The sequence below is a fragment of the Falco cherrug genome, chromosome 4 (genome assembly GCF_023634085.1).
Source record: "Falco cherrug isolate bFalChe1 chromosome 4, bFalChe1.pri, whole genome shotgun sequence".
Lineage (NCBI taxonomy): Eukaryota > Metazoa > Chordata > Aves > Falconiformes > Falconidae > Falco > Falco cherrug.
The window spans coordinates 6,308,515-6,380,603 of record NC_073700.1 but is presented as its reverse complement, the minus strand read 5'-3'; the positions used below and the strand labels follow the sequence as shown (position 1 = coordinate 6,380,603).

The window sequence follows — 72,089 nt, the reverse complement described above, 5'->3', positions numbered from 1 at the left end:
TCGCCTACTCCCAGCGAGCTCCCAAGGCAGTGCGCATGGAAGGCATGTAGCACAGCAGAATTCCCATCTATGCTGAAGCAGATGCAGACATTTACATGGGAAGTTTCAACTTCAGTTGGTGTATTTTACCAAAACAACCCAAAAAGTAGAACGACAAAAATTACAGTGTGCCCGGTGTTCTGCAAGAACAAATGCAGTAGCCTCCTGTTGGGTTTGGATGCACGTCTGCCCACTGGGAGGGTCGATCCTTCCTCCTGAATGTGTCCTGACTCCCATCCACTCTCTGCTGCAACCATCTTCTTCCCAGCACTCCCAGTCAGCACCAGAAGCTCCAAGGACAGCCATCCCTTTGGGTTTCCTGCTGCTCTCCTACGTGCACGCAGAAGTGCGGAGGCAGCAGGGGCTCAGCACCTCTGCCCCCCCCCACCCCCCACCCCCTGGCCCTCTGCCTCTTCACCTGTCGGGGATCTCCGCCTGTGGCAGACACAGACACTAAATGCTGGGCCCAAAAAAGGGCAGGGAAAGTGAATGCAGTTTGAATTTTGGAATGAATTTTTAGCCCTGCCCTTCCCAGAGACAGTGCAGACACCTTCAGGTCTTCTAATTGCAGACCTCAAAACTCTAATCTCATCTCCCAACAGTCCAGTGAAATTAGCTACTCTGCAAAGCTCCAAAACGCAGCAATTAGACTGAACCTCCTTTTACAGTCCCTGCTAGCAACTGATCTCTGCTGGAAAAAATACTTGTATCTCACACTTTTCCCCAGGTATTTGTAGAGTACAATAGGAGGCAAAAGGCAGAGGCACTTTGAACCAAAAGTACTTTGCACATGCGCTGTTGTGCTCAGCTCACACAGAAATTTCATGTTTAGGTCAAGATGTTTTGATGAAGAGGCAAAGCGATCTGTTGCAGGTAGAGAAGCAAACCACTGAAAACCCAGGGAGATGACAGAGCCGAGCCTCCTGAGCTGCGGTGCTGTGCTCGAAGCACAACCTTTTTGCTAAACGGATCAGGGGAAAGGTTGCCTGCCTTACCCTGCCTCGAAGCAGCCGATTTGAACACCACCGTATCTTTTCATACAGGCAAGAAATTAGGTCAAAACTTTCTAGGAAATTTCTGCTGCCTATTTTAGAACATGGTTCAAAAGATCAAAGGAGAGAAATTCTATAGAAACCTGTATGCAATCTCATGTGGAAATGAAACATTAACAGGAAGAGATCTTGTGACTGAATACCGCTGAGCTGACATCCAGGGGCTTACCTTTTTAAAAACCTCAGTACAGCTCTGCAGCAGCAGAATTTAAGGCAAAGAGAGTGAGTAAACTTAAAACAACCCTTCCATCAGTGCCCACCCCAAGGACAGAAACACCATTCATCCTGTTAACGTTATGGCATCGTTTCTCCCTGCTCCCATCTCCACCAGCAACTTGGCTGCAAAGAGCCACTTTAACCTTTTACCAACAGTAACAAATCTTACCCGAGCAGTGGAGTTTTTATCAGTAGTTAGAGCTCCTCGCTCATGTTCGGTATTAAAGTATTCTTTCTTCTAAAGCACTATTTTGATTAGATGATCTCTTCCCTGAGAAAAAAAAAAAACAACCAACCAACAACCAAAAAACCAACACTTAGGGCCAGATTTTTAAAATGCTATTAGGTTCCTGCTTAATTTAAATGCGTAACAGCAAGCAACTCAGCCTAATTCTCTACTTGAGCACACAGTCTCCTGATTTATACACACAAGTGGAATAGCTTTTGCAGATGCATATTTTGCCTCTTGTTTTCTCCTCCTTGTGTCTAAATAACTTTCCTTACGATTTTCTCAATTCAGGCTTAAATTACACAAACTTGTTTAGTGCACAGACTGCACTGACCCATTTCCTCCAGTTGCTTTGAAAGCAGAGTTCATTGGACTCCTTTTATCCCAAGTCATCTTGTGGTGCAGGAGTTGTGGGCCAGTCCTAGTCTGGGAGAGAAACCTGGGTCTTGTTGCGAGTCAAGGCAGGGGGAGCAGGGGGTTTAACTCCACACATCGTTAACTCCTCCCAAACAGCCAGAGGGAACACTGAATCTCACAGTAAGACGGCTTTTATCACTGAAATATTTTCTTGCATTTTCCACGCTGATCTCTCCATAGATTCCTTTGATTTATGAGGTCATTTGTCTGTTGACAATTGATTGAATTAACTACTCTAGAAGAGCATTTCTGTCCCAGAGCAGGAAAGGTTTTTTTAACCCCTTTGTGATAGCTGTAGTTGAAACAAGTGGTTGGACATGTGGTTCATCTCCATATGATGGTTAAATTTCAAAACATTCCATAGATACATAACTTCCTTCAGAAGATTAAAAAGAGACAAAGATCTCCTTGATCAATGAATACTAGGGTTTTGCACAGAAGAGAATAGCAGGTTTCAGGATGTAATATTAGACAATATGTCCTAAGCATGTAATTACTGGTGATTGTGATTTATACTGGGATACAGCTGGGCTAGGATCAGTTTCCCAAACATTTCCATCTGACCATGCAATTCTTCCTAAAAGGACGCCAGAAAATTAAGCTCCTACTGAGAAGGAGATTGTCACCTGAGGATAGCAGAAATGTATGAAATAACATGGATCGGACACTAATCCTGCAGCTTTAGTGGTGCACAGACCCCAAAGCCACAGATTAACACTCTCCTGGACTGGGGCTGTGTGACCTGAGCAGAGACAACTCCCAGTGCTGTGGGCAAGCAGGGACTGGGCATCGAAGAAATGCCGAAGGGGGTGTCCTAACGCCAACAGGCTTGTGTACAACTTTGTGCGGTCTGCTTCACAAGCTTACAGCCCTAGCTCAGCCATGGGGAAGAGGACCCAAAAGAAATGATTGTAGAGTGTAGGAAGCACAAACATTTCATTCTCACGGCTACCGCAGACCACAGAACACCACCAGAGTGGTTTGGGCAGCCACTGACGACGCAACCGAGGCTAAGGGGTCCTCCTAGTCTTCCTGGTAGAACATTGCTCAGTTAAATGCCTTCACTTATATATTTTCAGTAATGTATGGATTAAATAATAACAGAAAGTGTCAGCCCAGAGCAGCTTCACCTGGTAATGACCCTTGTTCATACTGGGGTCCCCACCAGCGGGGAACCATATCTCTGCTTCCTTAAATCTCAGCAACTTACCCTTGAACGAGACTTGTCCTTGCAGGTTGGATTCTTAATTGCCATGGTGTTCCTGTTTCTTAACGCCCTTAAACTTAACAGAATTTCAACACTTACGTTCTTGTCTTTCATCTATTTCTGTAAAATTAGTTCTGGGCAATATCTTGGGTTTTCTGGCATTGATTCTCTTTTTTTCTTTTTCTCTTTTTTTTGTTCACAGCTCACTCCCAAGGCCAAAACTCCACAGGCAGGGTTTCTACCAATTTTAGTTGGAGTTTTCACCTGATTAGAAGCTGCAGCAGAAAGTTTTATGATCACACACAGAGCATGAGGTTTCAGCTTCTCCTGATGCATCACTATTTCCAGATTTGATTTTTGTCCAAAGCATGCATTCCAGGTTGGAATTAATAACCAGTTTATTATCAAAACTCTCTGTAAAGGAGAAGACATTGAAATAAAAATGGTAAAAAATTCTTCCCCTCAGATTAATATTGAGGTAACTTGAAACACTGTTTTTTATTTGTTTATGTTTCTTATTTGGCCTGACTGTATGACACACCAATATTACTTTTTAATCACAGCATCTAATCACCGAATGAAAATATTTCTTGGTAATGCATAACAGTTTTCTCAGCTGAAAATAAAATATAATGTTCATCTGCCTACAATATTTAGAGTAAATAAAAATGAAATACTCTATTGGGATTACACCATATGAGATGATTGGAAATGCTGGCGTGATTTGACATGTAACAGCCCACTTTGCTGTTATTAGCAGGCTGTGAAATCATATAAAAATAATAAAACAGAAGAAAAAATAATGAGTTTCACAAGAAAAATGCACTTTTTGATCTTTTCTCAAAAAGTAACGTTCTGTTCTGCATTTTGTCCCACGCCACTTTTAGAGTTGTTAAGGAGAAGCTTTTTCACAAACTGCACTAATTAGTGCCATGGTCTAACCCAGCAGGCAGCTAAACAGCACACAGCCCCGCCTCCCCACCCCACCCCCCCTCGGTGGGATGGGGGAAACAATCAAGGAAAAGGTAAAACTCGTGGGTTGAGATAAAGATAGATTAATAGGACAGCAAAGGAAGGGAAAATAATAATAATGATAAAAGAATATACAAAACAAGTGAAGCACAAAGCAATTGCTCACCACTCACGGAGCGATGCTGAGCCAGACCCCAAGCAGCAGGATGCCACCCCCCCACCAACACCCCCCAGGTTTTTGTTCAACATGATGTCATACGGTGTGGAATATCCCTGGGACCAGTTGGGGTCAGCTGTCCTGGCGGTGCCCCCTCCCAGCTCCTTTGGCCCCCAGCCCCCTCGGTGGCAGGGCAGTACGAGAAGCTGAGAAGTCCCTGACTTAGCGTAAGCCCTGCCCAGCAGCAACTAAACCATCAGGTGCGACCAACGTTACTCTCGCCCTAAATCCAGAAGCACAGCACTGTACCAGCTACTAGGAAGAAAATTAACTTTATCCCAGCCGAAGCCAAGACATCATTCAGTAAAGTAATGAAACCCTTTGCAGACCGAGCCTAACCGAACCAAAACCTAATGGGCAGTTAGATCCTAACTAGATCCTGGTCCCTAACTACTGGCTTCTTCAGCATCCACCTCTATCAGACAGCTCAACCGGTGAAGTTTCAGAGCAACTCCAACCAGGGTTTAGCTCCACCACACACCCACATTGTGACCAAATGGAGACATTGTCCCACAACCCCACAGGTGGTCGAAAATCCTCCTGGGGCAGCTGAGATGCTGAAGGTAAGGAAACCAGGGCCACTGATAGACATGGCGCTTTGTAGCTGGGGACAGGCCCAGACATGGTGCACACTGCAGACTGGATCCATGGATCCAGCCCCTTGGATTGAACAGGTCTCTTCTGCCTCTCTGGCCAGCCTACAGGGCATAGTGCACAGCAGAACAGCTCCTGGGGGGGGTCCACCTTTGCCTGTTCCCTATCCAGATGTTTAGGAGGTGAAGATGGACAGTCGTCAGTCTTTGATTCCTTTTGCAGTCTGTGCTGTCCAAGAATTGAATAATTTAACTGTATCACCCTTCACTTACGGATGAGTGCCTGTTGGCCCTACAGCATGGGAGCCAAGGAATGAGGAAGAGAAATATGGTGGAAACCGTCCCAAATGAAAATTGCAGTGAATGATCAACAACACACTGAAATCACTACAGCTGAGAACATATCTTCCTTCCACCGAATACTCTATCCATTAGAAGGAACTTAAGTTTCACTGGCTCTCAGGTATTTTCTCCCAGCTGAGAGTTTTAGACAAGATGTGGGTTACAAGACCCCCATGGAAGTCTTACGGAGTTATGGCCCTACTCCTTTAAGCCAGCTTTTGGGATGGACATTGCGCATCATAAAATTAACTTCTTTTGAGGTATTTCTGTTTGTGTATTAAGACAATATCTCATCCTCCAAAGAACACATACACAGAATTTTGCTTCACAAATTCTTGAAGTATTTTCTGTGGAAATTATTCAAACTTTCTAAATATGACAGAAAAGTCTTTTGCTTCACGGGTCTGAGTATAAAGCATACTAGGAGCTACAGAGACCTGCTACCTGAAATCAGAGGAAGCACTTAGTTTTCACAAGCTAAACTGAACTGGCACATCTGTCAGGTGAGGGCACATCCAGGAGGATACCCAGCTGCTGAAGGAGCTTATCTGGACAGACAATCATTTCCCACCTGCACTGGCCAAAGGCTCCAGCACCACCGGAATAAATGCCCTCTAACCCGAGTAGCCAACAACAAAGAAAACCAACCCAGAATATTTCTGTAGGATAAAATGGAAACAGTCTCTTTTTTAAAACCATTGCATTCTCTCTCATGTCAGAGACGTTTCTTCAACGTTTTGTGAAAGCACACAAAGTCACTCGGTTTGAAAAGCACCACATTAGTACATTCTGGCTTTCAAACATACATTTTCCCCAAATGATCATTTTTATGCATGCAGATACTTCAAAGGGAAAGATTAGAAGAAACAATGCTTCTTATTCCTCCCGTATTTTATCTATCATCAGGATGGTAATCTTTAATACCAAATGCAACTTCTGCTTCAGTCAGCGCTGAAGCAAATGAGTATTATCTGCTGACAAACATCACTATTTCATCAGCAGCTCCTCTGCTACATTTGGAAGCTCCTGAGGGAGTCACTACTCCCACCCTGAGCCTGGCTAGTGCATTAGCCCTGGCAAGACCGCAGCAAAAGTCATATGAGCAAAGGTGCTCAGAAATGGAAATCGCTCCATGAGCTTTTAATGCAAATAAGAAGAGGTCAGTCAAAACAAGCACCCACAGGAAACTAATTGGAAGCAAAACGTGGACTCAAACGATAAAATACAGCTCAATTTTTTACAGCTTGATGCTCGCATGCATTTATTTCGAACATCCAAGGGCAACAGTACAAAAACCTCAGCCTAAGCAGCTGGTTTGCACTTTTCTTCCTGTCTGTAGCGATACCCTTCAAGCACAAAGAATCAGCCTATAGGACCTGAACACACATTAGATACGATTCTTTTAGACACAATAACAGTTTTTACAATTTGGGAAAAACATACAGACATTTCTGAGGATGAGGGCAAGCCAACCCACGTGGTGATGTACTCCCAGTTAGGACCCACAAGCAGCACAGAGAATGGCATTTTGATTAGGACTTTTAATAGGCCTAGATTGCTTTAAAGATTTACAAGTTTTGCAGTGAACCTGTCCGACGGTGGGACTGCGTTACTTGAGCGGATGGAGGGAACTGGAGCTGGAGGCTCGCGCCCAACCTGGAAGTGCAGGAAGGCACCAAAGCAGCAAACAGCAACTGCACCAAGCTGCAGGGCTTACAGCTCCCTCCATGGTCTGCAAGATCAAGAGGAATTCACATAATTCTGTGAATTCTTCAGAAATTGTGGAAATTATTTCAAACCTCAATACAGACCTCTGTTTGACAGCTGACCTATATCTATGTTAGAGCCCAACCCAAGACACGGAATTCTCTTACACAACTCAAATGCTTGTAAGTGAAGGTGTGCGGCTCCGGCTACCCCTGCCCTTCCAGCAGCATCTTCTCCCTTCCTTGCTCCTCCTGGACAATTATAAAGAATGACTGGACTGAAGCACTGTCAGGGCACAGAAAGAAACCACCTCTGTGTTCTGCCACTAAGTCATGAGCCAGCTTTCCTGCAGGTGCACACGTAACTATTAAAAAAGGAAAATTTGAGCAACATGCTGGCACAGCTCTCCTTTGGAGAGGTCACAAGCCGCTCTCCTTTCCAGCAGGTGAAAATCGTGCCAAGAGAAGGGGACTAAGCACCTGCAAAATACTGACTGATCACGGTGAATATATAAGCATCTGTTTTCTGTGCCAGATAATTGGGTCCTTGGGAAGCAAACTAAAAACATGAAGAAAATATCTAAAATTCAGATTTTGTTTTATGCCACTCCGTTTTTGCCAGCAATCATTTTATGTAAGAGCAGTGACTGAGTGCAGATGCAATTGTAGTTGTCCTGTCAAGCAACAATCCGTATTTCTTGGGTTCTATTCCACTCTAATGGGCATCGTTTCCCACAGATCACGATGTCAGAGCACTAGCATTTTTTACTGTAATATCTTTTTTTTCACCTCTTCTTTCTCTCTGCACCCACTGAAATCTGTGTGAACACCTGAAAATATGTATGACCTGGCAGATCTACGCTGGGGCTCCTCACACATCAGCAGTCTGCCTAAGGCATTGTGTCCAAAACTGAACATCATTATAAGTTATCCAACTAGCTGATAAAATGTTACTTCATTTTTGTTTCTATGCATTGATTTCCCCCTTGATGTGACAGCCCAATCTCCCACTCACTCACTGTCAGTTTCTGTTTTCCATTTGATGCTGACATTCAGTCACTCAGTCTTTTCAGTATATACCTTCCTTAGCATTAAATGTACACTTGCTATGAGTTTGGCATGCTGAAATTGCTCAGGAAAACTTTTTTTCTTTAGTTTAAAAATAATCTAAAATATTTCTTCATTGTTTAAGGTAGTCACATCCCCTTGGAGAATTACATCATGCTGCCTTTTATATGTATACTGTATACTGCAAACAAGTAATGTTGTATATATTTATATTACAGATATCTGTATTTTATGACTTTTATATATATAAAGCCAAAATCCTCAGTGACTACCTGCAGCCACTATGGATCCCTGAGCACCCAGCAGAAGCCTGCACTCATCTGCTTGCCAAAGTCGCAGGAAGGTAAGCGCCCACCTTCACCCTCGATGTCTCTAAAACTCACTAGCAGACCTAACTGGAAAGACACTTTCTTTCCTCAGCTGAACAACCCATGAACCTTAAGGCATATGTTTTTGCTGCGATTCAAACTGGCAAACAAGGAGGCATTGCAAGTCACCTGCAGGTAATCGCATCTTAACAGAAAATCAGCATTCATAGACCAAACATCATGTATTTGATTTGATGTTTCAATTTCTTGCAGAAAGCTGGGAATGGATAGAGCACTGACGTGATTGCCAGAGTTGACTGTTCTCTGCATGGTAAAGTTGCTCTAATATGTTAAAGCATTACACTCAGACTTTTGGATGACGGGTTTTCTGTCAGTGACTGATGTTCCTTCCTTGAGCTTTATATCTAAGTAAAGCTTCTGAGACGGTCTGTCTTTCTGGACTCCAGTTACCTCAGCCCAATCATTCTCTGAATGTTTAAAGCTCTCCTGACTCTTTATACAAGATAAAGGGTCTGGGCGTCTGAGGACCAGATTCAGCTTGGCTGCTGAGTTCAGTTATCCGGCGCTGGGAAAGCATCAACATCACAGTTTGTCTTAAAACAATAATAATAATAATAATAAAAATTAAAGAAGGAGCAGGTGCTCCCACTCCCCACTCCCATCCTGACAGACCTTAAAAAGCCTCATTTTCTGGGGGATAAACATTGAGTGAGTTTAAGATGGTTAATTCCTTTATATTCCATTTTCTAAACTTTCTATAACAGTCAGAAATCTTTCTCGAGGGAATAAGCAAATTGAACTCTTTCTCGTAATCTCATAATAAGTGCTTTAGGTAAGTTCTGCTCACTCTCTGCTTCTTAAGGGGTACTTATCACATCCCAGCGATAACTCCTACACATCCTCTTCAAAACAGTGAAAGATGACACAGTGCAGTTACGCTGGACAGTGTTACGGTGGACAAATAGTAAGTGTAATTGGAAACGATGGTTAAGGTAACTGTCAGATCAGAGAGCACCTTATCGGGAGCTGAGTTACAAAACATATCTTCATTAAACAGTGACTTGCCCCCACAACAGCACTTTTCAACATTTCTATATGAAACCACTGTCAAAATTTTAAGCTGGAAAATATGGATGAACGTCCAAGACTTTCTCTTAATGGTTTGGGGGATCTTTGGGTTTTGGTTAGGTTTGTTTGTTGGTTTTTTTGTTTTTGTTTTTGTTTTTTAACGTTCTGCAATCACTTAGCACTTAAAAAGTACTTGTTAGAAGAGGAAGAAGAAAAAAAAAAAAAAGATCAATTTCCCTGGTACAAACCTTTTGGAATTTTTAGGAAAGAGTGTGCTATACTGGACGGTTTGAATTTTGTATATGTGAGTGCGTGAGCATTGCATAATCCCTTGTTTGCAGTTTCTAAATGACAGATATGGTCAGTATTACTCTTGTTGCCTGTAGCTACAGGTTGTCAAGAGAGAGGAAACGGCAACAGTCAGGCAAACAGCAAAACAGTCACATCCAATAAGCTGCTATTACTGTCCCACTTACACAAACCCAAGCAAAGACGAGCACTGCAGTCAGGCTGCAGGGAGATGCACTTCTTTACGGTGGTGGGCAGGACAAGCAGAGTGCTCTGAGAGGGCTTGCAGTCTGGACGTGACCATTACTCTACTCCAAAATAGCCTGAACTATGATGTGGCATGTGGCATGCCAGAAAAAACTCAGGTTTTGTAGAATTGCTCACAAGGATATGCTTCCTATACAGAGACCCAGGGTGAACAAGAGTTCCTGTCGCTGCTGCTGGCAACCAAGCCCAGCCAAGGATGTGCTGTTTGACAGCAAAAGAGATTTCTATCGTGGCGCTCCCAGCCTAAGGAAAACTACATTTTAACTCTTAACCAAAGGACTGAAGGTCAGATTGTAGAAGAGCTGGTATTCATAATTGTGAACAGATTCTAAAAGAGTTCCCTGCATATGGGCTGAGTACTTCTGAGTTTCTGACCACAAAACCAAACACTAAATTTTTGTAAAAGCTGTAATGCCTCAAGCCATGCTGCAGCCTATATTAAAATATCTTTTTAATATTTCAAGGTTTTCTCAGTGCCAAGCTATTAAATGTGTAGACTGATTTCCTCAGAGCAAAATCCCTCCCCAAAAACCCAGACAGAATGTCAGTCAAAATAGTTAATTACTAACCAAAAAAAATCCCAGTAACTGACTGCATGGACTTTAATTTTATGAGATAGCGTTATCCTTATGAGAGCTCTCCAAGCTGAGGCTGGAGAACAAGGGCTCCCTCAACACGAAAGCTGTTTCCAAACCCCAGCAGAGATGGTAAGGCTGAATTTAGCCTCACTTTCTGCAAGAAAAGTTCAGGTTATGTCCGTAAAAATGACTGAGAAATAGGTAACAACAAAAAGGGGAGGAGGGTCTTATAGAGGGGAATTTGCAAAAAGCTACGGCTGAAATGGCTTTGGGCCTTTCATCAGAAACGATCACTAGGAGGTGAACAGTTCAGCAGACTGCTAGCTATAACAAAACACCAAAAAAGCATCTTAAAAGTGGCTGTTATACAGAATTCTTGCATATTCTTTCTTCCCTGCCCAGCAATAATTGGTCTTGAACCCGGACCAGTGGCAACGCAAGGCTTCTGCGCCGGCCGGCCAGTGATCTCACAGAGAACAGCAGTGCCCATTGCCGGCATTTTATCTCAAGTTCCACACCTGGATTTTTTTCTAGTGGCCCCATATTTCTGTAAGACTCACCAGGAGGGTGTTTTAAAACTGTTGTTAAGGCTCAGAGTTGTGGTGGAAAGCTCCAAAGTGTAACACAGCATAAACCCGGCCGTGTCGAGGCACAAAGCCCAAAGGCTGCTTGAAAGGCTCCACCAGCTCCCTGCTGCAGAGGCGTGTGGGTCTCAGCTCCTCCGGGTGGAAGGCTCCCACCCTGCAGTGCAGCCCCCTGCTCTGCCCGTTGGCATTCATCTGAGGTCAGCACGGGAAGGGGACAGGACCTGGAAGGGTGATGCTGACATTCACACGCCGTACCCATTGCCTACAGCACTCGCGTCGGCCATCCGTGATGCTGCTGTTCCAAGGGTCTGGCTGCAAAGCATTCCAAAGCAAAGAGGAAACTGCCGTACCGAAGCTAAATAAAGTCTGTTCTTTGAAAATTTAGAACTGAGACAGACAGACCGTGGCACTCCCATAGCAAACAGAGCAGCATACGTATTGCGGCGGTTACCGCAGCATGTGGAGTGATGCGAGGACAGTCTTGGCTTCACCTGGTGGGCACTGGCAGGCAGATTTTCCCCTAATACAGAACTCACTTCCAGATATATCTGTGTGTCTCGCTCAGTGTCACCTTCCTTTTCTCACAGATGTTGGTTTCCAAGTGTTTAAAGGTGAGGTTTTGCCTAGGTGTCCATGAAGTAAGCTAAGGAGATTTCGAGTAACTCCCCCCCTCCCCCCTCTGTAAATTACCCAGAGGCTGGATAAGCTGAAGCAGCTCTTAGTAGAAGCAGCCTAATATCTTTAGAATTTTGCTAGTCACAGCATCAGGCAACTTCAAAAGTTAGGAGCTGTTTATCCTCTCTTAGTTACGCTTTTTGGTTCAGCATGGATTTTTTTATTGTTTCCTTAACAATTTGACATACATCCAGAAGTTAAAAATAGCAAACTGATAGTGCATCCATCAGCAGTCTTTTCTAAAGAAAACTGCACATACTGAAGTCCTATGCAGTGATATGCCAAGTCTATACCCTGTCCTCTGCTGGAGTACCACTAATTTTGCCCGCTTTTCTGCTCCCTGCCCCCCCCATCTTTTATTGCAAACTAACTACTTAAAAGCATGCCCATGTTTTACTGCACAGGTGGTCCTTCTCTGTATTTACTTACAGTGTTGCCTGCACTGAGTGGAAAACTTTGAAGTACTTCAAGATGTATTTTTGGTCTGAAAGTTTGTCTCTGGAAACTTTAATGGAGACACTACATACAGATAATAAACAATTAATGCTCAGTGCTAATGTGATTGACATGCAAAGATGTTCTCAGAACTGGGAAGTTTCTCCAGCTGGAAGCTCACTGTAAAAAAATTTATACCTCTGCTCCATTCAGCGGCAACTGAAATGATGTGGGACTAATAAGTGGCAGGTTTAATTACAGTTAGTTACTTCATTAAAACAGCTGTTAATTTAAAGTGGAGGGAGAATCTATTCTTTCGGCTGCCCAGCAGAAGCGCTCCCCACAAAAGAGGAGAGGCAGCAGTTCTGGTTATCAGCTCAAATGATTGCTTGAAAGGTATACAGGGGAGAAAATCCACACAAGGAACTGCAGAGGAGATCCTGTTTATAGCTGGTACCTCAGATAGATTTCATTAGGAAAAGACTGCCAAGAAATATTTTAAACTCCCAAGAAAACTTTAAGCAAAAGCAGAACATCTTGGACAAATCACTTGGAATTTTTTTTGCAACTCCTCTAGCTCACCACGCCATCCTAGCGGCCTTCCAGGCGATGTCGTTCTGTACTTCATGTCACTGTTCTCCTTTATGACCAAGCTATATATTTTAGGTAACAAAGCAGGTAATAGTTCTCCTCTGTTGGCCACTGCAGAGAATTTACAGAGCTCCATAAAACAGTTTACTGTGGGATGTACAGTTTGGGCATGGACGCTGGCTCAGAGAGAGACCGAAGGTAGAGAGACACTCCACTGACCTCTCAGCAGTGCTGTGCTCCTGCTTTGGCAGCATATCCAAGTAACAAGTTTTCAAGTTTTTGGTAAAAAGAACATACTTAGAAACAGGATGGGGGAAAAGTCCTAATGAAATCCCATTGAAGCCAGTTCAGACCACCAAAAACATACAGCAAAGGACATTTTTTTGACCAGAAGATTTCAAGATTTCAAACAACGGTATCTACCGCGTAAAGTTTGATGTGATGCAGCAAACCGGTGATTTGAGGATCTATTATTTCCTCTCTTTTCTGGAGAGGCAAAAAAGAGGCAAGCCTGTAACTTCTTTTCCACTTGCGATACTGTCTATGTTCCAACCCATCAAACCAGAATGCTGCTTACGCAGTACCTTTGCTCCAAATGTGGTGCTCTGGCTCCTGCCACCTACCCAGAAAAACCCTAAAAGCTGTGGTGTGTTCCGCTGTGAATTAGAACATAGAAATAAATCCTCCTCATGTATCCTCACAACTGTATAGTTTATGTTGACAGGCGATCCCTGAGACCACATTTCAGTGTGGCCGGGACCCTACTACACTGGGGTGATCGCTAACCATGAATCTGGGATCTGCTCCTACGCGTTTCCCGTTTGCTGCAAAGGCCCTAGGCTCTGAACGTGGAGGCAGAGATCTCGCAGAGACAAGCTCCACCAGGATTTGCTCCCCGATTCATCCAACATGTGCAGCAAAGGAGCCGAGATTCCAAGGAGAAAACAGCAACAATTATAGAACAGGGCTATCAGAGGATAATCACCACGTGCCAGCTCAGTGAGGAATGTGTAATTTAGGAAATAAAAAGACATGGTTATTCACACAGCTGCTCATCTACGCAACTACATTCAGCTAAACTTAAGCACATAGGAACAACAGCTGAGTGCTCCAACCTTTCTCAGACAGGACAGAGGTGGCCGGCAAAAGAGTGACTCAATTACCTGACGGCAGTACTTGGCAGGGTTGAGCCTCCCATCAAACAGAGGGATGAGACAGCCAGGAGAAAAGCGGCGTAGCAAACGAAAACAAAATGAAAGGGAATGGAGATGAAATAAGAGTCTCTTATTGATTTGCACTGAAGATGAATTGCTTAGTTATCACTGCAGTTGTAAATGAAAGCCATGCCAAAGGGGTGTAACTTCTAAAGGAAAACAAATTAAATATGTTTTCTTCCTTGCTTTGTGTAGAGAATGTGCCTGACTTCAGAAAGCCACTGCAGCAAAAGCTGAAAAACAAATAAAACAAAATAAATCTGTCCTGCAAAGGGAAAAGCAACTTAAAGCTGTGCATTTAGGAACGAGTTCACAGCCGACCTCCAGCTAAAATCACACACTTCTCACACTGAAGGGCACTGCAAGATGTCCACAAACAAGGAGGATATCTAACAGAAACCAGCAAACCCGGCATCTCAAAGCCCAGGTTGTCAGCAAGTGCTGGACCTCCTCCTCACATGGAAAACCTGCCCTGGGGACTGCCAGTCTAACACCCAAAGGTGAGCCACGTGCCTGAGATGTAACCGACCTCTGAAATCACGGACAGGCGCTGTGGGTTAGAAGAGGAGAGACCGAAAGGAGAACAACCTCCAGCGCCCTGCAGCGCCCGCGGGGCCAGCGCCGGGGAAGGTCCCCACCTCTCACGTCCTCGACCTGCTGCTCACACCAGCACTGCGGCAAAACTGCTCTGCTTTGTCACTGCGCCTTCATACGTCCTCACAAACGAAGCCAGATGCTTTAGTGATTGCGAGTCCAACTTACAGAACACATTGTATGCTCACAAATGATCTGAAGACTACGTTGGCTTTGGTGCTGACTAGACTTCCGATGGCTGAGAGCGAAAGCCCCGTCGAGGCGGTGTGCAGGGAGCCCTCTCTCCAACAGAAAAGAAGTTTCTAGCCCAGAACTACAAGATAATGGACTTCAAGGCTGCGGGGGTTACGCATGGAAAACCTGTCGCTGGCGCAGGACTGAAACCTGCTTATCTTGGCCTTTCACATGGTGTAATTTGACAGGGCCCATAGCACTTCTAAAAAGAAGGAGATGGAAATGCATCTAACTGTACTGAATTTATTTACTTATTTATTTTTAAATAGTGGCAGAAGTTAGTCTCTTCAGCTCATGAGCAGTCCCTATAGCAGTGGATTAGTACATGGGGCACAGCAGGTGGCAGAAGGTAAAATCCTTTACGAGGTTTGCCCACGCTGGTCAGAAATATATTTGTAAGTTGAAGAAATCATTATACTCCTGAGAGTCCTTGGGCAGGAAACGAGTTTATCATTTGCTAGCAAATGATTTTGACCTTTCTAGCAAAGGTTAGAGGACAAAGATATATTAACCGGAGTAATTTAAGGCAAGTATAAAGTAACAAAGAGTTACATGGCCTTGGGGAAGAGTCTGAAGTCTTAGTTGCCGAAGACGTTTCAGCATTTGGTGGGGTTTACTATTCTAAGAATAAAATTATCATCATAAATTTCTGGGGTTTTACCTGGATGGGACTGAAACAATTTAAATCTCTTAATAAAGTTTATTACCCACTTCATCTGTCACTTGATGCCTATAAGACAACACCGCGCCAGGCTGCCAGTGTTATGTTGTCAGCTCTAATGCAGATCATCTTTGTGATCGCAGAGACAGTGCTTGCACTCCACCGTAACCTCCACGGGTGTAATTGTAATTGAGTTTATGCTGGGGCTGCACAGCAGCATCCATTAAGGTTTATGAAGAACTCGGGTCCCTCAGGTGGCTAGATGAACTATGTCAGATACAAATATTTGAATAGATTCCTCATTTTCCCCTTGTAATCTAAGATTTGTTTCAACAAGCAGGACCTCCTGCTATGGTCTCCTGCCACCTGCATGTCCCACTTGCACATGCAGCCCATGAGCAACAGAAATAAGCTTCAAAACCAACTTGCGCTTCCAGATCAGGATAAGGCAGCTCAAGCAGAGCTGAGAGCCTGGTCCAAGCACGCACCCTGCCCTGTGCACCCCCCACGCCCCTAATCAAAGCCCCAAGGCACCTGGCACAAAGTTGCCTTTGCAGGGAAACATCTGCCACAAACAATTCTGACCGCATCATGCTGCCAGTGCCAAGCACTCCTGAAGCAGATGCTTCTAGAACCAGGACGGATGTTTCTGAATACCACATTTTACTTTCTCCTCCATAAAAATCAGCCATACAAAGACAGTGACACGCAATGCAAAGATGGATAACTCAGGAGTGTTACTCTCATAACTCACATAAACCAAAGAGGCATCCTTGGTATGATAACATACTTCCCTAGTGATCTCCCCTCAGCAGCTTGTTGTGCCCACATCTCACAGCTTTCCAAGGAGATCCCTGGGCACAGCAGCAGTTGAAAATGTTGGGTTTCACAGTCACCACAGAGGAGTGCTGCCAGTCCCTAGCACAAGCCCTAGCCTGGTGGAGGTCTCCTACCTACCTGAGGCCTCCTGAGATCCTCGTTCATCCCATGGAGGTGACATATGCAAGATAGATGGTGAACCACCCATGTTACAGTGGACCAGAACAGTAGTATCTACAAACCTGTAGGCTGAGATGAGAGCGTGGGTAACCTCAACTGTTAATTTATTAATTCATTTTTGTTAAAGTAGTTTTCTTCAAATGCCTTTCATTTTTTTAACAACAAAAAAAAAAAAAAAGAAGAAGAAAAAAAATCCCTCACTACAAACCTTTCCAAAGACTTAGCTTCCTCGTTTCTCCCTTTTTCCTTCTACTACCAAATAATTCTAGGTGCATGAGGAAACACATCTAAATAGATTTCTACCTGACTTCTCCAGTAGTTAAGGTCTGGACAGATCAGAAGGTATTATTACCCAAATGATCAAGAGTTTGCTTCCTAATTTTATCATGCCTTGGCCCCTCCCATTGTCATTTTGCTACAATATAAGACTACAACTTCCGATTGAAATACACTTTACTGTAATACCCAGGATAAGAACTTGCTGAAGCAATACCCGAGTTCATCGCCTTAAACAGTATATCATTGCTTTTTCAAATCTCAGATGGAAAGCAAAAATCCCTGTTGTGCTCAGATGCCTTGAACTTTGCTAATTTTCCATGTGCTGCCCAGATTATTGCTCCTTACATTAAGCATGTCACATGAATACGTGTGGTCCTCTCACTCTGCAACATAATGAAAATCACCTTATCTCATATCAGTTTCTAAAAGAGCACAGTTATCTAAGGTTATCCAGAACTTGCTCTATTTTCTGCTGCTAAATTAATGTTTGGGGACAAAAATTAACATATGAGAGATGCAAATACCACTACTGAAAATAACCAGTTAGGAAGTTAGCCCAGTATCACATACTGACAACGTTTGAAGGCAATGCACGGAAAAGCTGAGTGGTCAGTCCTGCTAACATGGGTTTAGAGGGTTATCTAGAAACAGGAAAGGCAGAAACAGAAGTTGGGGAATACGATGACTCAAATCTTATCCAAAATGTCAGCTAGCTAAGCCAGGGAGAGGCATTTCTTCCTAATGCTGCAAAAATGCATCTCAGTGAAGGAGGGGTTATGTGTTGTTATTTTGAAAGGGGCCCAAGTTCTCCCACACTTTTCAGCAGAATGATTTTCTTCTCAGGGTCAACTCGCAAAACAGATGAGGACAATAAATGCCTTCTACCCAACATAATAAGGACATTTACATGGAATATAAATTCATTCTCTCCCTGATTCACAACAGGGATTTAAACCAAGTCCTCCCTTTTCCAGAAAGCATTTCTGCTATGGAACAAAAGCATGTTCCGAGGCTGCGCTGTGCAAGCCATGGAGTGCATCCTCCTGGTGAGCACAAAATGTCTCTAGAGAAGCCCCAAGAAGTGAACTTTCTGGGCCGTCCCTACACAGGCCAGGGAAGCAGGAAAGCAAAGCTTCAGAGCTTCTCTTCAAAGGTGTTATGAAAGGCTCAGCCTCTCCACCTGGAGCTCATCCAGTTCACAGCAGAGACTGAAACTAATAGTTGCTGAGCTGGCAATGAAAAGTCTTGCTGGCCTGATAAAAGCATCTACTTACCAGGCAGGACACCAAGGTATCAGTTCTTCTCTCATAAATATTTAAGTTCTTCAGACAAACTGGAAGAGTATTAATAAAAGACTGAGACAAACCCTAGAGCCTCTACCATGGTGGCTTGAACACATTGGCTGCTGGGGTCCTTCTAGGTTGTGGTTTGTCTCATCTTCAGCAAGGGCCATCACCCCGAAGCATGGGATCTGAGGCAGAGGGGTATCTGCCCTGCCTCCCGCCTCTCTCCCTTACGTCTCTGTATAAATCCAGCTCTTCGTTTCCTTTACCTCTGTGATGTTAAAGATACGTTCAAAAATGGGAATGACTTTTTTCCAGACTAAGTCAAGGATTTGATCCGAATAAATTTCTGCTTTGATTTTTATCTTAATGAAAAGAAGTATTTGTTAAAATTCAGACAAAACTCAGTTTTTCTTTCCAGCAATAAGAAAGGTTCACACAGCAATAACTCACACTTCCTGAGACTACGGAGAATAAGGAGAAAAAGAAAAATGCTTTAATAATAGTAACAATATTTACAGTTTGAAACAACTTCTCTGTCTCAGTGTTATTCATATTTCGTCTTAGAGAGTGAAACTGGTGCACCATTCACTAACTCAAACTGAAAGCCACGGCAGAAGATAACCAGGAGTCACACACCGTAGATCACGCTGCCCTTAACACCATGTCAGTGCTCAAAGAATTTTCTGTAGTCAGATACGACTTGAAGCACAAACTGTATTTCATAAAATACCGTTATCACACTCTTGATGGTGGACAGAATGAAAACCCCTGTTTTTCCTATGACAAAGTAACTTTTCCTCAGAACCACATGCTAAATCACAGTTTTAGTCTAAAGAAAACTCCAGCTTCCATTCAATGAAATATCAAACGGAAAATGAAGAGTTTTCAAGAACTGCAGCAAGATCTTGCCAAATGCTCCTCTGTTCTGGGGGTATTTTAGCATTCAGCATTCCCTAATGGCACTTACTTTTTGTCTACTTATCTAAAAACTGAGGTCAGATGGTCTACTGAAAGATTGCACCCTGATGTTACCAAGGCTCCAATTTTCACCTTTTAAAAAATAATTTGAAGTGGGGGAGGTGTGTGTGTGTGTGTGTAATTACAGGTAGCATCTTTTCCCTGTGATGTCTGCAGCAGCTACAATAATCACACCCACTTCAACGGTGCCTCCACCTTCTCCCACAGACCGGGAGCCCATTACTCATCCAGATGTTCTTCTTTAGTAAATGCTTTAGTGATGAACAGCTTCCTTGGTCCTGGCAGGATGGACATCGCAAAGAACTATGAAAGACAGAGCCTAGGATCATTTTTTTACAGACAGAGGGAAGATAGAAGTCACACAGTTTTGCTACAGCACGGAAGATCGTGGAAGTTACAACCTGCCTGAAACAGCGAATGCTGTGGTCCAGTTGGGGGACATACCTTCTTTCCCTCCAAAGTCACAGCCCCTTTCTGTCTGCCCCTCACTTCTGAACAGCCATCTGGATGCAAAGCCATGATTCACTCACTGGCTTGGTCATAATCACCCAGAAACTTGCTGACAATTACTGCGCCGGCAGCTCTGCGGCTCAGCGCCAGGAAGAGCTGAACTGCCCTCTCCTGGGAGCAGCGCAAGCAGCAGGGCAGCCTCCGACAGTCAAATGCATCATTAGCAGGTGGAGGAAGCTGTTGAAATGGGAAATGAATGCATCAGGCAGCCTCCTCCAGACGGGCTGCCCAGCTTTTGCAATTTACAGTTTCACTAAAATTGGCCTTTGTGTTTTGGATTCAACCTAAACAGCATTTCATTTCAGAAATAGGTCTTTTTGCATCAATCTCTTCACAGGTTTAAACAGGAACCTACGTGTATTTTTAGATTAAATCAATAGGGCAAAGATTAAGTGAATGCTGTGTCAGAACAAGAGCTTACAGGGGAGTTTAATAAGACTGACACAACACAGCCTGAGCAGGTAACCGGTACTGTACACAGCAGAAGCTTGTTTGCACTTAGGATTTTTCCAAATCTCCTGTTAATTTACTAGAAAGAAAAAGGGTCCCAGGTCTATGAGTGATGAGGGAAAGTAAATCAACCTGCAGCTGTAACCCAAAACAGTGAAAACTTGAGCTTATCGAAAGCCAAAAGAGCTTTCATTGTTACATGTTTTATTGATACCAGACTTGAAGCAAAGGACCTGTAGCTGGGGGATGGATTAGTGACAATATCACACAACTTCAGACATCATCAGTGTGCCCTTTTGGGTTCCTGCTCTCCATTTGAAAGACACTAGCACAGAAGAAAGCGAGGAGCTAGCTCACAAAGCCTGCAGGAGACAGATATATATATATTTCTGTTGAGTTTTTTTTAATATACATATATAATGTTTTTAAAGTAGTTCTAGCAACAGGAAGCTGGAATTGCCAGGAACATCTCTCCACCAAGTTATCAACAGAAATCACAAGGCGGGTGATTTCTGCAATTTAAAGAGTGGGAAATGGCAGTCATTATGCTAATTAGCAAAAGTTCTAGGGAAAACATCTAAAGCAAAGCCCACCAGGAATAAGATAGGTATATGCTTTTAAGATTAAAAAAAAATAAATTTAAATTGCCTACCATAGCCTCAGATGTTTTTCTTTCTTTGGGGGATATTGTGGTTTGGTTTGTTTTAAAAACAAAGCTCTGTTTCTCCAGTAACTTGTTCTTCTTTTGCAAGCACTTGAGATAAGGATGATCAGGTGAGTCACTTCATGAATATTCCTACGTCCATATGGCACGTACAGGAAATCCATTAGAATTAATATTTCTTTACATGGTTATTTATTTGAGTAAGCCATCCCTTCAAAAGGCTGCTGCTGCTCTCTTAACATAATAATCCTGATAAATTACTCTTTTCTTCAATGCTCCATAAGCAAAGAACATAAAGACTCAGCGCTGCTACATTAAGACCCATTATTCTGGCTCATTGCAAAGAAAACACCATATTTTTAAACACATTCCCCCTAACAACAGATGCCTCTGTACATTTTAGAAGCTTCAGATGCCATTTTTAAGTAAGATAAAAACCAACAAAAAGCAAGCAAGTCATCCACCACTTCTAATTATTAAAAACTCATTTGTTTCTGACTCCTTATTGCTCCCATGTAAATTTGGGAGATACTGCCATCCTTTTCCTGACTAACCATATCTGCTTCTGGACTTCCAGTCTGCCTGGGGTCTTCGACAGGGCTCTTGATGAGATACACAAACAATTGTTCAAGTGTTTTGTGTGTAGCCGGATACAATATCTAGGTCCTCGCTTACGTTTAAGCCAGAGTCACTCTGCTGAGCACAACTCAGCTAAACGAACTGCCACCTGCTGAGGATCTCCTGAGCGCCCTATGTGAGGATTTCCCATTTTCATTCAATTCCATTTGAATTAATTTCTCTGAAGAGGAATCGGGGGTTTCATTGTTGTTTGATCATGATCAGGTTCACTAAGACTTTAGCTACATGGGTTGGTTTGGAAAAATTTTAGTGTGCTCTACTCTTCGTATTTAATTTGTAGGTATAGTTTTTCTTAAGGAATGCCCATAAGCCATGGGAGGGAGCCCCATGAACATCAGATCGAGCGCCTGACCTCCTTTCCAGAACAAGCAGCTCTGCCAGATACAGGGACTCACAGGACTGAGGGGCCACAGCAATTTACGACCCCTTCATTTAACATTCTCTTTCTTCCCTCCTCTCCTCCCCAGGCTGGCATCTTCCCCTAACTGGCCAGTACAGCCCAGTACTGAGCCTTACTCTCACGAGGAGGGGGAGGGATAGACAAAAAGGCACAGAGCTGTCAGCATGAGCTGGAAAGCAGAAGCAGAAATGGCAGAAAAACCTCAAGAGCATGAAGCCTTAAAGATCTTATCCTGCCAGTCAGTGGTGGATGGGATGAGGTGGTGCTTACAGGAGAGAGTGGGAAGGAGAATCAGAATAATAAAGTTACTCTCTATGGACTCCAGGAAAGTAGTAAACTTGACTGTCTCCTCATCTTGCCCAAAACAGACTCGGTAGCTCGGAAGCCTTTCAAGGAGCAAAGCACTAGCAGCAGGTGGTGCCATCTGTCCCACTCTAATTCCTTCTGGCTCAAACAATTTATGTCCCAGTCAGTGAGGAAGGTAAAAAAAACCCAAGAAACCAACCTGCAACTGCCCAATAGCCAGGGAACAGGGGAACTGGAGGCAAAGAAGCAGAAAGCTAATCTATAGCTAAATGAAATAAAATTAAAATAATAATGATATTTTTTTTTTAAATGTGACTGCTAAATGATACCTTCTCTCCACGGTCTACTCCTCTGCCCCTGTGCCTTGAGATGAGTGATTAGATACAAAATCAAACCACTGTATGGTTTTGCCAGTAACACTGCTTCTTCTTTGGTGACACTGGAGGCTGGAGCAGGACCACAGCCCCATGAAGCTTCTCTTCCAGCTTTTCTGCTCTGCACTGGAGGGAATATAACGTCAGAAATTACTACCCTGGACATCCTTTGTGCCCCACACCCGTGTGCAGGCTGGTCTCCACTAGACAAAACCAGCCCACAGACACTTCACAAATAATTTCTTGAATATTGCATGTGGCATGAGTGGGAGCATCCATGAGACAAGCACAGCCCAAGCTGCCGTACGTGCACTCCCACATGGTACTGGTATTGCTGTAGTAACGGACTGGAAAGGGCGTGTTGGTATCAGAGGGTGAGGTTTCACGCGCAAGTTGGTGTATTCTGCAGCCAGGCAAATTTAGAAGTTGTCAACACTCACCTCCAGTGACTTCCTTCCTTCCCCTGCAAAGACCAGAGCCCAAATAAACCTTCCCACCTACACAGAGCAGCCCCTGTGCCCTCGCAGTGCTGCGTGCTCTGGGCAGGTCAGTGAACAGCAGAGCAGAGCGCTTCCCCGCCGCACCAAGCTGCACGGGGAGACCAGCTTTCACCGCTCCCTCCCTGTGTTACTCCAAAGTTAGCACAAGTATCAACAACCCCTGAGCTGAAATCAAAAGGCCCAGGCCACTGTGGGAGAGACTGCATCACATCCTCCCCTACTGTGCATCACTGTTACCACTGCCAACTCGAGTTTCCCAGCATGGGGCCACCCTTATGAAACAAGGGTAGACACTGCCTGGTGCATCCACTCTTCCCTTCTCTCACCATTTCCACCGGCGTTGCTTTACCAATGGCCAAGGTAAGGGATTTTCTCTGTCAAATCTATCTTATATGTCACAGGCAGTATTCTCTCTTATCTCTGTTTTAATATGTACCCATGTATTAAGCTCTTTGGAAAATGCTGAACAATAAATATAAGCTCCACACGATAAGCAAGACCCTGTTGCAACCTCAGCGAAACTAGCCAAGACCCATCGTGCTCTTTGGTTGTACATTGCACACGGCATAAGAGGCAATTTCTTCCACTTGGACTAAATCAGGTTGAGGGAAATAACACTTCATTCTCCTGAGCTCATGACTAACTTTTTGGAGCAGATGTCAAAACAAACACTTAAATGTAAGGTAAAATTCATATTGTAAGAAAGCAGCGAACCCCCCTCAATTTATGAACTGCAAGGTTTGTAACAAAGTTATGAGAAAAATAAAGGGATTCACTTCTGATTGATGAGGAAGAAATGACAGAAAGTATTTGGCACAGCTTAAATGATTTTCTTTTTTGGCGCCATTCAAAATTTAGACTTTGGATGAATTCCTTATTGAGGCAAATAAAAAATTTGCTGGCACAATGAGGAATAAGCTCCTACCCTAACAAATGAAACAGGGTTTAATTTGATTTCATTTCCCCAATGGTGCAATGAATAATATTCTTTCTGGACCCGTGTTTCCACTGACAATGATTGTGCTATTGCCGTGCTTGACACACTCGTGTTGCAAGCATTTTGCATAGGATGGTATAAAAGGAGAGCTTAGAGGAATCAAAGATGTCACCATGCTGCTATTGTACTTCCCGGATTTACCCATCCAAGCACCAAACTGTGGGAAATATCATTTGATACAGGTATGTATGAAGATAAAGATAAGAGAGGAAGGATGGTCCAAGGCTTAGAGGAAGAAGGGCAGAGGAGGTAATCCTCCTTCTGTGCCATAAACTTCCTAAAAGTGGTGCCTGAGCACACTTTCAAAAAGCAGTGGTGGGCACATGTTCCTTTGCAAGTGGAAGTTATAAAAAAAAGGACTAAACCAGCAATTTCCACCCAGTGAGGAAGGAAAAGACCACTAGACTCACCAAAGGGATTAAACACACTGGGCCAGAGACGTTCCTGGAACAGCTCCACAACAGGAATTTATTCCAGAGATTAACTCAGTTTCTGATTTTAATTTTCACACAGCAATGCAAACACCTTTTATCCACCCTCTGGGTACCCCTTCCTTCTCCAGAGACAAACAACATTAAGCAAATGCCACCGCATGTGCTCACCGCCGCCTGCACTTCATTTTGCTTTGTTTTTTACACATGGACTTTCCATATCTTAAGCCTGCCTAATCACTTCAGGTCTGTGGGGTTTCAAGTTTGGTTTTTCCTTTTAAGAATTCGAGTTTGCTCCCAGTGCGATACGTTTCGATCCAACCCACAGACATGAATCCAGGCTGAAAGAGCCGTTTCCATCCGCTCATGTTCTGGGTAGGACCAGAGGCTGCCGTGCTAGAGCACAGCACCAGCCTTGCTGCCCTTCCAAGGCAGTTTCACACACTCATGTCTATCTTTTGGACTTGTATGGGCACTGCCCATTTTGCACAAAAAAGGAAACCGATCTTCCAAGAGCTTTACTCTTCACACTCAGTACGAGAACTAGACCTTTTTTTAAACATACCTCCAACATTTGGCCTTTGGCACAATAACTTCCCTCAGGTCCAGGCTTCACATCTGTTTTATGCAGGGTGACAGCACAATGAGAGTCATTGAATGCTATGGAGATGCTCACAATTCCCCTGAGATTACTCCTGTGCTATTACAATACTGAGCATGACTGAAGCAACAAGGAGAGGTTGCATAATTTTTTTTCAATTCTGTTGGCCACACCACAAAACTCCTGAGGCCCCTGAGCCGGGTGAGACAGTGACAAGTCTCAATACCCTTCATGTTTGCTATTCTGAGCTCCTCCCTCCAGACAGCCATAGCAATTCTCAGTCAAAAGCAGCTCTGACCCTTTCCAATCTCACACACAACCTCCAACGGAGCAGGAAGATGATGCAGACCCTTCTCCCATCACAAGTTTGGCGTAACCCAGCAGCTTGACACACCCAGCAGCTTTCACTCGCATAGGGATGCTCTGCTCCCCACGTCGTGCCCAGAGGTGCAGCACTCTGCGTTTTGGTCAACACAGCACAGAGGTGGGGAGCACAAACACTTCCCATCCTTCCTTGTCCCTTTACAAGTACAGTTACTCACAGCTCAGCAGCAAAGGCAGAGGGAATGGGAGGCTGGTGTAGGGCTTATGATACAATAACCACTAGTCACTAGTAACCAAACACATCTTACTTCCAAGCACTGAAAAACATGAATAATAAGCAGAGAGACATTCCCTGTTCCATCTGTATCACAAGCACTGGAATATGAAAGCTTCAGGCCTCCGCTGAAAAAGTCCTCTGGCAAAGAGAAGTGACCCAACTTCTCTTTGAGCATACTCTGTTCCACAGTGATGGAACAATGAAAAGACAACATTTTTCTTTCTGCTGTCAGTTTGAACTCTGCTTACTTGCAGCCTTAAAAGGAAGTGAATTACTGAGGGGAAAAAAAAAAAAGAAAGAAAAAAAAGAAAAGGATGACTGCCTGGTCTCCCTATAACACCTCAATACCAGATAAATGTTGCTCTTATAGAAATTAATATTAGCGCCCTTGGATGGCAACTTTCATTCTGTGAATTGGCCAATTACTTCAGAAAGATGCAGTGGTATCGCTGGATGATGTTATAAACTCATTTATCTGTTCCCAGACTTACCAGTACACAAAGGATGGGAAACACTCCCGGCTCTGAGTTTCTATAATGTGCTTTATTGATTCTCTGAAATGCCAAACTCTGCACTTGTTTACACACATGCTGCACTGAAAAGCCCACATGCATAGGAAATGCCCTGCCTGATTTTTCCCTTTTCACTGAAACATGTTGTATGAAAGATTAAATCAGCTGTAAGTAATGCCCATGGATTTTTGCTTATGTTTACAGTGCAGTTTTACTCAGAGTGAACTAAATGTGGATTTGTACGATGCAGTGATTTTTCAGCTCAGACTAGCGTAGGTTTAATAAACGTGTTCAGACCTGTCTTCAGTATGTTGGACCCCATGTGGTTTATTGATCAGTTTGTCTGCCCTGGGCTCCAGAGCTGCCCCTTCCCTGGTAGAGTCTGTCCGTACAGGATGTACAGGAAGAAGTGAGTCCGGTGTTCCCAGACCCGCAGTGTACAGTCACCGCACTCACATACATACACACGCAGAGTTTATTTGAACTTACATAAAAGCCACTTTTCCTGCAAAAGCCCAGGGTAATAGGAGTCAGGAAAACACCCAGTTGCCACAAAAACCTTATCACTCACTCTAAGGGTGCTTTCAAGCTACTTTAACACCACATAAAGCTTATTGTAACTAATGCTGCAGCTGATCAGTAGGATTTCAAGGTCTGGATTTGGTCTTTACACTGAAGTAGTTGCCAGTCAGAGATTTTGTTCTCTGGCACACACCTGTTCTCTTCATGCTCAAAGTTCTCACTGATACTACTTCCGTCTCCAAGTGTGAATGTTTTGTCAGTGCAATTCTACTGGTACTGTCCATCTTACCAGCAAGACTGCTCAGAGCTAGCAAAGAACTGACTTTTCCTAAGTACTTGACTTATTTAACTACTTCTGAAGCAGAATAATGTCATTCTACTACACTAAACATAACAATCATTGTGTCCACCAGGCTTGGTAAGACACTTCTCCAAAAAAAACCACAGCAGGCAGATGAAGAATATTTCATTTTCCATAGCTGGTTTCGGAAGAGGTCAAGATTTGCCCTATACTAATTTTTATCAAATTAACGGCTATAGCAGCCTGCACAGTACCCCTGTGAGCAGAAACATGCCCAAAGGCCACATTTGCTTTCATTAAACCTGCAACAGACTGTGCAGAAAGCAAGGCAGGAAGCAGACACAACCTCCTAATGGTTTTACTCCAGTGTTTCCATGGCTTCTCACCAAAACAAAGAGTACTTCGCAACACTCCAGCAGATGCTGCTCTCTATAGGGTACATACTGTTTTCTCCTACGTTCTTTTGATGCAGAGATCAATCCCCAGACTCAGACATGCTCTGTACAGCTGCCTTGGGACAGGTAGGTCGCTTACTCCGATCCTCTGTGGAGTTCAGACACTTCTGTGTGTTGCCTTTGCATCTCCTCCTTCCAACCACACTCAGTGCCCTGCATGGGGCTGTCAGCAACCCACAAACTTCCAGAAGGCACAAGTGGAGCTCACCAGCAATCCTGAGCAACTGAAAGGAGAAAGACAATCAACAGCAAGTGGGTAATGAACTGATTTTTGGGGCTTGGGGTTCTGAAATGGAGCAGAACAGAGGGGGTAAAGGCGAGAAAACCACCCAAAGTCCTAAAGACCATCTTCCTTCCCCCTGCTTGCATCAATGATTTTTCCCCAATGACTAGAGAAGCAAACACTCATCCCATACATCTGTGTGTGAACCAGAAGAAAGAGGTTAATGTGCAATTCTGATTCATAAGCCATGTGCCGGCCCTCTCCCCCGGGATGTATTTCACCCCTGGAGTTTAATTAAACTCTCCTCCTTGAGCAAACAGTATATTCTCAAAAGATTCTGGGGACAGTTTACTCTTCTTGCATTTTCTTTTCTTCCTTAACTGTATGTAGTTATTTCGTATTTATACCACGCCTTTTGTGTATTCCATACAGCAAACCTAAGTACCATACCATTAGCATACTGTAGCTGCACAGTCTCCTTCCAAAAATTTACAGTCCCAGGCTAATCCCAGCTAAGTACAGAAAGTAAAGATCAATTTTGCCACATCTGAACTAGACTGAATTTAATTCCACCCACCACATTCAAATGACGGGTTGGGAAGCTCAAGATTCCGTAAGGTCCTGAGCTGAATTACAACCAGGATTAAAGGAACGGACTGGAAATGTCAATTGTGGAATATCCTCCTAATGTTTATTAACTTCTCTGTCAATGAGAATCGCTGCTCCGACAACAGACTGGCTCATGAAAAATCATTGTCCATTTGCTCCCAGCTCACATTTGAGGGTAAAGGACTTGCTTTCGTTGCTGAAAAAAAAAAAAAAAAAAAAGTCATTTGAGTTTCAAAAGCACTAGAAATGCTTACGCCCAGCCAGTCATACCCAGCGAGCCACTGAGCTCAAACTGTTTTACAGGGGCACAGACACAGCATATCAGGAAAAATTACCGAAGCCATTATAAACTTCAAAATCTCCCACTCTGGAGCCAGGGCTGAGGCTGCCACATGCACAGCTGGAGCCGAATGAAGGTCAGCTTGTTTTAGTTTCATGTCACCATGCCAGGCACTGCCGCAGCCACCCCGAATATTTGCCATCTCCCTAACCACCTTCAAAAAACTGGTTTAGCCAACGCCACACACTTTTGTTTGCCATTAGCTTAAGTCAAAAACCGCTGTTTGAGCATCCCCATGGTGCTCTTTAAAATGCTGCGCAAAAACCACACAGTGGCCAGAAATTAGTCATTAAGGACTCTGACTTCTGATGTTTGTGTTACCATGTAGAAACAAGTTAGCCATCATCCTCCTGACAAAACCTCACCACTGAGGAGCCTGGTACAATTCAAAATAATTGATTTGGTCCAGAGTTTAGAAAGTTAATAAAATAAGTGTATGCTGCACTACCTACAAACCTTCAGGCCCCAAAACCGGGCAGGTTGCATCAGGCTCGCTGACATGATAATACTAATTAGATAATGAAACCACAATGTAAAACAAATGATGTCTAGATAAAAAAAAAAAAATAGTGAGTGTTGGAAGTTTACTCTACGGGGAGAACACAAGCTCATGCATTATTGTGGAGAGGAGTAAAGAATGACTTATCTAATTGAAACTACAGGGGTGTGGAGGGAAGGGGGCAAGAAAGACAGACGGTAATTATATGAGCTGGAAAGTGGCCAGGACACTGGGGTTAGCAGCTACACACTTTCAGAAATCATTGCGAGACCTTATGTGATTACAAACCATCAAGAACCTAGTCCTAATTCTTATCCAAGTTACATTTGGCAGCAGGGCAAGGCAGTAGTCCAAGGCACTGCTTTCATTTGGGCTGAAGGACAGAAGTCATCTACACCCTTGCATCCCTATCCTTTACTGCCAACTTCTTTTGGTGGTTTCTCATCTAAACACCTCTGAGAGCGAGCCCCTGGTGAGACGTCACATCCCTGGAGCTGTACAGCCCTTGGCAGCCGTCCCCTCAGGCAGGGCTTCTGCAAGCAACGCCAAAAGGGTTGGTGAGCACTGCCTGAGCAGTCACAGCCCTGCAAGCAGCGCTGCAGGGGGTGCAGGGCAGTCACCTCTGCTGCTAGTATCCCAACAAATGCTCATGTTTGCAGATGCCTTTGCGCAGCCCTCTCTGATTGATGTACAGCCATCACTTCCTTTGGGGACCAACAGCAGCACCACAGCAGCAAACAAGCAGACAAAAATTCTCTCCCCCCGGATCTTAAAAACCCAAATCCCATTTCATCATATCTAAAACAGCTGCAATGATCCTCTTGGTCACAGAGAGTGTAGATTGTCCTGTTCTGAAGATATGGTGCTTGTTTCTGCTTCTCATGCTCTCATTACACAGTATTCCCCCAAGTTTTATTTGGAAAGGATGTGGCTCTCAGTTACACTGATAGCACTTTACCAGAAGTAGCCAGGATACCATGGAGCCATTCATTGCTATTAGAATTGCAAGAGGCTATCACAAGTGTTAAAATGAAATGCCAATACCGTGATTTGCTGTTCACAATATGGTGCATGTCATTTCCTGACACGATATAGAAGTAGTGTAACAGCTTAAGCTTATTAAATGTGCCATAAACATCTAAATTGCTGTTAATATTTTTTAAAGAATCAAAAAGACTTAAGTAAATATCAGGCTACTTAATTGGGAATAATTGCAGTTTGGTTGTCAGAGTCCCTGGAGCCATCTAGATCCACAGACCCAGCTAACAAGGGCTGCAGAGATGAAGCATGAGAGAACATTTTGCTCAGCAGAGAGCCTTTGCATTAAACCCCAGTTTGCATGGAATACACATTTATCAGCAACCAAGTCACAGGCCCAGATTTCAAAATACAGCAACTATTTGAGGCCTGTCTCCTAGAACTTCAGTTGACTTGTGTTTCCACCCACAGAACAAACCATTAGTTTTAGCACTGTTTCTATGAATATGCATAATGTTCTCATGAACGTACTGCTGGAATTGTGGGGGTTTCTATGTGTGCGCTGCTTCATTCGTTATGGGCATGTTTGGTTCCCTTTCTGCTTCAAAAGCAACTCTCTCTTATAAGATCAGATCCACTTTAGAACAACCACTATTTAAAAAATAAAACACAAGCTTTTTATTATCCAAAGGAATACTATTCTAAGCTTGGAACTTCCCAGCAGCTACTCCTGTATTATATATATGTATATATATACATATATATATATATATTCTTTCCAAACTTCAGCCTCACGCATCATCCAGAGAAATAATTTTATAATAGATAACGTTACAGAAACATGAAAGTTGCTATGGAAAAGGCTGTTTGGGCAGCCCCCCAAAGCCCCATGGTTTGAAGCATAACATGCCACAATTTCCTACAGGCTTGGTCAGGGGATCTGTTTTGGCACTTTTGGCACCCAAGATGCTAACCAGCAGCCTGGCCACCCAAACATCCCTGAAAGGACCACGGAGCCCCCACTGAAGAAAAGGGTCCAAACCCCAGCATGAGGGATGCACATTTTGGACCAGCGTGTGTCCCGTGTGTAGGCTCACTGATACTGCATTTGGAAGATTATATTGCAGGTTATTAGATGGTGGAACAAGAGAGCATTTCACTGCACTGCACAGGGTTTCCTCTGAAGGAAGGGCACAAGATCTATTATTCAGCACTTCAGGAGATACTTGCCCTTGAAAGTGCTGTTGAGAGAATGCCAATGTTCAGGATGACCTAAATGCTGGGACATTTTGGCCCCAGATAACATTAAGGAAAAAAAAATAAATTGAAAGGCAAGCTCATTCTCTTCTTAATAAAATTTTTCTTATCTCTTCTCTATAAATTCTTGCTCTCAGGGTTTTATGTCTTGGTCATTTTAAAAATCACATCAGGCACCAACCTGCTACACAAGTAACAAACCTCCAGGCAGTTATTATTCAACAATGGACTTAAAATTAATGTAGCAATTTTTAGTTACCTCCAAGCAAAACAAAAACACATTTCCTAAAGTTTCCAACTTTAAAAAAAAAAAAAAAAAAAAGACGCATCTGTCTTCTTTAGGGAGCAGTGGAAGTGTATAAGTTGCACTGCAAGAGAAAAAATAAATCAACATACAGAAGATGGCTTCTTGTAATGCTTCTCACTGGCTGCAGCGCATTTTCACTTGGCTGAATCTCACCTTTCGCAGGCCCAGAAGCAATGACGGCTCCAACGAGTGCTGCAGCCGGAGAGGACAGAACTGCATTTGGCTGCCCCAAAATGCCAGAAAGATAAGTCTGAACTAAGAGAGACTTCTAAGGGACAGCTTCCCAACAGGCATGCAGTAAAGGCTGGGTTGTTGGGTTTTTTTTCCAAAGGTGGAGAAAGAAACAAGGCTTATCAGTATACATTTAAGCATCAAAAAGACACAAAGAAAGAATGAGAGGAGAGGATCAATTCAGCCCTCATCAGACACTCGCTGCTGAAAAAGGGCTTGTCGATGTTCTTTTGCTCCGAAAATGGATGCAATTTTCAGTCCTTCCCCCAGCAACTTCACACTCTACTTGTGGGCTTCTTTTCAGGGTCTAATACAGCAATGAGGTACGCACACACACTCATGGGTGCAGATTGCTGTCCTGCAGGGCTGGAGGTGTCCAGGGAAGTGAAGGGCAGCTGCTACAAGTGGCACTGGCAGAACATTGAAAGCTAGAGAGAGACTAGACCTCCTGCCTCACTCGTGTTTTGCTGCTGCAAAAGTCAGCAGTCAGCTGGATTTCCAGGGATTACCAGGTGTGCAATGCAGAAACCTTTGCACTTTAGGGAAGTCCCAGCATTTAGTAGAAAAAAAACTGACTGCAAGAGAGAGCTGAGTTATGGAAGAGACACCTGTGGCTTGCTCTGCATTTCACCCAGGTGAAATTCCTCTACAGCCGAGTCCCCTTCCCAACAGGGATGCTTTGGGAAGCAGAGCTTCTTACTTAGCACGCGGGGACCTGTCTGTTCTGGCACAGATCCCCACAAAACCCCCTCAGATGACAAAATGAGTATCCATTCTGTCATCTTAAGCATGGAGAAACACTGGAAAGGAGGAGGTGGCAGCTCAGGAATACAAGCCCCAGCAGCTGTTAGTGTGTAGTGTCAATGGAAGACAATCTTGTGGAAAAAGCCCTCTATGGGGTGCCCATTTAAGTCACCACTTGGCTCTGAATGTCTCTGAGAGCAGATTAACCCCAGAGGCACTCCTGCCAGACCAACACGTGGGCTCGAGAGAAGGCAGACAAGTGGCCCAGGTACCACAAACATAAAACACGGGCTTGCTTTGGAAGTGCAAATTACCCAGCCAGAAATCCTGTCCTTGCTGGCTGGTCTACAAGGCGTAACACGCCTTTTGCAGTGCCAACACACAATGACATTTTATTCAGAAATTCAGTAGAATGACATCTGCTGCTGCAATGGCCAAGTTTCTGCCTTGGCAAAACTTGGACTGGATTTTAGCTAAGTGGCCAGACAGGTGATCACACAGTGAAGTCTCCATCCTTCTTTCACTGTTGGCTTTTCACAGGCATGCAAAGGGGCTAACACCTGATTTTGTAGGTGTGGAAAAGCAGTGCACTTCAGATTTCTTTGTGTTGGCTTGCTTGATGTCAGGGAGTAACTAAGTCTATGTGAGGACTGCCAAGGTCAGCAGAAAGGGAGGAGGAGGAACATCAGAGATAGGCCTTAGGCACCCCAGAGACGCATAAAAAGTGGGGAAGCTTTGGGTGGGAGGATGTGCCACCCTGTCTCTACAATCTGTTGCCACATTCACTCCATGCATACTCAGGATGTGGGAAAATCCAAACATAGCAGATTCTCTCCAGCAAGTTCTAGGAGGGAAAAAGAGGGAGAAAATAGTGCCCAGAGATGTCCAGGAGCATTACCAGGTGCAGAGGTACAAACTGAGTGCTGCGTTTGCACAAAGAGGTACAAGTGACTGGGCTGGAGAAGTATACAAAAACTTTCCTGGAAAAGGTCTTGTCCAGCTACATAATTTTGTTCTATTTTGAAGAAGTCTGGATGATCTTAAAACGAAGCAGAGGCTATTAAGAGAAAAAGGCCTGCAGGCACCAAACTATTCAGGTTTTTTCAGTGCTTTAGCTTAGCAAAGTTAGCAGCCAGGCTGAAAGCAGCAGAGAATCTACAGTCATAGAGTCAAGGCAAAGTGGAGGCACCTAAACCTGCTTTCCAGTCAGCAGAAGGCTTCAAAATGTTAATGAAAAGGTGTGTCTGCCAAAAATACAAGTGTCTTCCAGGTAATTATTCAATCACTTTTTTTACTGACAGGCCTATACCCACAGTGAAAACATTCACTGGAGTGGGAAGGGCATGACACAGGGGAGGAAGAACAAGGATTGGTGACACTCCAGAAGTTCCTATGTTTCATCCTAGGGTTCTGCAAGAGACCTAGGCACACGTCACCCCAAATCCCACCGAAGCAGTAAGTGCTTTGCAGCAGACAAGCACTTTGGTGGATGTCATCACTCAGATCACAGCCAAATACTTCCAGGCTAATACCTGAAATCCTGTCAAAATTAGCCAGTGCTTGTGCTGTGCAGCAGATACTCTGATTTATGCCTGCAAGAGACAAGAGAAGCCACAACCTCTTTGCTACTGTTGTCATAACATCCCTTATTTCGAGGAAAATTCAGAGAACAGGAGTTTGGGAAGACTTTGCAAATAGTTGATCGTGCAGAGCACGAAGCAGGCAGATTGCAGGAGGGATTTTCAGGGTTACTGCATGCACAGACCCTGAGGTGGTAACACACTGGACTGAGGGAGCTCCCTTTCCCTAGGCAGTAACTTGAGAGCTCGTCCCTCCAGACAGCTCCTGCTTGCCACCCCACAGAGCAGGGCGGCTTGACTCCCAGCCTCAGAGGAACAGCTTGCTTCATCCACAGCCTCAGAAACAAAAGGCAAACCCAAAAATATCTCTTAATTTTCACGGGTAGGCTATGTGACTGCAGACGAGCCGCATCCCGGAGACCACTCGGCTTCTCACCGCAGCTCCGCCAGCAGCAGCCTGCTCACGGTGTGTTTCTGGTTATTCCCTTTTAACCCTTCTGGCTTTGCATCACAGAAGACCAACATAAGGAGCCCAGGTTCACTGCAGGTGGATGGGAGCAGCAGAACTTGATCCAAAAGGAGCAAAATCCTGCAGCTGTCACTGAGATAAAGACTTCGCATGAAGTCTTAAATCACAGCGGCCGGCAGAGGCTGAACCGCACATGTGTGGGGGATTAAGTCACGTCGCGCTCCAGGCTTCCAATGTACAAGCATTTTAACAGCTACCTCCGTACATGCAGATTAAAAACATAAGCAAAGAAATGTAAAAAAGCGAAGTGCACCTTCAGCACGCACAGCTGGGGCCAGCTGAGGCCCGGCTGCCACGAAGCACTGCGCCGCTCCGGCAGAGGCTCAACCAAAACGCCATCTCCCCTCTCCTTGAAACACTCCTGAAACAAAGCCTGGCGGCTCAGACCTGCCAAGTCTCCTTTATTTGGACTGAAACTCACTCACACTTGGCAGCAGTTCGGCGCAATTTGAAGCTGGCTCAGACCTAAAGTGAAAAGATTAATGGGATATTTGAAATCTCACTCCCATTTTCCTTCAGATCTCACGTATGTAAAAGCTCTGATGTTTGTTGCTGAGCTCCTTAAAACATAATCTGCACAATGTGCCACAGTAAATAAACAGATTTAAGCAGCAAGCCTGTTTAAAAGGAGTTTATTTAGAAAGCACACGCATCACTAAAGAGAGCTTATTTCTTATCTAACTCCAAGCACTTAGAAGGCAATCCTTCAGGGGTGTTCTGCCGGCAGCCTAAGATTAATTTTGTTTGCAGCAATTATTTTCAGGATGTTCTCCACTCATATTAAGAGGCTGCAAGTTCAGTTAGTTTCTTGGCTTGGGTATTAGAGAAAAGCTGGAGACGTTAAAAAAACCTTTGGGCCAAACTTCCCCAGAAGAGCGGCCTTCCCCGCCTGGGCGGACTGGCCTGCGGCAGAGCGAGCAACTCCGACCCGCCGTCAGAGATCTGACTGCCCATGATCTCAACCCTGCTCCTCAGCAGTGGCCTCATCCAAACAAGCCAAGGCTTCCAAACGGCGCCTGGATGAACCCAGCTCCCACACGCACGTTTACTAGGCAGACAGAGACCTGGAGTCGCCCTTCCTGCAGAGGGGTTGGAGGGGACTTGAGCAACAAGCAACAGCCACGTTCTGAATGCCGGCCGTCACGGGGCCCACCACACCATCCATCCATTTTGGAAAGCCAGACCACACCTCAGTGACAAGTTGCACTCTTTGCATATAAATCACAAGTGTCCAAGTAACAAACAGCATGTGTTTAACAGCCTCTAGCAACACTTCAGGCCAGCCAGCACTCTGAACTCCCTCTGGAAATCAAGGAAAAGTTGATATTCTTCCTTAAGCTGGAAGCCCCCGAAGAGCCCACTGAAGCCTGCTTATGTTCACTGTGGATCAAAGCTCACGAGAGGGCAGGGGCTTTGATTTAAAAGGTTGCAGGAGAGATGATAACTTCAACCTGTAGGTTTCCCTCCTGCCACACTGACGAGTTGGTTTAGTGCTGAGTCAGGAGGGCAGCAAGCAGCTGCGAACTAACAGACACATTTTCTCTGCTGCTCATTCATCTGCACCTCTGGATTTAGATGTGGAAGGGGAGAGACCCACAGTCTCTCTTACCTCAGGAGCTGAGAAGCTGAATTAATGGCTTTGAATCTCAAAATATTATATCGTGATTCAAGCTAGATAAAGATTTGCACATTACTACTCCAATCTGAAGTGATTTAGTCTTTTCTAGTAGCAAGGAACTGTATTCTGTGGTGCAGATTCACACTTTAACATTCACATAAAGTGTTCCCAGCATCCTGAATCCCACCATGCCATCTCCTTCCACTCTTCCTCGCTCCCACTCCCACGAACATGCCCAAATCACTAATGTTGACGCAAGCGAGACTGTAGGTTCCCTCTGCTTTTTAATTCTGGGTCTCTGTGCCCTGTACAATACATCAGGCAGCACCATCTAACTGATTCAGGCAGCTCCTGAATGTTTGGGGTTTTTTTATCTTTTTTGATGCCAAAGCCTGTGGCTGCAGATCTGAGCACTCCCCCTTGGTACCAGACCCATGCTGACTGCACGCCCGTTGAGTAGAGAATTACCAGCTACAGCAAACGGCAACTGCTGTACAAAGTGGTTTAATGTTGCAATAGTGGTAATACTACTCTGGAGAAAGTAGGTGCTTCCACTGTTTCAGGAAATTCACTCCACGTGGCAACCTATTACCCCACATTGCCAAGCGCAGTGTTGTGCAAGTATATTGCAAACACTAAGTCTCCTCCATGTGCATCAGGAAAAATGCCTGCATTTTATTTCATGTATAACTCTACGCCCATGAAAAATAAGGCTGATGACTGACTGGTATGAAGAAATGACAGCCACAGACTACTGAGGAATACGAGTAAATAGTTGCATACAAACTATATAGCCCTCTGGCAGATCAGCGAAAGTGAGCTGACTATCGTGGCACCCCTCTCTCACTGCAGAGGACAACGTGTGGCCGGGGATGCACCCTGGCTTGGTTAATTCAGGGGGGGTGAGTGCACTCAATACTGATTGCAAGGTATCGCGCAAATTTAAAAATAATTTTATTTCCTGTATTTGCACAGTAATTTAGAAAAGTCACAGCGCTTTGGCCTCTGTCCTCTACAGTCCTTTTTTGTCCTGTAGTACAAAACCTTCAGCTGACACATTTCTCAATGAGCATTTCTTACCAACAAAACAATGAAAAGTCAGGTTAAATAGTGAATGGGATTTTCAATACACAAATAGGCTGCTGAGCATAGTCCACTTTTTCTTACCTTATTCTACCAGTAACTTTCTTGGAAGCCCCTTTGGCTTTCAGATGTAAGGCATACAGCACTGTTCTTCCTGCCTGCAGCCAAGAAGGATGAGCTGAAGTCCATCTGCCTCTAATTTGATTTTAGCATCTTTACACATTTGATTATTTATTTTAACAAGGGACAGATGTTCAGACAGACCCATTTTTCAAACAAATCAAGTCAAACATCTGGAAGACATCTCTAGCTACCTGGAATAATTAAATTAAAACAATCTGTAAAAGCAGGGGACAATGATACAAAGCTACATCATTATGGCATTTCATAGATGACTTGGCTGAATACAGAAATGTCATGTTTTTTCCATTGCAGCACTCCCTGACTCTGGCTCTGGGTGATGCTTTCTATGAATTTTTAGTGCCATGAGTCTTTCTACTCTCTCCCAAGGTCACAGCATTCAAAATGCAGAAAAATGCAAGAAAAAAATGCAGGATTTAATGTTGTTGGCCTCTCCTTTTAATCAACTCAGTTTCCTAAAGAATCACAGGATGAGCAAGTACCAACATTTTGTGGAGAGCAGAGAGAAGGGACTGCGCAGCTGTCCTAAGCCAGTGCAGCACACTGAAATATAAGAACTGCATACAAATTCCAGTGCAATTTGAAGCCATTTACAGGGTAAGGGTCCTGCAGAGTGCTGAGTGCTTCCCTGGTGTTTAGTACTGTCAGTCCCACCACTGTGAAGGTAACGAAGTGTTCAGCAATAGGAACATCAGGCTGGAAATCACACGTGCAGGGAAATCTCAGTTCAGACCTACCTACTATACAGAGCAGTTGTTGGTGAGCTGCACTTCACCTACCTTCTAATTTTTTTTCAGATTAACCCTTTAAGTAATAGGTTTTGGATCCTGAGATCCCTCTGCTTTAGGCCTTTTGAATAAACTCCGGTATGTGGATTTCAGCTACCTGCTCATCCTTCTTGGACACCTCCTGCACCACTGCAGCAGCTGCAGCTTCCTTCCACCATTCCAGCAGGGAGCCTTTGGAGACCACTCTCCGCAAGACCAACCAGCTCACTGGGCACTGGGTTTTTATTTACTTATAGAAAAGAGTAAAACATCCAAACAAATGCACAAAAGGCATACTTTGTTTTTAATCAGCCCCTTTTCTTTCTTTAACCTGACACATTTCAGCTTCTGAAAGCCTCTCCAATTTTTTCATGTTTCTCCAGTGATATCTCCAAGCATTGCTGCTCATTTCTGCTTACATCATCTCTATTTCTAGGTAGAGTCTTTTTCATAAACCAGAAACTTTTGAGTCCATTTCCTTAATTCTGCCAGACTGGCAATTATGTCTGTTAATCTACTGACCATTCTCACCACCCCTGAAACATTTTCTTCAGGGCTGTCATATCTCTTTGTTTTCCAGGAGTAACAGGCTGTTCCGGACTCGTCCGTCCACCCAACACAGCAACATACTTTGTCACCTAAAAGTTACAGATTATCCCCAAATTCTTTGTGACATAGAAAACTGTCTTTAGCAAATGTATTATTTGGCAAAGCCAAATAACAATGTGGCCCAGACCTCTTGCTGCTATCGTCCAACCTTGAACTTTCTTTGTATTGTCAAGCTGCTAGTTGGCAAAACTCTTTCACAGAGCAAAACATGAGTACGAAGAACATCCAACGGGGGCATGAGACTTTAGATGACAATGAGTGATTTCCCCCTTGGAGAACAAACAGGACAATAACATACAATAAGTACAATAAGTTCATGGTTTGTATCAATAATGCAGCAGCCAGATGTCAAAGCTTTAGGTGATATAATTTTAGAGACACAAAAGAAGAGCTCTCTATAAAGGAAATTTCTGAAACTAACCTAATGCTTCATTATGTGACTGTGCTGGAAATAGGTATGGAGGTACCCTTTTTGCTGTGTAATAGGATTTATACCTGCAGCGATCCAAACACATCTGCTTCTTTCTAATGGTCTCTGCTAGGGCAGCCCCAGAGATTTTTGTTCAGTGCATGGCCCTGTCACAACTAGTATTATCCTGGACCTTAACAGACACTGACCTTCCAGCCTAAACCTGACGTCCTCCAGCATCTTGCTACAAGGCCGGTATAAAATGTGCGCAGTGGGTGATGAGATCAGTGAACCAAAACCTGCGATCCTTTATGAAACATCAGGTTCTTTCCAGCTTGCAGAATTGTCTGAAAACATCTGGTACAAAAAGCCAAAATGTCACACTTGATAGTGTGTAGTTGTAGCTTGTTAACAGAGGTTGTTCACAGAGCTTTAAGCAGGTAGCAGGCATGAGTAATCTTCTGGTGGTAAAACATGCAAACCTGCGGTGGCTTACAAGCATGTTCAAACTGAACCTTTTACTATTTTTGAACAGCGTACTATCTATGAAAAATTCCTGACTGAATTCTTCAAACACAAGTGACACTTGAAAGCTGACACGCCTCTCCAGATCCTGCTATAAAGGATCCACTGGAAATTTACCAGTCCTGTTTTCTTGTGCTGCCCCCACCACAAAACCATCTGAGAAGCCAAATGCACATTGCAGCAGCCAGTACCAACCCTCTTCCCAAGCATTCTGGGATGCATAACCTGTGTTTGGCTTATAAAGCTTTGGAGCAAGAGCTGATTCTTTTCCTTTTAACTTTCACATATAGTACCTAGTATAATGAGATCCAGGAATGCTGATTCTACCAATTGCCACAAAGCAATTAACATCCTGCCATGACTTCCTTTAGCCTTTTCACTACTGATTTACTACAATCAGCTCTAAAGTCTTCATGAGTCTGCCTGTGACCATTAACGAACCTCAGAAACAGTAAAACAAATCCTAGCAAAGACATCATCTTTTGATGTCTTGAATGTCACAGACATTTCTCTCCACAGAGCAGTTCTAGTGAGTTGAACAAAAACTACTTCAGTGTGAGCCCCACGAAGATAAAAGAATACTTTAAGGTATGCATTTCTCCTTCTCAGGGTTGCTTTTATTGGGGTGCTCTTCTCCCCACTCAGAGTTGACCAGAAGTGGTGGGAACCCCTCCAGAGATGGACAGTCCCATTACTGTCACCCTTACAGGCACTGCAGCTACTGCTGGAAGGAATGGCCGGATTTATTAGTGGTTCTTCAGATTAAAAAATTAAGACATTCTCTTCACATCAGATGCAGAGCAGTGGTTCATAACTCCTGAGAGGGAAAAGGCCGGGTCTGATATATTTAACATCACATGTTGCCATCTGTGTAGTACTTAGCATCATGCCTTTGCTTTCTGCGTGCCAATTGTTCAGTCTGTGGTTCACGAACAACCCTTTCAGTAGGAGCATCAAGAGCCACTCAAGAGCATTTGGGTCACCACCCAACACACCAAGCACCACGCACCCTCAGCACCCACTCCAGGAATAACATGGAGAGTGGACAACATGGAGAGTGGTTACGTGAGCTCTGCCCTAGCCAAGTTTTCACTTACTAATGGCTGCACAGGTTTTATGTGACTTTTTAATTAAGAATACAATAAAAGCAGTTACCATAGCAATTTCCACATCACTGGATACTTGTGCTACCTCTGAGAGTCAGAGGACCTTTTAACAGAAATTCTTACCAACACACCATGTGAACTTTCTGATTTTTAGTTGTTTTCGGAAGAAAAGAAACATCTCAAATTTCCTGAGATTTCAGAATCCTATTGAAAAGTGGTGTCTTTGTTTCAAGGAGGAACACTGTATAATGCGTAGTAGAAACAATACATTTCAGAGCAGACAGAAGAAAGTGGCTCATTGCAGAAGTATTCATCATCCACAAAGAAGATGGAAAGATGTCTGCCAAAAAGAAGCCTCTTGCTCCGTCAAAGATACAGCATGCTTAAAGAGAAGTTTTGTTTCCATGGTGACTGAATTTGGAGTAAAACATCCCCTGCATCAGACATTGCTAAATCAAAACCCCAGTCGCTTTTGTTCACACAGCAAGCTGGGTTTTTAACCCTGCCTCATCCAAACAAACATTTAATTAGTATTTTCCTCTCCCATTTTGCTGTGTACAGCTTCTCTTTGTAAATGAAGCAGGAAAAAGCAAGGACGTGCAACTGACTATGAGAAACCTGATCATGCAATCTTAATAATTAGAAATAACACTAGTTTTCAATAGCATACCACTGTTTTTGAAAAAACACTTTCTAAAAATATCAGCAACAAGCTGTCCATTAAACACAATTACCAATTACACACAGGCCAATGATGTACAAGTTCTTTATTTCCCTCACCTCTCAGATATAAAAGCTAACCCTTCCCTCATACGGGCAATCTCACACTTCCCTAAAGAATGGGAAAAAAAGGATTCTCAGCAGCCAGCTTTGAAGGGACAGCTACCTGGAGCACAGCCAAATGTAGGAAAGGGTGATTCTGAGCTGAAGGTCCTCAACAGTCACATTTTGCTGAGTCGCCTGCCTGTTTAAAAATTGGATCTCATCTATCTCACAAAAACTGGCAACAGCTCCACTTCAACCAGTCAGATTACTGCCAGTCAGACCAGTACCAGGTGCTGGACTCAAGACAAAGGTCATTAGCTTGAGCATCTCACCCCGTGCACTGCCAAGGCATCACGTGATGCAGAAGATTGTGTGACGGCAGCAAGAGATGAAACGGGAAACCACAGCTTTGTGTTGGAGCGGTACCAACAGGCTGACAGCATTACAGCTCTGCAGCACTGCACGGTGAGATGACAACGGGAAAAATGGTTGAATCCTTTGCTGCTCTGGGGACAGATCCCCGGTGATCTCATGTGTAGCATATCATTTTTGCCACTGAAATTTTGAAGGGTCAGTTTTAGCAATTGGGTTTTGTCTACAGTCACCAAAAGCAAAATCTGACACAGCCACTAAAGCTACCAGCACCTTCTGGTAGCTGCAAATGATCTATTGTCAAATGCAAGTTATGGGAGCTGTATGGAAAGGAAAAAAAAGTCTATGATGGCTCAAAATAAATAAATAAGTTGTATTTGAGATACAGAAGCTGGAGTTAACTTGAAAGGGTACTTGACAGAGTTAGGTGCTCTAGCAATTTGGCCAATACTTGCCAAGTTGCACAACTCTCAGCATAGAGGAATTTATTTTTTCCAGTAAACAAAACATTTCAGTAATTCTTTCTATATAAAAGAAAGAATGCCAGCTGCAAGCAAGAAACCTAGTAAGATAATGGGCATTGGATGTTTCCATTTAAATGTATCTGAAGGATCAGTCATCATTATCCAAGTTGCCCAATGCTTTCCAGTATAAGGTCCTTTGTCAGCTATTTATGCCATTGCCAAGCTTTAGGCTGAAAGTTTACATGCTGGGTGTAAGCCTCAAGCAATTTCTTTTATCTTTTTTTTATTTATTTCAGCTAAAGCAATACAGCTGTTTCTGAATTAAAACGAAGAAACAGTATGCTGCTTTGCCCACAATACAAAGCTTTCAACCTTTGCCTCGCTTGGCTCTACCCACCCTGCAAGTGAGAGCACAGCTCAAAGATTTGGCAACTGGTGGCACTACAGCAAGAATGAACACTTTCTGCCATCTCCAGGAAAATCCACCCAAATCTAGCCACTTTACCAGCTTTGGAATACAAAACCTCAAATGGCATGTGCCTACAAAAATAAGTATTCAAGATCCTTTTCCTGAGGCGTTGCACTCTACATTTTAAGGCCAAAGTGTAATGTTTTGTTGACTACTGTCAACAGCAGTGTTCAGAGTCCCATGCTACACATGCAGCTAAGCAGGCAGAAGCCTGACACTGAATAAAACATATCTCTTTCTGATCCTTTGGCTCTGGCTACTTCTTCAACAGCACGTTGCCCCGTCAATAACTCTCACTAGGCTGACTGTAGAAACCAACAAAAAGAAAAAGGCACAATAACAATCAAGCCAAATTAATTTGGAAATTCAAAAGGTTCTTCATCAGCTTCTGAAGATGGGAATTTTTCACATCCAGTTTCAACAGAACCTGCCACACAAGAAACAATTGAGACCTTATTTTCCCTTGGAGCAGAGTGAAATGAGTCTTTCAACGAAGTTTGTGTACAAAAGCTGAGTTTCTGAGTCCTTCCAAAAAATAATTTTTTTCTACTTTATCAAATTAAATGCAATGTTTTCACTCAAATGTTATTTACAAGCCTTTTTATTAAGTCAAATATTGAGATATCAACAGTTTAATTCTTCAGCAAGCATGATGATGAACGGGGCTCCTCTCAGCTCACTTAATGATGGGTGTCTAACAAGGTGGAATGAAGCGGTCTCTAGAGATTCCTGTCTCTCTCAGCTAGCGACTGAATGTAGCTAAGACCAGACATTTATAATTTCTAGGCAGAAAAAGCTAGATTAAGTGAGTCCTATCCAAAGATTAGTTTTATTAAAAACACTGGATATCAACTACTTCTGCTCCCAAAAGAAGGAACTGCAGGATGAAAGCTTGGCTCTCCTCACTTCTGTGTGTGCTCATGTCAGGGATTCCAGCTGCAAGCATCAGCTTGACTTGCGTTGCTTTCATCGTACTTTAAAGAGTTTTCTTTAGAACTGAAAAATGAAATACTTAGAAATACAGCAACAGTTCGTTAGTGCTGAGAAGCATTTCTGGATCCTGCACAGTCACGGCCTGGGAGGAAAGGTTCTCACCAAGTCACAAAGTGCAGAAAGGATCCAGGGTGGGGATACGGCCCTTTTACAAGTCTCAGCCAAGATTGCCATCTTTAAAAAGACAAAAGAAAGGAAGAAAATAAACCCTTTTTCTTTAGACATGTCACTAACGTGCAAGCATGTGTCACAGCTCCACTACAAGGGAGCAAAACCAATCCATCCCACTGGTTTGTGCCGGCACGCAGTGAATTGTACCTCTAACTCCCACCAAGGGAGCTCAAGTTCTTCTGTCCCACAGCCTCTTTCTTTCATCATGTTACTTGAGCTCCTTATGGCTGCCCACTTTAAAACGATAGCTGAACCTTTTGTTTTACATTCCAAGTCAAACAGTCCCATATAAGGGTAAATCCAGCATCCATATGTTGATCTATTTTGAGGTAGGCTTTGTATCTCAAGTTGCTGCTCGGGTAAAAACAAGCTTGGCTTTTTACCATAATCTAGTACACACAGGCAGACTAGAAGTTCAGGGTTGTCCATTTCTTCCACAATTTATGTTTAGTTTCATTAACTTAACAAGTAGGTGACAAAACAAATACATCTATTCAGCACAAATGGAGCAGCATCCTTTTTTGAGCTTTCTTTCTAACTTTTCATAAGTCCCATGCACCTAAACAAGGACATAAATACATCGAGCACTAGAGCTTAATAAAGGTTTCCAGTTACCATGTTTTCTCCTCTTCAGTCTTAAAACTGACATTCACAATTAATGTCAACAACCAAAAAATGATGTTACAAAAAGGTTCCAATATAGAAGAAAATATTTGAGATCTATTGTGCATTGGCTAGGAATTTTTAAAATGAGACTGGGAGGAGAAGCACACTGCATTTTCAAATCAACTAAACCCAATGGTCAATAGGTTATAAACTGTTAAATAAGATGCCTGTTCATACAAGCTCTCTGTGATTTACTCATCAGCACTTATGAAACAGTAAGAGTTTACTAATATAATCACCAGAGTCTGTTACTCAAAGCACCCTTTACAACATTCTGACAACTGGCCTTTCTGAAGGATGAGTAAAGGATGGCAATGAGCAATTTGGAAACAAAGCATCATGTCACTCAGCTCTATCAAAACCCACAGACTGCAAGAAATTAGATGGCTTAGTGCAGTGCCACATCTCCAGCAGCACTTCAGCCTGTCAGCATCCTGGCACAGGGAGCCGGCAATTTTGCGTTAGCCATTACTTGCCCTGCAGATCCAAGAGTCTTCCAGGCTCACTGGTGCTCTCCTTCCAGTTATTCTGATCCCAAGAGCACAGTGATTTTCTGCCAATTTTGCATACACTGCTGTTTCCAGAAATTTTAGTTCAGTGTTTACACGTGTTTCACAATGATCACTCCTAACAACCATCGAGAGAGACAATATTATTATGTTTTAATTTCCTATGAACTGCCGGCTAAGACTACATAGAAAGTTGTGAGTGCCAGATGGTCCAATTTATTTTATTTATTCTTCCAGCATCTTTATAGAGCCATAGGCACTTTACACATTTCAGCATTTAAAATCATAAACACTTTGCCATCACCCCTAACATTCTGCCAGTTGCCTTGGCTGTTACCTTTGCTGTATCACCAGTTACCAGTCAGCACCACAGGCTTGCCAGCACCATGGCTGAAGTACAGTGAACAAAACTACAAACCCTGAACTAAAACACTTCTTAGACAATCTGACTGTCGAGCAAAGCCTGATTGATGGGCAACCACAGTTTTTACTGGGAAATCCTCTCGCTGGCCTTGGACGGTGAAAGTCAAGTATACAAAGCATAACACAGCAGCATTTACTTTATTGTAGCTCAGATAAGGACTTTAAACACTTAGTAGAGACAAGCAGAAAGTCTGAGCGCTACTATTTTTATGTCTCCCATTCGCTCTAAATTGGCTGACTTAAGAAGGTGGGTTACTTAGATCAGTCATCGATAAATAGTGGAAGGACCATCACCTGGAAGCAACTGTCTTGATAACAGACAGGAAATACTGATACATTTCTATCTTACTCTGAAGTATATCTATGAAGAACAAATTTTTGTCAACAGCCAAATAAAAAAGAAAAACAGAAATTTATGAAAAAGCCATTTGAATTTACAGATCCAAATCAGCAAGTGTGAAAGTAGATACTTGAGTGTTTTTCTGAGCTGAGATGGGCTGGAGCACTTCACTGAGTCAGGATCCACCTCCCCCTCCAGGAATAAATGGAAATTATTTACTAGTCTTTTAATTTCAGTATATTTTTTTCTGTCTGAGAATTCCCGTGACAGATCCTACAACACAAAAGAAAAGCTGCTTTCCAGCCAGTCACAGATCTAGCCAATATGAAAGTGGGACCCTTACCATCTGCTACCTGGAAACAGTTCAACACGCCTCATTTCTGCAAGAAAAATGATGAAGGCAACTGTTGTGTTATTCACAGTTATATTCAACAACAAAACCCCTAAAATCTCACTTTCTTCCCAGTTCCAGCCCATTGTCAGAGATGCCTCCCCTCCCAAGCACAACTTGGTCTGGAACTGTCCCCAGCCTCTGGGTGTCTGGACCTTCTGCATCCTAGCAGCTCCAATCCCAAACAGTTCATCTACACGCTGATTTGGGCACAAATCAGCACAAAGTCCTAATCAGAAGAATGTGACATGCATTTCAGTATTATTAAACATTCCCAGTAATTTTACTGCAGATTTTTATTTGACTTTTTCTTTTTTCCTTTGTTTTGGCACTTACGGAGCTATTAGATTTGGGAAAAAAAAAAAATCTGACATCACAGAAAAAGCTGGAAGCTACTTCACTGAAACCAGCAGCCATGGAGAGAGTCTGGTTTTATTACTCATCGTGTCATTTAGGTTCTCCTTTGTCACCTGTGTTGCTCAAGTCACTTTGCTGTACTGTGCATTTACCCACCAGCCAACCAACAGCCTTGCTTCTCTGCCATAAGACAAGGCAATGTCGTAGCATGGGCCAGTCGCTCAGGTGAAGGGACAGCTTCCACCTTGTTTATATGGAAAATGGTAATGTGAAACAGCCTTAACATATGAGATATTCTGGATCAGGTAACATAGTCATCAGCCTCTGCTCCTCGGAGACCAGTAACCCTTGTTCAGCATCTCACCTAGTAAGAAAGCTTGGCTATCTGTAAAAAGTGCTAATTAACTAAAATTCCATTTTGAAAAGACAGTATCTGCAGAGAAGAGTCTGGCAAATGTTTCTTTTTCAAAGCATTTGATTTATTTGAACAAAACACTTCACTTTAGCTTTAATTACAATTTGATCAGCTATACTACCACTTCCCAGGGAACTACAAATCTGCAGCAGCCATACTGGCTGGATGAACTTTATGGGGTTTTTTTTTGGTTTTTTTTGGTTTTTTTTTTTTGAAGCGCTGTAAGTCAGCTGTGTCTTTTCTCCGGTTGAGAGCCATACTGGATATAGCTTCACAGTCCAATTGCAAATACACTGCCTGGGGAAGCTGCTAATCCAGAGCCCTGCAGCTGTATCATAATCTGAAATAACATTTCTGGAACTGCTGAAGATGTAGAAATTTTGTTACTCATTTGACAGATGATGGAGTTTTCCAGGCAGGCAAATTCAAAGCATCATGTAGGTGTTATTTCTTAGATTTTTTACGTAAACATCACTGAGAAGAGTAGAGGAGCGGGACAGAGAACAGTAGTTTCCCAGCTCAAACCATATGCTCACAGGTGGGTACCTGCGTTGCAGAGGGGATTATTTTATTTTTTTTTTATGTAAAGACGGTACTTAAGAGACTCACACTGTAAGCCTTGAGCTGTTGTTTAGAGATTACCATAGTTAAAAAGTTGTGGAGAATGGAGTAAGGAGAGCAGCGCTGAGAACTACTTCATGCTACATAGGAAGGATGTTTGGGGAGAGTTTCAGGACAAGCTGTAATCGAGCCTGGGTGTTATTTATTCAGGCATCCTGAAAAAAAATCCTTCAGTTGTTATGTGGGGGGTGGCAGAGGAGTACAAGTGATATCCCCTGGTTTGGAGCCAGTCGGGTGATGACTGAGGCTTCTTCCTCTGCTTTGTCTCTGTGGCCCTGGGAGGAGACAAGACAGGCACAAGCTGATAGCATAAGGGTCTCGGGGACACAGGCGAAATGCTCTTGGCTTCATGAGACAGTTCCCAGCACCCAGCCACTGCTGTCTCAGCCCTCCCCACTTCTCGTCTGCTAAAGGATACCCAGTGCAAGATTCCTGAGGATCTCTAAACTCAGCTCCTGGATCATATCACCACCACGATGGAAAATTAATTAAGGCAATACTCAAAATTGCAGAACAGAAAAATACTATCCACATTACTAGTATTACAGTGGACTTGGTTTTTTCCTTTCAAAAATCCCCAGATACTCCACGGGCATCAAGTTCATGATCTTTCCCACCGTAAGCACAGCCTGAGTAATGCAGTTTTGCACATGGGGCATTTGCCACAATTCAAGGCGCTGAAGTCATCCTTGCCTCCTGGCGTCGCCCAGCACAAAATCCACGGCTACCGGAGCTTTGGAAGGCTTGCAGGTCTTGCAAGTGTGATATTCTGCCTTGGGGAGGGAGACCACCTATCGTGCAGTTACATATTTACCAACCAGATCTTCCCCTGGCCTGGGTATGGAATTGTGGGCCAGGCAGGCAGACCTTGGTTCTGTTCCCAAGAAAAAAGGCTTTTGCTTCCACACGAGCCGCTCTCCAAGGATGACAGGGTCCCCAGAAATGCCGTGTCCTCAGCCCACACTGGGACATTCCTCAGGTACCTGTTACATGCATCATGTTTGAACGTCCTGATTATATCTGCCTGTCTTCCCAGCTCGGGGTGACTGCACAGGAGAAGCGAACCACTGGAGATGACTGCTGCTGACGGGCAGCCGGGCTGCGGCAGGGCACACAGCAGGCTGAGGGTGGCGTGTTGGCCAGGGTGTTTCTGCCAGCCCGCACCGCACAGGCAGCCGTGTGTGCCACAGCCGTGCCGTACTGCGACATGCCAGCTGCACGGCTCCGCGTGCCCTCTACTGACTTGCTTGCAGGATAACCCTCTTCCAGGGTCAATCTGGCTGCTGGCTGGTCTCCTGTTGGAGCTGCAGCTCTGCTGGTACAGCTAGAAGTTGATGTCTATAAATTCAAACATGGTTCTGGTGTGTTTTGCTAAATACACGTCAGCATCTGCTCTCCGTTTTCAGGAAATTCCCATTTTTCTATCAGCAGAAACCAAATCTAGAGATCACAAAAATGGGTAGAACTAACCGACAGTGAAACGCTCTGCCCACTTACACGCATGCTGAAATCGTGCTCTTTCTAACAAACATTTTTCAACAGTGACCTGAAATATTTTCAGTCAGATTCCGGAGTTTTGTTACATGCAGAAATCATCGCTCACCTGCCATGTTTCGCCCTGATTTACTAGTTTTGACCGATCATCTTGGGAAAGGCATTTCTGTTACAGAGCAGTGTTTCTGCTCAGAGCCCCCACCCTCGAACACTCAGCCAGGCCCTTCATCCAAACCCCTCTACTCAGCCAAGGGGCACTGGGTGGTTCCAACTAAATCACTCTGTTGTGGTTTGTGGGTCTTTTTCTCTTAGTCTCTGAATAACTGCAGGACAAAAAGACAGATTTGGATCCACCTCCTGCTTGCCCAACACCTCCATTGCGCCACAGCTATATCAGATGCTCCTGCAAGCCTGACTGTTTAAGCATCTATAAAGAAAACACATCGTATTAAACAGCTGCACAAACATCTCTTGGGGATATTTCAAAACTACCCTTATAGGTAAAATTTCAGTCACAGAATGAGCTTCAGTTTTTTTCACTGTGTCAAACCTCATTATATTCTGCTCTCGCAAATGGTAGAATAATTTATCTTGTTACAGTCTGATGAGACTCTCTGGTGCTAACGTTCCCCTGACCCACATACTCCCTTCTGAGCCATTTTGAGGGAAGGATTTAAAGACCTATATTTTTTAATTACTTTATAGCATGTGATTAAGATAACTTGGAATAAACTCAAGGGAAAATGAGGGCAGAAAAATTAACTCTTGAGAAAACAGCGAGTTGCTAACATGAGGCATACTTATTTCTTAAATTAAAAAAAAAAATAATCATCATCCCCTGCAGCTGCCTGCCCAGTCTGAAAGCTGGGCTGTACCATTTAATTTTTGGACATCCTAGAAATCTGAGTTTGAATTCTACAAGCAAGTCTGAGCTCCCATGCAATCGTACCCAATCGCAGGAACCAACGCTTCTCATCTGAACCCAGCCGATTTAAAAGCCGTACCCTAGATGTTACTGGAGTCCAAGCTGGGGCTAGTGTTTCTAGTGGATACGTGGATCACTTTAAAGTGACTTATCTTTGCAACACATTCTCCAAAAGTTTCACCATCCCTTTCCAGCCCTGCTTAGCTATTTTTTCCTTCACAGTTTGGATTATCTCCAGCAGCTGCCCATAGATTCCCTATCCCTACTACTGTAGATGTGGAGTGTCCACCTCAACCTACGGCCTCAAATTCACAGCCCAGACGTCTCTGTCTTGCTCTTGGTGAAGTAACTTAGAAGTGGTATTATCTCACTAATCATTCCTGTTTCATTTGTACTATTAATTTCTTTATTTTTTTTAAGGAATATCAGTTAAAGGAGTATCAATGATCACTACATCAGCACTGAGATTTCTGGACTCATGTTGTGACAGGAAGCAGAAAGCCAGACATGCTGGGCTACAAAGACTTGAAGAATATGTTTTTAGAGCCCAGAGGAGTTATTATTGACAAAGACAATCTACAGGTGCTTCATGAATTCATAAATGTGACAGATACTCTATCACTAGCAGAGTTCACACATGATAATTGATTGATCTCAGGGTAAAATACATTGCTTCCTTTAGAAACAAATGACAAAAGTTAATGATACATCTGATGTTACCAAGTTATTTTGATTTTTTTTTAATCAGTAAAGACACTTCCTCTGAATTAGTTTTATTTATAGCTGTTCAGACCAAACTAGACAGGAATTCAAATCGTAGAGTTTCAGTTCTTTGTAGAAATCTCTAATTCACTATGCTATCATCAACTAGGCTAGTTCAGCCTCAGAGTTCCCCCCCCATTTTATAGCACCTGCCACAAACCCTGAAATCACCTAGCTCCACAGAAGGCAGAGCAAGCCTGAATAGATGCCTTCATGGCGCTGCCTATGTAGGATATAGCTGTGGTCAGTTTGACCACCAAAGCAAGCTGGAAAAGCTTCAAGCTGTTACGGTAAATGGTGCCAACATGACATGTCAGAAATACAGATGTTTTCTAAAGACAATGGTGAACACCAACATGCTTTGTGTTACTAAGCCTTGTGGGAGCAGCCATTTCAAAGCACCTTGTCATGGTGTAGGAAGGGTGATTTTCATTTTCTAACGATGCAGTTTGATGTCACTATAACACGTTTACAGCAAAATTCCAAAGGTATCGACCTGGTAGCCAAAAGTCCCAGTCACGAGACAGCTGCCACTGAATGACATCCCCAGGTTCCTGTGGCTGGCTCAGTGCCTGAAAAGAAGTGAATGAGAGCCCAAAGCAGACACTTGTTCACAACCAGAAAACAGGAGAAACCTGAGCTTCTCCTTCAGAGAGGTTTGGCTTTTCTAACAATCAAAACACAACACGGTAACAAGAAGTAGCTCTGTCTATGTCTCCAGGCTCACCTGCTCCCTGCTATTGCCCTTCCCATGCCTGCTCAGCCAGCATCCTTGATCCCTTCCACCGTTCTTGGCCCCTACCTCCCTCCAGCCTCTCAAAGGAAATGGGCCATCATATCTGGGCCCATCATCTGCAAGCCCATCAGCAGAGCTGGCCAAGTCCTCCCCCACCCCTCACTGGGAGAGGAGCATGCAAGTGATGCAGAACTACAACTGCAAATTTTGCTTCTGAACAGTTATGGATAAGGGGAGAAAACACAAATGAGTTAATGTCAGATATACTCTTCCTCTCAGCATTTCAATGACCATGTTAACTTTCTGCTTTATAAGCTGTCATTCTACTTTCAGGGCGAATTAATCCCACCAACCTGGCAGCACATCTAACAATTAATGAAAGTAGCACTAACACTTCCCCCTTCAGCACTGTGTGGTTTTAGGCTTTAGCAGGGCCAGGCCTTGTGCCTCTAATAGGCAAATTCCAGGTTTTAAGATGATCTAAATCTTCAAGTTAAGAACTAGTTCTGTAATTGTATTTAATTTTATCCCTTGTTTTAGACAAAATCTAATTTAACAGGTCTATATTTTCTTTCCTTGTAACATGCAAAAGTGCCTTGCCTAAGTGGATTCAGAGATCCCCAGGAACAGCAGTACCACATGAAATAAGTGCTCACCATATAGTTTTCACTGACTCTGATAATCCTGAATGCAGCACACTGGCCTACAACCTTTCCTTGGAGAGACAGGCTGTAAGAGGAGGTAATGTGATGGAGCACAAAGGAATGAAGGCGTGTCCTCATTAATACTTGTAACAAAATTCAGGGATTGTAAAAGTACTAAAACAGCGACTGATTTTACTGCTACGTACTGGCTGGCAGAAGATACATGCCATTGGCATGGAAGGATAGGAAACGATGCTGCAGAAGTGAAAGTACACAAAGCTATCCCAAGGGAAGCTGGAGAGAAAGCTTGATACTTGATGTCAAAGATTTTCATTTCCAAAGACCAGGATTTCACAGTAGACAGTAAGCACACCAAAAAAAATTATCTATATTTTAAGTCTGCCACACCTGTTTCCTGTTTATCCATCAGGAAAAAAAAAAATCAAGTCGAAGGCTTTATCAAACTTGTCAAAACGAGAGGATGCTCCTACATGTCAGCCTCATCAATCAACTGCTGCCATTGCAGGAAATGCAGCATTAGGTTTCACATGGATAATAAACACTTTTTATATTTGACATTGATTTTTAGCTTGTCATTTTTTTTATTAATAGCTCAGCCAAAAAAGGAAGAAAGAGTGTAAGGCAAGGCAGTGAGATAAGACTCTTAGCGCACATACTGTGTTTGCATTGGCCCTGTCCAGTGAAGAAGGTTAAGCCTACTGCACAGGACAACTGACCTTCAATGCTGTAATGTTTTTATAAGGCCATCTATTTTAATCTTGTTTTCAGAGTTAGGAGAGGACATGGAAGATAATATTACAGGTGGGAGAAACATCTGGTTTCCATATAGTTATATATTTGTTCAAAACTGAAAAGGCTAGATAAAGCTCACTGTTTGCGGATTTATAATACTTTATCAATGACTGCTGTTCATTCAGTGTCATGGTTTCAGCTGGGACAGAGTTAATTTTCTTCTTAGCAGCTGGTGCAGTGCTGTGTTTTGGATTTGGTGTGAGAACAACTTTGATAACATGCTGATGTTTTTAGTTGTTGCTGGGTAATGTTTATACTCAGTCAAGGACTTTTCACAGTTTCTCAGGCCCTGCCAGCGAGAGGGCTGGAGGGGCACAAGATATTGGGAAGGGACACAGCCAGGACAGGTGACTCGAACTAGCCAAAGGGATGTTCCGTATCGCAGAATGTCATGCTCAGTGTATAAACAGAGCAGGAGGGTTGGCTGGGGCCTGTTAATCATGGCTCGGGGACTGGCTGGGCATCAGTCAGCAGGTGGTGAGCAACGTGTTGTGCATCACTTGTCTTTTCTTCCTTCTTTTTGGATTTTATTCCTCTCCCTTTCCGCCTCCTTTTCATGATAATTATTATAATTATTGTTGTTATTATTGGGTTTATTTTGGTTTTTTTCCCAGTTAATATATTGTTTTTATCTCAACATTTGAGTTTTACATTCCTTCCTGACCCTCCTGCCCATCCCTCTGGGGCAGAGTGGGAAGTGAGCATCTGCGTGGTACTTGGTTACTGGCTGGGGTTAAACCCTGACACTGGGGAAGTAGCTCCAGGCTTCATTCCTATGAGAAAGGAGACAGCATTTACAGAAACTGTACCTATTCAGCTCTGCAGACACCTCAGACTAATCTGGCTTCTGTATCCCAGAAAACCAGGATGAAATGAAAACTCCCAGGCTCTCTGAGACCCAGGGCTCCCCACGGCATCCCCATGCTGAGGTGGCAGTGGTAACCTGCTGCCACTTTTGGCAGGATGCTTCACTTGAGGCAGGTAACTCATCCTTGGCTGCTGGGGTTTTTTCCATCTGTATAGGAAGGAAAATTACTACCTGACAGCAAGAGGGCGAATGATTAGTTAATGTTTGTGAAGTGCTAAGAATTGTTATGACAGACCTTGTTTCTGCCAAATGCAGGAAAATCAATTAATCCATCTCAGTGCCAATCCACTTTGGTTCCAATCAATCTAGTAATCAGCTGTCTGAATGCTATTTTCTATCAGTTGCACATATGTTTTTCACCTTGTTTTAATACAAGCATAGTTTATTTTGGGGGAGGGTGGGGAGGGTTGTAAGCCCCCCTCATGAGAGTGAAATTAAATTTCACACTATTTTTCCTTCTTCACAAAGTGCTTACTCATCTCTAATCCCTGTTCTAGCATCAAGCCAGGCACCAGGGAAATATGTATTCAGGTTAATTTCTACAGCCAGTACCTTGGTGCACCTCGAATGAAAAAACTGCCTATGGTTGAAATGCAAAGATGCGTACTTTTGGTGAAGCAAATGGTTGGAAGTTGCTCTCCAACTACACAAAACTGTTTCTGCAAGATGTTAGGCAGCTGGTGTGCTGCGGCTGCTGCTTATTGTAGTAACATAGTATAGTCATCTCATTGCTACTTCCAACCCCCTCATCTATTTAGTACAGTCGTCTTTTGTTTCTCACAACTAAAGCACAGTGTTTTTCTCAGGAGCGTGCTTTTGTTCTGTGTCCTGTCTTGCATAGCGGGGCCTTAATATGGGCTTCTACATGCTAAATATCAATGTTTAGCATTTTCATGTCTTCCATTACGGCCATTCTACGTTGGTTTGTGCTGCTGTAAGGGAAGAATAAGCAGTTGTATGCCTCCAGGGTAATCCTGGTCTGAGGGGAAGCAAGAAACTGAATTTTAAATTCAATGCCTCATAAGCCAGGCAGTTTCTGCTGATTCAGGTGTGTGTGTGACAAGCAGCTGCCCGGGGGAATCCAGCGCTGGTTGCAACCCCCCCCCCCCATGGGGCAGAGGGGAAACCCTTCTGCTTGTCTGACATTGCAGAGGAGCCTTGGGACAGCTGTGCCAGCCTGTGCAGATTGTAAAGGGACACTAAAGACAGGTCGGGCAGATGGGCGCACAGCTGAGGTGGAATTACTACAAAAGCTGGACTATGAAATCTGCAGAGACACTTTCTTCAAGAAAGCACAAGTCTGCAGCCCCTGGGTCCCTAACTCACAGCCTTGGGACCTGTTCTTCCAGCAGACATTTAGTATGCTGAACAGTGGCATACAGCGAAGTCATGATAATCAGGAGAGTCTCAGAATAAAGTGGCAGCACATAAAGCTAATTCAGCGTGTTAATAGTGCCCCAGGAAACATAATACCTGTTCCTTAAGTGTGTAGCAGAAAGCTTCATTAAAAGTTTATTTTGAAGTAATTTTTGTGCTCTTTGTTCTCTCTTAGTTCCTTTAAAGTTGTTTGGTAGGGGTTTTTCACCTTGAAAACAAATCATACTTAGAATAAAGAGACTGCTGACCTACATTCTCACGGCTGTATTATATTTAATTGTGAGGCACGTCAAATGAAATTCAGGAGTGATCGGCACTGAGACAGCCTGTGAAAACACCTACCTCTCAAACTCCTAAGCCTCTCATTTGAAACCATTAGAATAATCTCTTTGAAAGATCCAAGCAGGATTTCCAATGACTGAATTTTTCTTGAGACACACTGGAGCAAGGCTATTCACATCATAGAAAAGCCACTTAACTCCAACACATGGACCAACCTGAGCCAAACACAGGCACGTTAACATCAGAATATATGTTGCCTAAAAACAGCTCCATATATAAGGATGTTATGACCAGATTGCTGTGGTCTGGCAAAGTAAGGAGTATAGACCAAAACAGGAGATGCCTACGTGTGCATATTTTAAACTAAATACTATTAGGGAACAAACAAAATAATACTGTATTAAAGACAGTATTGATTATTTTTGTTTATGCACATCTAAAAGGAATGTCCTATCCAAAGGTCTCTGTCTCTTGGGGAAGAGGGATAAAAGCACTTACGAGATGTTCTTGGAGTAAGGAGCCCGATTCTGCTGGACTTTGCATTCCTCCTTGCACCCTCCCCTGCACAGACTGCGATGTATGGCACCGCACGGGGCTGCTGGCCACAGCCGCAGGGGAACAGGGCCACGAAAAGCTCTCCCTGGCTCTGGACAGGAGTTGCACTTAGTGGCTAACACGTACGTATCAACCGCTTCCCGATTCAGGACACCGAGTTGCTAAAGAGATGCTGTAAAAAGCTGGGAGATTTTACAAATCACCCTTGGCCATTCATCCCTGAAGTCCCATTCCTTTTGGGGAACAGTTTAAAACATGGAAAATGTGTCCAGCTTGGTGAAGGATTTGCACAGGCTCATGACCCTGCCAAGCATGGGAGGACACAGTGACCAATCCCTCAACTGTTTGGACACACTGGTTTTGCTGTGGCTTTGGCACACAGCCAGCAAGTGTGTTTTACCCAATGTGGAATTCAGAATAAACCTTTGAGTATAACAAAGTGCCATAAATCAGGGTGAATTTGAACCCTTTCAGTCAAAAAATTCCATAAACCATGAATTTACCAGGTAACAAAGGTACCAGGAAGCAAACCTCAGACACACATATACAAAATATGTTTACCTGCATATATGTGCAGACACAGTTTATATACATCTCAAATAAGCTGTTGCTTGTGTAGCTTTTCTTATTTTGGCTTCAAAAGTCAGCTATGGGTATGGATTTCAAGCTTCCTTGACTGTGCATAGCTTATATTTGGTGTAATCTTTCAGAACAATTGCATATAAATGCAAGAAAGAGCAGCAGCAAAGATGGCTAAAAACTACTATTAAATATAATTCTAAATAAGATCAGCTAAAACCATGTTGTAAATGTGTCTATTCCTATAAACCATTGTTCAAAAAACACAGCTGATGTGAGAAAATGAAAGTCAGTGAAGATTGAGGAGCTTCAACTCATCTTATACCAGCTCAAAAGAGAAGTAAACTATAGACAATGAAGAGCTGAAAGTCTGTTCTATTTGCTTAATAAGACAGCACTAAAAAAAAAAATCTCTAATCTCTTGCTGTTACACAAAAAACATATTCAGAATGTGCTACAGATTTCATGTTTCAGGCAGCATACGATTTCCTAAGTGTGTATATATATATATATACACACACACGTTTTTTTTTTCTTGGTGCAGCACCAGAAACTCCATAAGGGAACAAAGGCCAGTAGTAAATTTCCAAGCTCATTTTAAGAGGCTTTTGCTTATCTTGCATTGTTTTGTTCTTTGTTGTCTCTCTCAACTGTCTCTTGAATGAAACACTTAACACTTACAAGGGTGACGTATTTTCTAGCAAGCAAGCAGTGTATGAAAGATAACATTAAACACAAATTGTTGACTTCGTGCAAATACTAGCTCTGATCTTTGGGAGGGTGAAAGAAAAAGGTCTGTTTGTATGATGGTGCAAAGCCCTTACTGTAAACACTGCACATCAGGACCGGTTGCTGTCACGTACTGTATGTTAGTAACTCTGTACCACCACACCTGGGACAAGGAAGCAGTCGAGGCTGATGAGCTGCTTTTGCTGGGTTTCTGGGAGCTTCTATCTGAAGAAGGAGGAAGCTGTAAAATAAAGGATGACTTGAAAAAATCACCTTGAGTTGAGCAGTACCCAGAAATGCTCACTGAATGGGATGAGTTGTGTAGGTGTCTGCAGAAAACCAACAGGCAGACCTGAGTCTGGATCACTAAAAGAAGCTCTTGAAGAAGGGGCAGAAGGCAGATTGGCACTTAAGAGAGTTGTCCGAGAGCTGAAGGTTGAACAAACACGCGTGGCCTCAGCCAGTGAGACTAGACGTACAAAATAACCTAAGCTGGTCCCCTTCACAGAGGGTCAGATTCTGGCATGGTGATGCTCTAGGTGAGCATTTCGGTGAAAAAAAAAAATTACTCCTCCTACTAATCTTCTGACCATGCTGAGCTGTGAATCTCAGCCTCGAGCAAAATGCTACTGCCTCAGCCTCGCTGTCTCTCTCTTACTCTGGCAGCTCATGAAATATCCTAAGGATGTTTCACCCTGTGAAACATCTTCACTCACCGTTGCCACTCGGAAACTGCTAATTGCCAAACCATGGCTCTTAATGAGTCCCATGGTATTTACAGAGACACTGTTCATTTGGAGTGGTGTTATCTTGCGGTTAGTGTTCCAGCATAAGCAGTACTGAAGCCCACCAGGGCATACCTGACAATCACCGTTTTTGTCACCGGGCACTACAGTTGTACGACAACTACCCTGAAAATTCAGGTCAAAAATATCATTCTTGTTAGAGAGAAAATGCAGCTCTGCCACAGGTGTACCAAGTAACACTTTTAGATTGTTTTTAAGTGAGATTTGTCCAACCTGTCCTGCATTTTCACCTTATCAAAACCAACACAATCCAATCAAAATTGGCTCTCTCATACTAACTTCTGAGAAGACGTGGTATATTGCTGCTGTTCTCCAGATGTACAGCATCTGAAACTGAAATAATTTCTCAGCTTTTATGTAATGATAGTTTAAACAGATTTCTCATGAGACATATCAGTCTTTGTAAAAAAAAGAGGCTATTATCTTCTAAATACACTTTTCTGGATCTGTATTTACCATTCTTCACCAAATCTATTTCTTCTTTGCCCATTTTTAGAGTACTCAAAAGACCATAAGAAAAAAGTTCATGGGAAATGTTAATCTTAACAAGCAGCTTCTCCATTCAGGACAGGACATGACATAATAGCTACTGATTTGCTGATGAACTCAGATTCAAAACACCCCATCGTCTACTCAACACCTACACCCAGTGGGGCAGCAGGGCCTGTGTGAGGCCTAGGTCCATTTCACAGTCCTTGTTCCCACTTCTGCCCCAGTGAAGACAAAAGCATTGCCTTCTGTGCATATAAAATAAAATAAATATAAATTTTTTATATAAAATATAAAAGAAAAAAAATCTATGCCAGTCTGAACCATCCCAGATAAAAATACTGAACCCAAAGCTCTGCCCAAATCTTGCTCCTGCCAGATTTCCTGTTCAGTTTTACTAACATAGGAGATTCCACTCAAATAAACAACAAAATATTTATATTTATGCAAATGGAACAAGTTGCAATGTAAACTTCTGAAGTTTTCTTGTGTGCTTCAAAACCAATAAACAGTATTTTTACTTTGAACCTTCTATCTCAAACACTACAAAAAAGATGCCTTTCAAGTGAACAAATAAAATTCAAATCAAGACAGTACATGCAGCGTGTTTCATCTTCTACCACATTGTAAGGCAGCAAGTACAGTGCTATAGCTAAGCTACACACCACTAAGACCAAGATTTTGTAGTAAAAACATTGACAGACCCTTAACTATTATAGTGCCTCCTGGCAGAACTATAATTAGATTGAATGTAACTATTAGTCATCTTAATTAGTATACACATTCCTTGTTTAGCACAATAAAAATTACAAAGCAAGGATGCCACTTAATTAGGTGACCTGGGAATTGATGCTTACCTATATCTCACTTTTATTTTAAGTGTCCTTACCAAGATTAAATCTAATATTTATAACCAAGTCTGAGTATTTATACGGCTCTCCACCTGTACATAAAATCACCTGTTTAATTAATATATATTAAATACCTCAAGGGCATTTCTGAAGTTATGCTAGCAGTTCATTTGGAACTGTATTCCAAGGAAAGAAATACATCACAATTTTAGAAACTCAAGGTTAATTGCATATTCTAATAAGTGTCTTACATATCATAAATTTAAAAGAAAAGCAAGCACATTCAGTTAAATCCCTATCATCCTTCCAGTTCTCCTGATGATGCCACAATGTTTTCCTAGCGCAGTGCTTGGACCTCTTTAAAACCTCTGCCAATGGGACTGTCTAATACCTCCACAGTTGTAGGGTGAAAGGAAAGCAATGTCAGATCTGAAGTCCCACTGAGCTTCACCCAAACCCAGCAGCACAATATCCACATTCAGTAGGACAAATATTAAAAACTATCTTAAATGTGCCTGACAACATCAAGCTGTGCACCTGCAGCTCAGGACCTGTCTGTGGATCCGTCCGTCAGTGCTCCCACACTGTCACTCTGTTTTAGGACACAGGGATACATGCAGAGAGGGCGCATTCGCCCCACGGCCAGCAGTAAGGAGGAGGAGTTGGAAGTTTTGGAAGAAAGCAAGCAGGCCATTTCCTGAGTATGATGAGGTAAGACCTCTACTAAAACCAAACTCCTATGTGCTGAGAACTGGAGCTGTACTTTCTGCTCTGTTGTGACTTGGAATTTACCCACACTTTCCTCTTGGTTCCTTGCCTTCTCTATAACTTGCAGGAGATTCACTTAGGAAACTGGAAAACTGTTGGTACTTTTCTATATTATACTAGAGCAAAGACACTCACCAGCACGAGGCAGGATGCAACGGCCCTTTAATAACCCTTGACTGGCTCAGGTAGCTCTAGTCTTGTATGTCTAACCGACATTTCAAAAATGCTGGTAATTCAAATCGTTCAAATCATAGGAAAACACAATAGAAATCACCACTTCAAATACCAGTTTTTGATCATCTAACATCACGATATTCACTATGTTTAGCACCAAGCCCTCAAACACACTTCCCAGCTGAAATTTCTGCAGATCAGAGTAGAACTGAGCAGCAACATGCTTTTATTAGAGAGGTGGTTTTAAGTAGGAATCTCATCCATCACACGTTTTAAACCAGTGGAAATTTGGTATAAATAATCCCTGGTACTACGAAACCCTCCTGCATTTCACAAGTACTTTAATTTCTGCAGTGCTAACAATCTACTGAGAACATCTAGGGCAGTTGGCAAGCCGCCTGGGGACTTTGGTCTGATTTCGAGACTCTGTGTTCACCTCAAAGTAGCAGAGCAAGGTGTTCTGTACACTTTCCCATTGCACAGGTCAGCCAAGGAGTTATTTATCTGAAGCTTAGACCAAGCTAGTGGTCTAAAATGAGACCAGGTGTTGGTTTCATAGCGTCAAAGATGCTACAGATTTGTTATTATGGTTAATAATTTTAATTGCACCGGATTTATACACAGATTTCTTGAAAATAAAATGTACCCACTTTGCTGTACACAGATACACCATATACAGCAGAAGCTACAGATAGCAAGCAGCTGAGAGCCTCTAGCATGCATCTCTAACTGCATGAATGCAATAACACCACCCTGTGTTTAAGCCTTGAGTAGGCAGAATGCCTTTCGGTTTATCCGGAGCGCAATATAGCGCACAATAAACAGCTTCGATCTGATGCAACGGCATTTCACAATAAAACTGCTGCTCAGAGCAAGAGCCCACAAGAAAAATGAAGACAAAACAAAAATGTCATGACATTTGGTATAGAAACCAAACATACTTTCTTGCCAGGTACCTGCTGACATTGCCAGACTTTAACCTCCTCCCTCCAGCCCAGAAAGCCCACCACAGCAGTTAGCAATCTGTTCACACCGTCATTAAACCGATTATCCCTTAGTGATGGAAAAGTCTCTACAAATGCCACAGTGCCACTGCTCTGTGACAAATCCCTTTCCTTCTAAGTGGTGAGCATTTAATATTTACTATCCCCAGATTAATTTGAAGAAGAAGAAAAGAATTAATGAAGAAAATTGCTTCTGTAGGCAGACTATGGTAAATATCAATATATTTCATCAGAGCTCCTCTTTCATTAGTTCTAGACCAATTACATCAACTATTTCTTCTCCAGGATAATTTTTCAAGCTATTAAAAAACTGTGGAAACCCCAAAATTTTCTCTCGCTTCCTCATTGCAAAGGACTTTCAAATGATAATTGTTAAAGATATGGGGAGAATGGGAGAGTTACCGTTTGCTACAGACTAAGAGACTTGTCAAAAAATGTTGAAGAGTTAATATTCAAGGCACCCAGCAATAGGAAACAAGAGAGTTTAACTCATACAAAAAAAAATTAGGACAACAACATTAGAGGTGCAGGAAGTAATTTTTCTTACCATGACCGTTTTTCTTATTACTTCTACTTCACCAGACTGGAAATGCTCAGCCCACAGGCTCCCCAGTAAATCTTTTTGGTAGCTGCGCGAAAATCTTTCATTGATGTGGCTTTAAGGCAATGGTGTCAGGCTGTCAGGGTCCAAATCCTTCTGAAAAGATGCACTGTGCTGGTGGATTCCTTGCGCACCCATGAATAGCGAGAACAGGTGATTACTGTAAATGCTTTGTCCATTATCTCCAAGTAGCCAGACACTTCTATTAAAAATATCTGGAAATGCGTTTAATGATGACAGATAAAATGATGTTGCAGGGCTTCAGCTTAGGCACACACAGAAATTGAAGTGGGCATCATCTATCCAACCTGATGAAACAGCACAAGTCAGTCTGCACTGGATCACGTTATATTTGCCAGATTTCCTTCACAAATGATAGTCTGTTAAAACAAAATGAAACAAATGAAAAAAGTAGAAGGCCAAAGTTCATGAGAAACTAATGATGCCATGGAGAAGAGACACCTGAGTAGGCTGTGAGAGGGACTTAACTGATCAACACAACACTCAGCAAGTATTCACCTGTTTTTTCCCCTAGGTGAACGTAATTCTTGTGACTGTAAAATTTAGCCTGTAGACGGTGCGCACCTCCCTGTCCGCGTCACTGGTTTGCGGGAGGGGGAACATCAGGGGTGACAGTGCTGAAGCCTAATGTACAGTGTGTTCATAACTTAGAAGATGTCCTCTGTCCTCAAGTCCTCCTTCCTCTCTGTTCTCCGGTCTCTTCATTCCTGTAACAGACAATATCCTCCTGCGATACCTCTCCTCTACGGTCTCTTGAACAGCAGCGTTTTCGGGTCACGTTGTTTCGTGCTGATTTAGTACAGGCTCTCCCGTTAAAACTAGTAACATAGAGCAAGGGTCCACTCAGCTTTCTCCTCCTGCTTCTGTTTATGTTCTTTCACACAACCCCTGGAAATACTTCCTCATGGCTCTAGTGACATACCTCTTTTTCCTTCACATCATTTCTCCACAACTGCATTTTTTTTAAGCAGAGACACCCGTGCCCAGGGGCTGGCGGTGGGGGTCTCTGGGGGGAGATGCCGGGGCCACCCCATGCTGGGCATGGATGGCTCTGTAGTGGCCCTGCCACAGGGCACGGCTGGGCCCCGCAGCGGTGTGGGGGCAGCCGCTGCAAAACGGCATTTCAGAAAGGGGAAACCAGTGCCCGGCAGCAAGGGCGAGGAGAAAAGAGTGAGAAACAGCCCTGCGAGCACCAAGGTCAACGAAGGAGGAGTGACTACCACCACCTCCACTCGGCTTTACAATTTATTTCTCCACTTCAAGTTCCAGCTAGACTACAGTCTCGACAAATTCTGGAAGTTGAAATAAAGAGGGAGCAGGTGATTTGTTACGTGAGGAGACATTCTGTTCCAAATGAAACTTTCCTCACAAGTACAGAAAGAGTTAGCTTTCATCTCCACCAAGAACAGTATTTTGTGAATGGGGAGAACTGAATAAGCAATGTAGATTCTGCTTTTCCCCCTGAAATACATGCACTTTTTTTTGAAATATAGGGCTGAAGGATTTTTCTCTAGGAAGAATTTATTCATAATAAATAAAAGAAAAATAGTTTCAAGCTGAACTGCCTTCCAAATTAGAGTCTGACTTCAGCTTTTTCCGTTTTATGAGTCAAGCCTTTTGCTTTTATTAAGGGCAGTTGAAATTTCGATTTACTTGTGGCTGGATATAAATCTTCATTCAACCTACAAAAAATATTCAATTTATTGAAATGTTTCAGTTTCAGATCATTCCAAGCTAATATTTGTTCAGCTCAGCTAAACTGAAAACCAGAAGCATATCTGTATTTAAATATAGTAGAATAATTCCTTCCATCCCTGTATCTGTGTCAGCCTAATCAGGTCACCGGTGGGAACTGTTGACTGGTAGAAACACAAGGCTTTCTCTTCATGAAAAATGACTGACCTTGCTTTAAAGCAATTTAGTTTGTGTCAACATTGCCTTTCTCATTAAATAATAGGCTCTAAGTGGCATATCCATTCTTCTTCAGCACAGACAAGAGCTCTCCAGGCAAGTCCTGGGATGCTATTTTTAGGCATCTCGTAGTAATAACATGCTCAATGCACGGTTTGGAGTATGTCTACAATAATTATTCCTTGTCTGCTCTGTTGTATTGGTCAGCTCCAGAGAGAGCTTGTAAAAATGTTAGATCTGCACACCCTTACGTGGATGCAGAAAGGATACCAAATACATGTACGCACTTGGTAGCACTTGGTTAGCTGTAAATAATACCATTACGGCGATTTTATTAAATATACACACACCTACCTCTGTCTGAAAATGCTGAACAACTTCAGCATAATTCTTCCCCATTTAGTTGCTGAAGATGACTCCTCTTGCAACCCCTTGTCACTGATTCTCCTACTTTTGGTATTTCCTCAATACATTACCTGGCCAGTCATTGGAGATGATAACACAGGTAATTTCATCTGTCAGAATTGAACCAGCAGTGAGTGAGAAATATTCTGTTCACTTGTCTTTTTTCTTTCCTTTTTTAAATATTCCTTCTTTTTCCTTCTATTATTATTATTGTTGTTGTCATTATTATTATTGTCATTGTTAACACCATTTCACATAATCTCATGCTGCTGTGTAGGAAGGTTCTCAGTCCAGATCTCAAGGTGACATGTATTACATCAAGCCTGCCAGTATTCCCAAAAATTCCTTAGAACTTGCTGTTGTGATTACATAGTTCTCAGGAAACATGCTTTCCTGTAATTAAACATTAGAAAGATGCAAAATCAGCCTAAGATAATCTAACAAACATATTCAAATATATATATATGTGCCATCCACATTATTAGACCAGGTCTTTAAAAATTTTTGCCCTGCATATTGGCTACTAAGGATACAGGAGAGGCCATGTGGCTTACTCAAACTGTTCTTCAGTGACAAGTCATCTCTCCTGGGAAATCATTTCAGATATCAGTCACGTAGCACACACTCAGCTCATCAGAGCTTTTTAATGATTTAGTAACGTAGTCAATGTGGTAGTGTTTTAGCACTGGTTATCAGAGTGCTGCAGTTAATAGTGTTGATTGTAGGGTACAACATCCTAATGTGTCCTTTGCAACGTAACATGGGCCAGGCTGGCGCTGCTGTGACTAGACACAAGTCTTATATTAACAAGCAGATGTCTGTCTGCATCAAAAGATTTGTCTTCAGTCCTATACAGACATTATTTATAGGATCCCTTAAGGTTCTTGATCAGATCTAGTGCAATGTCACGTCACTATCCTTCCTCCAGGTAATGCAGTTAATCAGGATGATGTGATTTGTCATTTCTAGGTTGATGACATCCAGCTCTGACTTTTCAAAGCTTAGCATTGCATAGGCTGTCACACCATTTCAAATATATTGAACTAAAGCAAAACTGTTTTCACTTGAAGTCAGATAAAAGAGGAGGTCTGCTAATGGGTCTAGGAACTTCTGAACAAACTGCTGTTTCCCAGGCTAAACTCTGTAAATGGAAAAATAATTTGAATTCTTGTGTTAGGAGTTAGAGCATTAAATTTGCTTCAGCCAGGTTCAGAAAAATCTCAGAGCAACATAATACTTTACGAAGAGATTCTTATTCCCACTCTAATAGGCCAGAATAAGCCCCGCTAGAAACAGCAGTGCGATGGCAGAAAGCAGACAGTTCAGCTACCTGCCTTACCCAGACCACAGTCAGAGATGGAAGCATCACATATTTGGCAATCTAATTAATATTATATATGTTTCCCCATAGAAGCTCACACTTCATTTCTGAGAAACCAGACTGGACTGAAGCATCGCTGCACAGCAGCACATGGCGCCTTCAGTGCCAGACAGCGTCCAGGCAGGGTTCCTGTACTTTGTCACAACAAGAAGTTATCAGAAATGGTACCATGAACTTGAGAACTTGATCCAAAGTAGGAAACAGTAACAGGCAATGCCAACATTAAGACATTTTTAGTCCCCTTCCTAATAAAATTACCTCTACTGCAATAAACTTCTTTGTTTGTGACTTCAGCAGCACCATGGCTAAAACAGGTACAGGAACAAGACCACTCCCCAAGCCATACAAACAGGCTCTCAAAAGAAAAACATTTGACTCTTCTCTGAGGTGAAGTAAAAAAAAACCAAAGAAACCTGACACAAAAGCAACAACAGGATGCAAGAAAATCAGCTTTGAACTAACAAGGCCAAAGCAATGTCAGTAAAGTGATGCGATTTCATGATGTCTCCAGTGCCAACAAGAATTAATCCTTCTTCTTTTTTTTTTTTTTTGCTAGTTTTTCTAAAACTTCAGTATTTTTCTTTCACCTCAACTAGATCTCTGATCTTTTCAGGCAGGTCAAGGTTTAACACAGGGAGGGATGCCAAAGCAATAAATAACTAAAAAGGCTGTTTTTGAGATTGTCACTAGCGATTATACACCAAAGCAACCTCCTGATAAGCATGAGTGAAAAGACGACCAGAAAATTTGGCAAGAAGAAACAAAGTTCTGATTTATTAAAGACTGACAACAAGGCCTAAATTGTGTAATATGCACACATTTATCACATTAATACTGAGTGGAATGGAGAAGTTTCCTGAGACCTGATGATTAAAATCTAGTCCACCAGTTTTAAAATAATTAGCCTAAAGTTTCTCTCAGCGTACAGTTAGGAAAATTGTTGAAGAGATTACTGCTGCTTAGATTCATCTCCTTGGCTATTTAAAACAGACTTTGAAAATTATTTAAAAGGTTGCAAAATCCTTATTAATTGGAAAAGCTGAATTTTGTCCAAATCCCCAGAAACTGTACCTAGTTGAACACCTGTTTAATCAAATCACACAAATCATCAGAAAATTAAAACTGTAGGGTACAGATTACTTCTAATCCCGGAGATGTTAAAAGTCAGCATGACAGTTAAGTTCCCAGAGCTGAAATCTGAGCTATAAGAATAGAAAAGTAATCATAGCAGAAAAATTATGGAGAAAACATAGTTAAGATGCACAGAAGGACCAGAGCAGTTCTGGATTTTAAAGATGAAATAGCACATTTTTATCTCTGGCTGAAACACTTTAACACCTTGTACTTACTTGCCTTTACTTGAATAATAAAGAGGTATCAAAGAAAAATATAACAATTCTCATTGATCTCTAGGATCTTCCAAAGATGCTATTCATTATTTCTAAATATGTGAAATGCGTGTTGACAAAGGCATCAATACTTACTGGAAAAGAAGGGGCTACTTGTGCATCCCAGTTTTTCTAAGCATCACAAGCTGAGATGCATTGAAAGGCTCCCCGGGCCAACCGCTGCACTGCACAGGGGAAAAAAACTTTAATATTTTTGTTTGTTTGTTTTTACAAGGTTAAGCAAAAGGTTTGAAAAGCTTTGGTGTGAGTGTCAAATAAGCTCAGGCTGAAGAGAATATGCGTGTGCCAATTCTTTAACACAGCAGAAACCATAAGTTGCACTGCATGACCAAAATTCTACATATGCTATTCCTGAGCCTCAGTTACCTCCAACAGTGTTAAATTACCCCTCACAGAAAAACAGTGAGGACATAAAAACAGACGGACATGCTTCCATGCAACAATATAAACTGCTTGCAGTAATACTAGAAACTGAGGACTTTGCTACCAAATGGCTGTAAAGCCCATGAATTTCTACAATTAACAGATTATGCCCTATAAATATCACTGCAGTAATCCACATGCCCAATATGGATGTCAACTTGTTTCAAGAGTATTAAGGTCAGTTTACTTTAAAAGTAAATTTTATTTACTTATGTTTTTGCAAAACCCAGCTATCTTTCATATATCAAACACCAAGTTGTTGTTTTTTTCTCCACACACATCTCCTCTCCCAAATGCTGTGCCAGCAGTCCAGAAATTCCCGGTAATTCTGATGAGAAAAGTAGAGACAAGACAACTAATTCAGAAGGTTTGGGTTTCAAGAATGAAAAAAACAAACAAACAAACAAAAAACTCACAAAAAAACCACTTGAAAAGGCACGGAGGTATTTTAACTGACCTTTGAACACTCATAATATTGGAAACAAGCTATGAAAAGAAACTGAGATGTGGTTGTATTTAATCCCTGCAGAATGTTTCTGCCAGTCTTCTCTTCCATGTAGGTAATTAATAAAGCCAGAAGTAAATTCCTGTAGAAAGAAGAAAATAGAAAATAAGATAATTTGCTGTGATTTGTTTCTGCTGTGGGAATTGTGTGTAATCTACAGCACATGGAAGCAAGCAAACCCAGTTGGAGTGGCTCTTGCAGAAGTCCTTTGGTGAACGGAAACGAAACCACTGCAGGCAATGAAGGCTTTGCTCCTTTTGGACTAAGAACAGAAAAAGTCAGACTTAAGAAGACCTATTTGCAGATCAATTCTGAATGTTACATCTTTAGAACCGGAGGCATTGTCATCCTTTAACCATAAAAGCAATCACTTATTCAGATTGACAAGATATAATCTTTTCGCAGTACCGTAACATTAGTCAGTTCTAATTGAATTTAATTGTTCCTTTGTTGTCACACTTGTTCACATTTTCATGAGTATTAAAAAAAAGACATACAATTTGCAAATCCAGAGTTCTAGGATGATGTTCAGTGTTGGATAAACAGCTCAGGTTTTCTATGTATTTTGATCTTGACATTGAAATCCCATGAAAGGATCATGGGATGCTACGTTCAGCCTTGTGGTTCAGGCTCTGAGGCTGATTTATATTGTATCAAAAGGATATGTGAACCAGACAACGCTTTGATGCAGATATTTTTCCATCCAAACCCAGAAGGCTTTTTCCCCTAGAGGGAACATTGGAAGTACAGCAGCGGACAGAGAGGACACGCTTTGCAGGACTTTCAGGGTTTGAGCAACCTAATCTAACATGGAGTATAGTCCTGCTTTGCACAGAGGGTGACCAGGTACCGGTATCGCCTGAGGTCGTTTCCAACCAGAACTGTCCTTTGGTTCTGTGATTTTGCTGGGTACTACTGGCTCAAAATTGCAGTTTATACCGCTGTCAGATCATGGTGCCACACACACTGCCTAAGTTTTCAAGGATTTTGTTCTAGATCACTAGTTGAACTCCAGCACAGGGCAGACTGTGGATTATGTTAAACAGATTTTGATCTCTCTTCTGGAGATAATGTCCTCTAGGGTTTAAGTACCCAGTTGTGCACTTGGTCCTTAAAATATCTTACAGCCTTCTCTCAGCTGTCATCTTCACGTGCTTTGGAGAGGGTCACAAACTCTGTTTTTCAGCAGACCAACTTGCACAACAGGCCACAAAGACCATCCCTCCCTTCTCTGAAGACTGAGAAGGTTCCACGAGGAGAGCCCCTCTACAGCCAGTATAAAAAAATCCTCCTGAACTCACTTTTGCTTCAAAAGACAGATTATCTGCACACCCATTTCATATTCCCCAGTTTCTTGTACCGGTGGAACTGAATACCTCTTGCTTTATAAATAGGGTTTTGAAGAGCTGAATCCAAAAATAGCTACAGGTTATGCCTGAAGCTGGATGAAAGAAGTAGAGAAAGGGGAAAGGAAGGTTGGATTATCCCAGTAATACCGGCAATATGCCCAGCTACAAAAAAGAAAGGTTGTGTAATGATAATATGTTATCCAAAAACTCTGCTGAAGTTCAACCGTGATTCAGCCAGAGTAATTCAGGTCACAGTTTAAGCTTTTCACATAATTAGTTTACATTTAATCAGACTGCTGGTATGTAAACATAATTACCATTCTCAGACCTCTAATTGAAATTGTCACAGCACTACCGCTAGCTACTTCTCCAGATCTGCTAAAATGGATTTCCTGCTCACGGACACTAAGCTGGCACGACAGTTTTCTTGAAGACTCTGCCATGCACTGGGCTAACCCACACTGGGCAAGACTCTTCCCAGTCACACTGGTGAAAAGAGACAAAACAGCACACTTCAGTCCTAGCCACACATGTAATAAATTAAGTTCAGCTGGTGTTAATCAGGCCAAATACATTTAAGCTAATGCGTTACCAAATTCATGTACAATAGTTCCTAATCATGCCAGTAAAGCTTGTCTCTAATGGGATAAATATCTACAAACTAGGATTTATGTGCAAAAGTATCAAAGACTGTTTGTGCCCTTTGGCTTGGTATTTCCTTCTTGAAAGAGCTTACCATTCACCTAGCTGGTCAGAAAATTAAATATCTTCATTTAAAATAGAGATACAGTGTTCTTTAAAATTAAAGTTATGCTTACATCTAAGTCTTAGAAAATATCAGCCCAAGTATTTAGGTACAGTATTAAGAAACAATTTCTTCCTCCCATTAACTTAGCATACAATAAAAAGAGCAGGACAGAGGCAGCCTCGTACATGTACACTTCTCACAGGTCTGCTTTTAAAACAAGACATCTGCAGGTCTTCTCAACTCCATCAACATTGTCTCCCTCATTTTGAACCACTCCTAACCAGGACTATTGAATATTCTTAAATATTCTTAACAACTAGGCTTATCTTTTTTTTTTTTTTTTTTTTAAATGCTCTAATTCATATTTTCTTTTTGATAAACTCTAGGAGTACAAAAGTAGCAGTACTAAAAAGCTCCTGAGCTAGTGCTGAACTTACACCCTCCCTGTGGCCTTCTGAAGAGCATGGATGAGGGATGGGACAACCGCCAAGGAAAAGTGACAGGTAACCTCATTAATCCCAGCCCAGGATGCAACATGTTGGCAACAGTCTTTTTCTTCCTCCTCTCTTTTTTTTCGGTTGGTTGGTGGTTGGTTGGTTGGTTGGTTGGTTTGTTTGGGGTTTTTTCTTTAGATCCTCTTGCCTGCTTGGCCTGCCTGGCTAGCCCAGACTTGATTATCTTTTATAGGCATGTGGACTGAATGCAATTACACTAACAGCTGCTCAATATTTGATGAGCAGCCTCCAAAGTTAGCTGGAAGGGTCAAGACAGTGTGAAACTGGGGGGAGATAATGTGCACTTGCAATTTTACTTACAGTCTCCACAAGTTTAAATTACTTTTAATGAAACATTAACTGAAGATTTGACAAATGACCCCCTGAGACTTAAAGTTTCACAGGGAACTTGCAGTGAAATTAAATTAATAGGCAAATATTCACCATGCAGTTTTTGCTGTTAAACCAAAATCTTTTTACCACTTAATTTCTCCTTATTATCTTATTATGTTACACTCAAATCATTTTCCCCTGTGCACATAATACCTATTATTTACTCCCTCTTACTTATTAATGTCAGAATGTCTCTGCCCCAATTCCTTTCAGAAAACTGAACATGCTTTGAAAGGTATCTCCAAGATCTTGCCTAGCACCAATAAAACCAAGTAAGAATTTTCACAAACATTTAACACATTCAAAATATTCCCTTTGTGCTGTACGCCAGCTTAACTTCCAGTACATTTTCCTCCTGAAATAAAAATTCTAAATGAAGGTGTAGCTTCAATGCCATTGGTGAGGGTGGGGGGAGAAAAAAATTACTTCACAGTTGAACAGAGCTTGCCTCAAGCAGATATGCGAACATTTACAAATTTATCCAGAAATTATAGGTGTAGAAACAATAGTTTGGAAAATGATGCTCCAACTCTGCAGCTCAAATGCTTTTCTGTACTGCCTTAGCACTATTGCTTCTGGAAATGGACAGTGGAGTAAAACGGAAAACAAATCTAAAAGTAACCATTCAATATTTTCATAAATCAATCAGGCAGAATTCACAGTCCAAAAATGCCTAACTTGGGTAAGCAGCTCAGTGA

The 72,089-nt window shown here is 42.7% G+C and overlaps 1 long non-coding RNA gene across 1 annotated transcript; it reads right to left on the bottom strand.

Moving 5' to 3' along the window:
* Positions 1–26,166: 26,166 nt before the first annotated feature.
* On the bottom strand, positions 26,167–67,640 carry LOC114017281 (uncharacterized). Its single transcript, XR_003562235.2, has 6 exons — positions 67,555–67,640; positions 64,639–65,082; positions 62,872–63,080; positions 62,299–62,732; positions 28,185–28,412; positions 26,167–27,608 (listed from the first exon to the last, which is right to left on the bottom strand). It is a non-coding gene; the product is annotated as an uncharacterized LOC114017281 (long non-coding RNA).
* Positions 67,641–72,089: the final 4,449 nt, after the last annotated feature.